This window comes from Spinacia oleracea, chromosome 4 (genome assembly GCF_020520425.1).
Source record: "Spinacia oleracea cultivar Varoflay chromosome 4, BTI_SOV_V1, whole genome shotgun sequence".
NCBI lineage: Eukaryota > Viridiplantae > Streptophyta > Magnoliopsida > Caryophyllales > Amaranthaceae > Spinacia > Spinacia oleracea.
Window position 1 is genome coordinate 60018599 of NC_079490.1, and position 72089 is coordinate 60090687.

At 37.9% G+C, this 72089-nt stretch overlaps 4 protein-coding genes, 1 long non-coding RNA gene and 1 other non-coding gene across 7 annotated transcripts; 2 read left to right on the forward strand and 4 right to left on the reverse strand.

Annotated features, from left to right (window-relative positions):
- Nucleotides 1-1361: 1361 nt before the first annotated feature.
- Nucleotides 1362-2723, reverse strand: LOC130459447 (uncharacterized). Its single transcript, XM_056826822.1, has 3 exons — nt 2363-2723; nt 2079-2269; nt 1362-2003 (listed from the first exon to the last, which is right to left on the reverse strand). The coding sequence occupies exons 1-3, from the start codon at nt 2517-2519 to the stop codon at nt 1410-1412; spliced, it is 942 nt and encodes a 313-aa protein (XP_056682800.1). The 5' UTR covers nt 2520-2723; the 3' UTR covers nt 1362-1409.
- Nucleotides 2724-11794: 9071 nt separating this feature from the next.
- LOC110776451 (NEDD8-specific protease 1) lies at nt 11795-16626 on the reverse strand. Of its 2 annotated transcripts, XM_056826365.1 has the most exons (3): nt 16437-16626; nt 13029-13110; nt 11795-12553 (listed from the first exon to the last, which is right to left on the reverse strand). In XM_056826365.1, exons 2-3 carry the CDS (start codon nt 13059-13061, stop codon nt 11849-11851), a joined length of 738 nt encoding a protein of 245 aa, XP_056682343.1. In that variant the 5' UTR covers nt 13062-13110; nt 16437-16626; the 3' UTR covers nt 11795-11848. The 2 variants fall into 2 exon arrangements, with proteins under 2 accessions (XP_056682343.1, XP_021836707.1); XM_021981015.2 differs by lacking the exon at nt 13029-13110 and having other exon boundaries at nt 16437-16624.
- A 3085-nt stretch (nt 16627-19711) lies between these two features.
- On the reverse strand, nt 19712-21773 carry LOC110776449 (uncharacterized). The gene is made up of 3 exons (XR_002530139.2): nt 21508-21773; nt 21319-21399; nt 19712-20037 (listed from the first exon to the last, which is right to left on the reverse strand). It is a non-coding gene; the product is annotated as an uncharacterized lncRNA (long non-coding RNA).
- An 18320-nt stretch (nt 21774-40093) lies between these two features.
- Nucleotides 40094-43707, forward strand: LOC130459178 (ubiquitin-like-specific protease 1). Its single transcript, XM_056826366.1, has 6 exons — nt 40094-40397; nt 40477-40656; nt 40750-40854; nt 43041-43110; nt 43224-43322; nt 43424-43707. Exons 1-6 carry the CDS (start codon nt 40228-40230, stop codon nt 43520-43522), a joined length of 723 nt encoding a protein of 240 aa, XP_056682344.1. The 5' UTR covers nt 40094-40227; the 3' UTR covers nt 43523-43707.
- A 7415-nt stretch (nt 43708-51122) lies between these two features.
- On the reverse strand, nt 51123-51225 carry LOC130460378 (small nucleolar RNA R71). The gene has a single exon (XR_008920259.1). It is a non-coding gene; the product is annotated as a small nucleolar RNA R71 (small nucleolar RNA).
- Nucleotides 51226-52410: 1185 nt separating this feature from the next.
- On the forward strand, nt 52411-53262 carry LOC130471567 (uncharacterized). The gene has a single exon (XM_056841768.1). It carries the CDS (start codon nt 52411-52413, stop codon nt 53260-53262), a length of 852 nt encoding a protein of 283 aa, XP_056697746.1.
- Nucleotides 53263-72089: the final 18827 nt, after the last annotated feature.

Genomic DNA, 72089 nt, shown 5'->3' on the forward strand with positions numbered 1-72089 from the left:
ATTGATTGACTTGCGCCAATCAATATCGTTATAGACATGCTCGCCAAAGAAGGCGACGACCACAGTGGGGCCTAGCACATGCCCAGTTGCCAGCGGCACCAACCACTTGGAAACAAAGGTTGTCCGCTCAAAAGTTCAGCGGCACGATTAACTTCGAAACATAGGTTGTTTTCTCAAAAGTGCGGCGGCACGAAAATATGGCCGTCCAGCCCATTTGACGAGCATGTCTAGCGGCAATCATACCTATTGATTGACTTGCGCCAATCAATATCGTTATAGACATGCTCGCCAAAGAAGGCGACGACCACAGTGGGGCCTAGCACATGCTCAGTTGCCAGCGGCACCAACCACTTGGAAACAAAGGTTGTCCGCTCAAAAGTTCAGCGGCATGAACAACTTTGAAACATAGGTTGTTTGCTCAAAAGTGCGGCGGCACGAAAATATGGCCGTCCAGCCCATTTGACGAGCATGTCTAGCGGCAATCATACCTATTGATTGACTTGCGCCAATCAATATCGTTATAGACATGCTCGCCAAAGAAGGCGACGACCACAGTGGGGCCTAGCACATGCCCAGTTGCCAGCGGCACCAACCACTTGGAAACAAAGGTTGTCCGCTCAAAAGTTCAGCGGCACGATTAACTTCGAAACATAGGTTGTTTGCTCAAAAGTGCGGCGGCACGAAAATATGGCCGTCCAGCCCATTTGACGAGCATGTCTAGCGGCAATCATACCTATTGATTGACTTGCGCCAATCAATATCGTTATAGACATGCTCGCCAAAGAAGGCGACGACCACAGTGGGGCCTAGCACATGCTCAGTTGCCAGCGGCACCAACCACTTGGAAACAAAGGTTGTCCGCTCAAAAGTTCAGCGGCACGATTAACTTCGAAACAAAGGTTGTTTGCTCAAAGTTAGGCGGCACGAACGTTTGGCCGTACAGTCCATTTGACGAGCATGTCTAGCGGCAATCATACCTATTGATTGACTTGCGTCAATCAATATCGTTATAGACACGCTCGCCAAAGAAAGTGACGACCAAAGTAGGGCCTAGCGCATACTCAGTTGCCTGCGGCATCAACGTGCTTAGTGTACACTCGGTTGCACCTTGGCAATCATAACTATTGATTAAGCCTATTGATTAAGGAATAATCAAATTATGAAGAGCAAGTAAATGCGAGATAAGAGAAGCATCAAAAAACCTACTTACTTATAAAACAACGCCCGTAGAAAGGCGTGTAAAAGTAGCTCAGAATTCTTGACCAGAAAAAAGAAAGAAAATTGTTGTGTGCTCAGCAGGCACAATGATACAGACGCCATCAGCGCCAAAACTTTACAACATAATTTTTTTTGCCCTTAGGCACGGGAACGCTTGAATAAAATTTTAAAAAAGCAGGAAAGGAAGCAAATCAGGGAGCGGCCGCATCGTCCTCGTCATCAGATGATACAAACTCAGGGGGCGGCTGACCAAGACGTTCAGCAGCCAACACAGCGGCACTGTGCTCCATTCGCCGCTGGAACCACCCAAGATCATACTCTGACATGTGGCTCTCCCAGGCGTGCTTAACAGCGTCCTTGGTCGCTTGTTCCCCCTGATCATAGGATTCCAGAAGACGCTCACGCAAGGTGCGAACTTGCGATCTGGCCGTCTCCAGCTCCCCACGAAGATGCTCGGCTTCCTCAGCCGCCTCTTTGACCTGAGGGTACTCCCGCAACTGGTCCTGAAGCGCCCGTATTTCCGCCGCCGCTGTCTTGGCCTCCTCGACCATTGCCACCATGTCCTTGTCCTGCGCCAAGATCTTCTTAAGCAGCTCGGCCTTGTCAGATCTCAACGCAGCTACCTCCTTCGCTTGAAGGTCTATGGTCGTCTGCATCTGCAGGCGGACCTCTTCAATGGACTTGAACGCATAGTCGCCATGGTGGGTGGACTCAGCCACCTGAGCTTTGAGCTCCTCAGCAGTGCGGGTCTTCCAACTCTTGCAGAATTCCATGCGGCAGAACAACTGCAAAAGAAGCTACATATTAGTAAATGACTCTAAAAGAGAAGACAAGTACAAGCAAGTTGGAAATAGACTTACGTCGAGAAGAGTGGCCTGGATCGCACCAAACTGGGCGTCAGTCTTGCGGCCAGGAAGAGAAGCAACATACTCTGCGGGGACGGCCTTAAAAACCTTGCGGCATATAGCCACCCTATCCTTTGACGAATAGTGGGGAGTAGCAGGTACGTTCTCGTCCTCAGCAGCAGCTGCATCCTTCCCTTTGTCTTTGGCTATAGGAAAAACAACGGCCTTAGGATGACGCGGAGAGTAAGAAGAACTGCCAGAGGAGGCTCGATACGTCTGAACGACGTTAGAATACTTACCGCCCGAAGACCTAGCTCGGCGGGCCACCTCCGCCGGTATCTGAGAGCGGACGTCGGCCGGGATTCCCGAAAGAGGGTCCTCCAGCTCGTCCGGATGCCCACCGGACCTCGATTTGGACACCAAGTCCACCACCAGAGACGGCTTGTCCACGCCCATCTCTTCGTCATCAGGGCATCCCCCCTCAGCAACCTTCGACTCGTCTTTCTTCACGAGACGGCGAGGTAGGGGTTTTGGCTTCTTGAAGGTACTCGGAGTCTCCGAGCCAGCCGGCACAGCTCTCTTCTTCAGCTGGGACAGAGTCGTCCCCTTCTTCTTCCCTGACGCCCTAGCCGCGTCCTTAGCTTGCTAAAAAAGAAAGGACAGTCAAATATTAGGCCTCGTCATCTATCGCAAGTCACTCGCCATATAGAGGCTCGTCATTAAAAAGGACGCCCATCTTAAAAATGACGGCGTACCTGATCAATCACAAGTCACTCACCATGTAGTGGCTCGTCATTAAAAAGGACGCCCATCTCAAAAATGACGAGGCGTACCTCATCAATCACAAGTCACTCACCATGTAGTGGCTCGTCATTAAAAAGGACGCCCATCTCAAAAATGACGAGGTGTACCTCATCAATCACAAGTCACTCACCATGTAGTGGCTCGTCATTAAAAAGGACGCCCATCTCAAAAATGACGAGGCGTACCTCATCAATCACAAGTCACTCACCATGCAGTGGCTCGTCATTAAAAAGGACGCCCGTTTCAAAAATGACGAGGCGTACCTTTTCAATCACAAGTCACTCACAGAACAGTGGCTCGTCATTGAAAAAGGACGCCCGTCTTAAAAATGACGGGGCGTACCTTATCAATCACAAGTCATTAAATAGTGGCTCGTCATTAAGAAAGGACGCCCGTCTTAAAAATGACGAGGCGTACCTTATCAAGTGCAACACTCATATAAAAATGGCTCGTCATAAAAAAGGACGCCCGTCTCGAAAATGACGAGGCGTACCCTATCAACCACGAGTCACTTGTAAAAAGGGGTGGGGGTGGCCCGTCTTAAAAGGTGACGAGGCGCACCTTGGCAACCACAGGAAAAACACTCACAAAGGGGCCCGTCATTAAAAAGTGACGAGGCCAACATTAGCAAACATGGGTCACATGTCAGGATATCGGCTCGTCACTAAATAGACGTCCACTATAGACAATGGACGGAGGAAGCTTAACTTGCAAAAAACAACCTAAGAGAATACTCACCTTCTCCTCCAACTCGGCCTTGGCTTTTTGCATCTTGGCCTCATAGATGTCCGCCATCCAATCGGTCATATCGCCTTTCCCGGTATCCGCCGCCGACAACTTGCTCATTCCTTCCTCTGAGAACAAAAGAAATCCAAAGTTAGAAAAATGAATAAGACTAAGGCAGAGCGGCACATAAATTGGCATACAACCTCGAGTCATGGAATATCCTAAGCCTACGGCCGCTAGAAAAGCCTCGTTCCGAAACTGGCTAATGTGCGGCAACCACTCGGCCGGCACATGGAAACTCTTATCCACTGTTAAGTGGTAAGTGTTGGCCCTGAACAGGACCATTATCTGATCCCACTCTTCGGCAGTAAGGGGCGGAAGGGGCTCGTCACGATCCATGAAGTTGGCGTTGCAGTTCCAACGGCTCATTCGCTCATACATCTCCTGGTCGTCCGTGTAAAACACGACCCACCTCTTCCTCCACATATGCCACTTGCTGAGCTTGCCGACCACTGTCTGGTAGGTACCACGGCTGCTCAGATTAAACCACCCTTTGGCGGCACTGGGGGAACGAGAGAGGGAGACCAGATGCAGAAAGGCGTTGAAGGACGGCTCCACGTCGTTCAGCGCACATTTGGCAATGTAGCCAAAGATATCCGCCCATGAGTTGGGGGTCAGCTGGGCCACCCCAATATTAAAACCATCTAACACCTCCACAACGAAGGGGTGTGGAGGGAATCTCATGCCGAGTTTGATTGACGCGGCATACACAGGGAATTCTCCCTCGGCCAGCAGGCTGACGGTCGAGTCCAGACCGGCCGGCACGCGCATTTGGTACCCTTCCCCCACGCAGAGGTCATCCCTCATCTTGGCTCCGTGCCTGTCTAGCCACCGCATCCAGCCCACGTCTGGGTGAATTTCTGACGGAAGCAATTGGGCCTCCTCCCGTCCTCTAGGCCTAATAAGCTGGGGAGCAGCTTCTTGCTCCTCGGCGGCCGATGACAATGGAGCGACGCTTGGCTCCCCCACTGCCTGGCTCGCTGTACCCTCCGACGAGCTTGCCGCCTGCTCCCCCGCCTCGACGTACTCGTCGATCTCTTGAAAGAGTTCGGCAAATTCTTCGTCGACTGCCGAGGCGGTGGAAGAATATCTCTCCCTAGGAGGTGTCGATGCTCCTTCCCGCAAGCGCAGGCGCGTAGGATCTGCCGTTTGCTTGGTTCTAGCCATGCCTTCTGCATAGTGAACGAAGCACGGCTTAGGGGTGACCAACAATGAAGAAAAAGACGCGATTGGACGTCCGCCCCGACAAAAGATGAACGGCGGAAAAATCTTAAATAAAACCTTTAAACCCTTACCTAGTACTAAGAGGTCGGCCGCTAACAAAGAGAAAAATGACGAGAGGATAACAAAAACAAGAAAGGCGAAAACTAACATTGAAAGATCTGCGAAGTACTTGGTGAAAAACAGGATGAGTTTCGCGAAGAACGGGATGAATTTCGCGAAGAACAGGATGAGTTTGACGAGGAAAAGGATGAGTCTCGTGGTGGCCGGAAATCGCCTGATGGTGGTAGGAACACGCCGGAAATCGCCTATGAGAGCTCTGTGAAAACGAAATGTAAAAAAATGAAATTTACCCCCCCCCCCCTCTATATATAGGGAGGGGCAAAATAGAGAAAGGTGACACGTGTCACCCCCTCAACACCTGACCCAAAGATGAAGATGCAAATCAAAGATCAAGAAGCGATACCCGGAAAGTGTTTCCAGAAATGCCCTTCTTGAGGGGCAAATGTTGTGGGCAAAATTACCATGCCTTCGTGCACCAATGAAGATGTGACACCTGGCACGTATTGCGCCCCCTAAGCAGAAATCATGCAAAGTCTACTCCGGGACATGAGTATTAATCTAGGTATCTGCAATGTATGTATTTAAGTATGTATAAATGTACGTATAAAACCTATACCTGGAAAAGGGCTTAATTAGTATGTATCCCAAGTGAATTACTAAGCACAATAGGCCCAAATAGCCCACTATTGCTACAAGGGATCAGAGAATTGTAAGGAGAAAGGACACGTGTCCTTCTCCCATTCCCCAGCCAATCATGTAAGGGGAATATTAGGTCATTCCCACAAAAACCTAGTACTATAAATATTCCCACTTCCCTAGAAAAAGGGGTCACAATCAATACATTCTAGAGCAATTGCTGCTCTGCCTTCTCTCTACTTTCTCTCTCTATAAAAATACAATCTTGTTTAATCTTTAAAAGTTACCAAGAAACCTCCAAGGTATCTCACCGGAAAAACCCCACAACACTAATCATACTAGATTAGGGGTGGAGGGATTGCAACCTCCTCTTCAAGATTCTCTACAGTAACAACATCATCATCCTCATCTATGACCTCTTCATCAAGGACCCCAAAATGATTACCATTAGAAGTAGGAAAACCCTTGTTTCTAATTTTCTTAGTGGCCACCCTCCATCCTGCATCAGCTCCTGAGTGAGACTGAGCAATGTCACGGTGCATAGGGGTAGCAAGAGGAGTAGCCTGAGCTTGAGAAACCACCTGCTGTTTCTTGGGAACCCAATCTTTCTTAACCACTCGAGGGTCTTTCTTCTTAGCCTGTGTATTCCTATGAATCACTGCAGGACAATCATGGCTTGGCATTTTACATTTGTGACAGTAAGAAGGTTTCCGGTCATAAAATACAGGCTGCTTGAACTCTCTCCGATTGACATCCTTAATCCAGACATGACCAGGGAGCTCTTCAGTCACATCCATTTCAATTAACACCCTAGCAAAGGAGACTCGTTGCTGTCTAGTGCTGCAATCATAATCACATACAGGAACGCCCAAAAGACTCCCAATCCGACTCAGTGACTCATTACTCCAACAATTCAATGGTAACTTAGGAAACTTAACCCACAAGAGAATGACACGAAGAAATTCTTCCTAGAAGTTAAAATCAGCTGACTAGGGTTTCACATTAATAGGCTTACTGAAAAAAGTATACGGGCCACCACTTAAGATAAGATCTCTATCAGCAACAGAGTCAAATTGTATGAGAAAATATCCATCATCATGAAGAAAAATATCAGGGGTGCCAATTTGAGACCAAGTAGTAGCTGTATATCGTTTAATAGATGCAATAGTAGGAGCTTCCCCCACGACATACAAAACAAGTGAAGCAAGCCATTTATCAGTCAATTTATCAATTTCAAATTTCTGCATCTGAGCAAATTTCTTTCCATCCTTAACAGTTGTGGCAACAAATTGTAATGAAACACCCTTACTTGTCAAAGGAGACCACTGAAATAAACTGGACCAAGAGGCCCCGTTCCGAACCGATTGTGCAACATTGACAACACCAACAGCAACAGCAGGGGCAGGAACAATGGTGGAATTTCTAAATGCCAGAGCATCTTCAAGTCGTCGGGAAAGGTCTTGAATCTTAGAAGCAAGTCCAACATGACCCTGACCTTGCACCCCCAATGCTCTTTCTGCTGCGCCATGAGAGGTCGCAGCCAAACTCTTTTTGAAGACGAGGACTAGGTATTCCAAGGACACGATTCAATTCCACAATGGTGTCATGAAGCCCAATAGGGACAAACCAGCACTGGGATGCACCAACGGTGAAGAAATCATCCCCGACGGCGGGTCCGAAAAAGTTGGAGGGAGGCTCGATTGTTTCTGTAAATTCTGATTAGTATAGTCTAAAGTCTTATTATTATCACTATTAGGTGAAATTCCACTTTTATTGGAAGGGGTGAAAGTTCCAGATTTCTTCTTCCTTCCCGTTGAGGATGGAGTGTGATAGAAATCACCCTAAACGCACACCATGGCTGACTTACTTCCTTATTCACTGCAAATAAAACAAATGTTCAATATTAAGATGGTTAATATTCAATTTCTTTATATAGAATGTTCATTATCATTGTAATAGAATGTTCATTATCATTGAAGGCGATATTCCTCATAAACCATAAATAGATCCAGGCCAATAATGAATATTATACTATTCGGCATGTGACTGTATCAATTATTTTGAAACAAATGGAGTATGTTTATTTATTTAGAAGGACCAACATATTTATCTAACTCAATTTACATTTTCCTAAGTCAATATATACTTTTAATTGAATTAGACATACTTTGTATTCGTACTTCTACTCCAGAATGACCTTTACGTTAAAAATGATCTTTACGTTAACTATTTGCACCATAATTAAATGTTACTACGTATACATTATGTTAAATATTCTAACTCTTATTTACAAAAAAAAAAAAATTACTCCCTCCGTCCCAGATTAGTTGTTACACTTACCTTTGCACAAAGTTTTAGGTGATAAGTGGTTGTTTGGTTATCAATTGTTATTCTATTGAAAAAGTAGATGTGATAGGAGTTTGTGGGGTATTTTTTTAATTGAATGAGAGAGGGTGTAGGGACAAAAAAAGTTTTAGTGGGAAGAGAGAGACAATATAATAATTGTGGGGTCATTCCTAATTTAGAAGTACAGTAACAACTAATCTGGGACGGACGGAAAAGGAAAGTGTAACAACTAATCTGGGACGGAGGGAGTATATCTTTGCTATTTTTTCCTAAAACTAAAAGTCTGACTACTTTATATGTTACTCCATTTAATTAAAAAAAGATAGGATAATTTGTTACGGAATAATTAATAGTATGTGACTGTGAAAATTATTTTGAAACAAATGATGTTTATTTATTTAAAAGGACCAACAGATTTATCTAACTCAATTTACAATTTCCTTCAATCAGTATATACTTTTAATTGAATTAGACATACTTCGTATTCCTACCTTCGTTCCCGAATGATCTTTACGCTAACTATTTTCACCATAATTAAAGAACTTTGGTGAGTATGTGATGATATATGCGAGTAACATATAGGAACATGAGTGACTATAAGTCTCTGTTCTATTCAACTTACTTTGACTTATTTCAGATAATATAAGTTCAGATAAGTAGTTAAGTTCAGATAAGTTCAGTTAAGTTCAGATATGATAAGCCCGTTAAGATAAGTTTAGAAAAAATAAGTTTTTTTTCATATATTTCCATATAAATATATATTTTTATTTCAGACAAAATAAGTTGTTTCAGTTCGGATAAGTGCAATAAGTTTAGATAGTTCAAATAAGTTCAGTGAAATTCAGATAATATATTTTTCAAACAAAATAAGTCGAATAAAATGAAGCCTAAATCAACAATGCAAGTGGGTGAAAACTAATATTAAAGTATCGTGAATGAATAAATTGTTGTTGGCGTACTCCTATAATAAAATATTGTATGTTGTATGTTGTAGTGGGAAAAATGAGGGTATGAATGAAAAATTTATATGCCTAAAATGGAACAAATCGGCGTGGAAATAACTTTTAGAAAATGACTAAAACATAAAGCATAAAGATCTTAAGTGCATAAACGAAGTTAATTGTAGAAATGACTAGTTTAGAGAATATTTGTCTCACATATATATGCTAGCTAGAAGGGCAACGGCGAAATATATATAGGGATACAATATTAGTCAATATAATAATAAAGAAGGATTGATTTTAAGGTTCCAAACTCAAAGGCGACGACACGTATTTACTCATTCTAAATATTAATTCAATATGTAGTTTAAGAATAATTTTTAACTAGCTAATTGAATGTCTATATATTCTCAAAAGCATAAAGGGTGAAAATAGAATTAAAAAGGTGATTTAAATAAAATAAAATAAAATTAAAAGGTGGTGGGTAAGATGAATCTTTGGTCGAAAGGGCAGGTGGACATTTTAATGGTATGTCTATGAATATATCACGGCTGTTGAGTTGGAGCAATGATAATTTTGAAATTTATAACTCCATAAGTTATATACTTTATAATATATCTCTTATAAAAGGTTATATTTGAGTATTAATTTAATAATATAGTAAGTTAATATTATTATATTTGTAACACAAAATTACTATTAATATGTAAATGGATGCAATATCACGTATACATAAAATTTTGTGCAAAATTATTATGATATATAAGTTGTTCATCAAAACATGATGACGGGGCAGGTTTGGATTCATATATTGGACTTGGGATCACTCTCCCCATCCTAAAAATGTAGAGATTGTGACAAATTTTTGATATAATGGACATGCCCTCTATCTATCCTTCATCTAATTGATTCTTGGATGTATCAACAATTTTATCACTATTAACCTACATATTATAATTTTTTTTGTTTACTCGATTAACCTAATTAGACAACCGAATTTTCCAATACATTAGAATAAATTATTAAATTTAAAAATTCCCTTAACAAAAAATATGTCGTCTTTAGGGTTACGTTTGAGGCGGGTGCGGATAACGAGTGGGCGATGAAGAGGGAATAAATGTTATTAGTCGCGGAGCGGGATGGGGATGAGTATCATACCTATCGTGGTGAAGGGGACGGGGATGAGAATTTTAAGCGCATAAGGTATGAAGGGACCATCCTCTACAATATATTGCTCCACCCTTACTCAAAGCCATCCCTAGCTGAATAAGTATATGGTGGGGGTACGTGTTAAGTGATCAGAAATGATGTAGATGGTGGGGCGAGATTAAGTGGGTACGAGTACGTGTTGACTATTGAAGTAAATGACCTGTGAGAATAATTTTATGTTTGACAGGGGTGATGAAAGGGAAGAAAATAAATTTATCTATGTACCATTTTTTAAAAATAAATATATAAATAAGACATAAAATGATTTATCCAACTCTATTTTGATGGTACAATAGTTTAGATGTCATGCATATTTGATATTCATATTATGAGAATTGTACATCGCACAGGTACTAAGTATCATTATAAAAGATAAACATAGATGATTGACTAATAAATAGATGGTATTGGTGGGTGGGTATAAGAATGACATATACCACCTTTGACACAGGGCCGGTTTGGATATATTGGATTTGGGAACACTTGCCCCATCCTAAAAATGTATAGTTGCGTATAATTTTTTTTTATTAATATGTTGCTAATAATAAAATCAATTTTATTAATAAATTTATGTCAAAACACTGAAAATTTAGCTGTGAATTTTGACTAAATAAAGGGATAAATTGTAAATGCGTTGGAATTTCGAGAGAACACCCTCCCACCAATCCGCCCAAGTTTGCGGGGATGAAGGAAAGTGGTGGGTGAAGGGCATAAATCATTTGACGTACATGTTGCAGGGTGACAGGGAGATTATGATTGCTTTTATATTGCATAGGTCTGCCTCGCTTATCCTTCATCTAATTGATTATGAATATTTTGAATTTTTTTTACTACTAACCTACATATGACAATGTTTGATTTATTTATTCGATTAATTTAATTAATCAGAAAACCAAATTGCCAAATACTCTAAATAGAGTTTTAAATTCAAAATCTCTAACAAAAAAATTATGTCTGATCTAGGCATTGGTAGATCCAAAATAATATGTAATGAGTAGAAAAAAGCTCTTTATTTTAGTGGGTGCAAATTGCTAAATTCGATTTTATTATTGAAAAACTACAAATATTCTGATTTTATAAAAATTTATCAAACATCTACATTCAAGTGGGGTCAAATGACCCCACATCTTAAACACTAGCTAGTTCCACCCTTAGGTTAAAATCTAAGTTTTGAGACGTGTGTGGAGACACAAACGGGTAATAAAGTGGGGATAAATTTATTCTTCGCTCGCGAGGCGTGGATTAGGACGGGGATGAATACCATTCCTATCGCGGTGGCGGGCAGAGGGTGCGAGAATTTAGGGACCAACCCCACCTGATTCAAAGTTTTCTTTAACTGATTAAAGTATATGGTGGGGGAATGTGTTAAATGATCGGGGTAATGATTAGCTGATGGGTGAGGGAGGGGGGAGTATTAAATGGGTATTACTATTGAAGTAAAGAGCAAATAAAAATACTTTATCCTTGAAACAGGTGATGAAAGGGGAAGAAAGTAAATTATTTACGTACCCTTATTGTTTTTTCAAATTTTTAAATAAATAAGACACTGAATGGGGCAGTAACTGATATATCCATTATTAGTTGAAAAAAAGATTATCTATAAGCTCTGTGTTAATGATAATTGTTTATGACTGTAGTTTGGATATGGAAATTTAATATTCGTATCATAAACCGTGGATCGCACGGATACTATACTAATTACTGTGACTAAAAACAGGACGAAGATTAATCCTTGCAATACTCTTACCATTAATCAATAACCATGACATCAAAATGTTCTCATTTGACAAACATGAGTCCTTTAATTAAACTTAAAATCTGGTTCCGCATTTTTGAAACAGTGGTTGGTGTGACCTGTTCCTTGACACAAGAAAACCAAATATGTTCCCCATCTACACAGTCGCTACTTGTGTACCAACTGCATATAACTGTTGCAATGACAATTACAAACAATCCACAGTCATAACCATTTTGTTGTTGCGGCGAGGAATGATCCTCCATAAACTTGACATCTGAGTCTAAGTTGCCCACAAACTTAACCACGGATGTATAGAGCTTTTGGGAACATGCAAGGTTTAATCCCCTACAGCTATCATGATGAACGAACATGTTAGAAGTCCTATAAAATACAAGTAAACTCCAATGACTACCAGCCTCAGCTTTGGTTACATCGTCATTGTTGTTAACCGGAAATATGACCAGGTCTTTAGCAGCTAGATTCAGAGGTTCAACGAAAGCTTTATAACTTTCTTCATCTGAACAGTTCTGCAACCAGAAAGCAATTGAAGGTGGAACTAGTAAGATGTTATCAGAGGGATAGCACGAGGATATATAACTCAAGTAGAACTCAATAATACGGTCATTGAGGAAATGAGGTCCGCTAAGGATGTCCAAGTCGGAGCGTCGAAGAACCACATCACTGTAACTAAGGATCATATCATCTTTCGTTGATCTCTCCATTTTCTTTAAACTGCTACAGAATTCCTGTAGTAACAAAATCATCAAGGCAGATTATCTCATGCAAATTCTATACCAAAAGCAATGAGTAGCCAGCAACAGATAAATGGAAATACACCACATCGTACTTTGGTAATGGCTTTATGCCAGAAAATTAACACTTGAGGAACACTCTAGCAAATACCACAAACAACACAAGTTAATTGTCTATCACCTACCTCTGTCCCTGTGGTAGGTACAAACTACATTGTCGATATAACAAACCATGCGAATAAATACACTCTTTCAACATCTGTATCAGTGTCTTCTAGGCTCTTACCAAAGACTTCAAGAATGAAACTTAGTCTACTTAATCTAGTTGCGTAATTTGATAATTTGTAATGCTGACAGCTAGGCAAGTAATGTCTCTCACTCTTTCTAGTATTACTATATTAATACTACCAGAAAATTTTGACACTTAAGCAAATGTTCTAATAAATTGAATAATACTAGTCATCCTTACACTTAAGCATTCAAGCCCAGCAATGCAATGCATCAAATCTCCCCAGCACCCAGCTTTTTAAAATATCCTGCATTTTTAAATCCTTTCACACGGCACAACCAATACCTATTGTTAGGTCCTTCTGAATAACTGTTCTCAGTATAGAAAACTGATAGAGAGACAGACACATTTTTCATATCACAAAAAACAAAATAATAACAGGAACTCCTTGTGGTCATTGTGCACAACAGGAAAAATAATCCCGTAGAAGAAACTAGTGACAAAGAAAAAAAAAAAGATACACAAGTATGTGGAACTGTCGGCGTCATATCTAACCATGTGAGCATCCCTCTTGCCATTACTAAATAAATACATAATATATTCTCTTTGTAAGAAATATATTTAGGTTCACATGAGAACCACTTTATGGTGAGAACCTCTTATGGTGAGAACTCTAATCTTGACCGTTCATTATTTATATCTTCACCGTTAACACTTCTAGGGAACTTCTCTCTTCCACGGCTCCACGGCGACCAATTTTTTTTAAGCACTTTTTAGAAATTGAATCTCTCTCCTCTTTATCGGTTGGGTTTCTCCTCTGCTCGCTGCAGCTATTTGATTATCCAACCTTTATACAAAGAAATACTACTGATTTTTCCGTTTTAGAAAATCTCACTGTTTTCAACTTGGGAAAGTTTACGACGAAAACGATTAATGTAGAATCTAGACTCTTCTGCTACGGCATCCTGTACATACGGTAATTGTTTCGCCAAATATAAAAGGATTTTACCCTGTTCTCTTATTTATACATGGTTTTGGCATCGGAAACAATTACTATTCTGAGTTGTTTCATCATATACCTTCTCATGGCATTGATGTGGTATCTCCAGAGGTAACTATTTCTCCCCTTTTTTACCCTATTCCCAATATATGATAATGCATAGTTTTCGGTTCTTCATATTTTACAGTAGTATCATCATAATTATTTCAAACTCCTCAGGTAAATAGCGGATCCTTTATTCCTATGAGTCAACTTGAAGAGATAGAAATAGCAGCATCAGCAGCAAATTAGCTACCCAAAAGAGTTACAGTGTATGTGTATGCTACTCCTCTGCTCGCTGCCGCTATTTGGGTTTAACCAAATATACTATGCATATTTTTTAAATTAAATGTACAAATTTTTTAATTTTCAGAAAATTAAAAACTATATTCATCTTGACAAAAAGGGTGCACATATAGTTGAAATATTATGCACATTTAGTTCAAAACATATGCATATTTAGTTCAAAAAATATGCACAAAAGTTCTTACTGTAAGAGAAGTGCTCACAATAACATTAATTCATTATTCATACTGATAGAGGAATATAACATATTGTGCACTTTAGGAAAATCATGGGAAGTTTAAAAATTACATTTGATGTGGATTTGACATTGTGATCAGGGGTAAGCGACTAAGCGCTTTGGTAGTTATCACTTATCAGAACATGTGTAATGTGTTACTATTGTAATCAGGAATAACAAAGCTACTCTTGGTATGAGAAGACCCAACTAGGTGTGATTGCATGAACATTGAATACGTGATCAACATCAAAGGATTAGATCCAAGCTCAAAACCATTATTTTACAACTGAATCAAGCAACACTGAAGCAATAATGATCATAGAATGGTACAACTAAGGAACAAACCTAACTATCATAAAATTTTGAAGGGTTTAAAAGTGCATGTGCAAATTAAATCGACTGTTAAAACCACAGGAAAACCTAGTTATCACATAATTTATAAGTTCGCATTAGTATTTGAAAAACTTAAACAGCACTAACATAAGGAAAACTTACTTTAAATAACCAACCTTTCGACGATTTTCCATTAATAATACTACCTTTGGATTATTATCTAATAATCTAACCTTTACACCCATTAACTTCTATTGCACCCAACCAATCACCAACCCGATACAACAGGTAACCTAAACACGTGTCATGCAACAATTTGTTATTAATTTTTCAGGAAAAAAAAAAAAAAAGATTGTTGCTTTTCCTTCGGATTTTTTCTTTCTTCTTCCTCTATCTTTCATTCCTCCTCCCTCCATGGCCACGAGAACACCTCTATCTTTCCTCTCGTCCTTCCTTCAGCATCCCTCACCCTCACCCCCACCCCCACTCCTCATTCTCTATCCTTCACCACGGCACACTAAGATGAATTTGATGTTCGATAAGGCATGTTGATTGAATATGTTGCCATCATTCAACTCATCAATCAAACTTATCCCATGCCATTGTTAGGAGCAAAAGCAGAAGATTTTCTCGGAGATCGAACATCGAACTCAACGAAGTGGTCGAAATTTCTTGTGGTACCACTTTCTCCGCGAGATGATGCCGCACACCTTTTCACAATCCTTCAAATGTAATTCACCTTTCTCAATTTAAGCTACGGGTAATAATTTGAGAAATTTTACAATATTTTCTCACTTTTTTTTCTGCTTCCCCGAATTAATTTAAGTCTACAATGTTAATTTGTTAAACTAAATTTATTTGGTTTTAATTGTGTTGAATAATTGTATGAAAAATAAGGGGGACATGCACACGGAGTATTGAATAGAGGTAAACTTGTTTCCAGTTAATGGAGGAAGGAGGAAGAAATAAAAGGAGGCAGAAAAACTACTGACTATATTGTAAAAAAAAAAAGGTAATAGTTGACCTTTTTAGGCGGTTCTAAGTTATCTGGGTTCAATAAAAGTTAATAGGGATAATCTAAATGTTGGATTAATAACGGAAAATCGTCAAAAGGTTGGATTATTTAAAACAGTTTTTCCTAAAACTAAAAGTTGTACAAATGTAGCATAAATTCACTTGATGGCAAATTGGTGAACATATGATAAAATAAGCAGAATCAGTAGATTAAATTCCAAATTTTAACTCAATGGCAATAGCAGTAACAAACTAGCAATTGGTGAACGTATGATCAATTTAGCAGAATCAGTAGAATAACTGTTAACGCGTGACCAAATCTAGCAGAATTAGTAAAATGAATTCATCAAATATCACTCAATGTCAATAGAAGTAACAATTTGGAACGCTTGATCTAACTAAGCAGAATCAGTAAATTAAATCACGGAACGCTCCTAATACTAGAATTATCCAAAACCCCAATTCTAAAACCGAAAATGAATTACCTTTTGCATAATCAAGAACTTACAATCATTAATATAGTCTCAGAATGTTAGAACAAGAGGCACGATATAATCTCACTGCTGCAGTAAACAGTGAGCATGTATTTGAACTTTATCAAACTAGGGTTTTAGATGGCAATTCTGAATTTAAGAAATTAAAAACAATTAGTATTTTATGGCAGTCAATTATACAGATTGAAAAGCGTAATTGTTGCATAATTGATATAAATATTGACTAAAGAATGACAAAATTGTACCTTTCAAATTGAACAATTGATCGACTTGAAGAATGAAGAATCGGCTTCTGAATTTCAGGGGAAAATCTTTGTAAACTCTTCGTTCTTTAATTGGCACTTCGCAAATCTCAAGTACTCCGTATAAAAATTCGCACTTTAAGTGGCTCCTCCACTTTTGAAAGTGGCAGTTTTGCCCTCAAAACGGTTAAGAATTAGTAAAACGGATGAGATCCGCTAAAAAGCAACTCAAGTGGTTAAAAAAAAAACTGCTCACGAAAAATAATACTTCCTCAGTATTTATTTAAGAGATATATTTAACCGGATACGGGTATTAAGAATAAAAGTTGAATGAAATGAAATAATAAAGCAAGTGGGGTTGGGTAAATATTATAATAATTAAACAAGTGGGGACCATGTCATTTTGGGAGGTGGGAGGTGGGGTGGGTTTATGAAATTATTTGTTTAATAGGATGGTGGGTTATATGGTACTCCCTCCGTATTTATTTAAGAGATACACTTGGTCGAGCACGGGTATTAAGAAAAAGAATTGAATGAAATAAAGTAATAAAACAAGTGGGGTTGGGTAGATATTTTAATAAGAAAAACAAGTGGGGACCATGTCATTTTAGGGAGTGGGAGGTGGGGGTTGGGTGTAGATATAGTATTTAATTAGATGGTGGAGTTGATAAGTTATTAAAAATGGCAAGGGTATCTCTTAAATAAATACGGCGGGAAAAAGCAAGTGTATCCCTTAAATAAATACAGAGGGAGTAAATTAGATGTATTATTTAATTAGATGGTGGGGTTGATAAGTTACTAAAAATGGCAAGTGTATCTCTTAAATAAATACGGCCGGAAAAGACAAGTGTATCCCTTAAATAAATACAGAGGGAGTATGTGAGTAGGTAGCCAACTATTTTATTTATTTATTTATTTAATAAAGGTAAGAAAAAGAGGATTACAGAATTAGGTGCCCCTCCGCTCGAGGTAGACTCCATAAAAATCATCATGTATATTCTTGTTAAGGACCTGACTACTATTATTCTGGATATACATAAATTATGGGAGTGAGTGTCCTATATTTGCTACCCAATCAGCAACTCGGTTTGCCTCCCTTAAAATGTGCTTAATGGTGGTGTTGTCGAAATCTTGTAGAAGGACCTCTTCGTCAATGATATTTTGGAGCTTCCAGAGTGTTTTCCATACGCCTTTGACAGTGTTGATGACAAGGAGGTTGACACCTTCAATTTGAAGGTTGCGGATGTTAAGATTCATGGCTTCCTGAAGTCCTTTGTGTACCTCCATAGCTTTTGCCATGTAGACTTGCATAGAACCTAGGTTGAAAGCTGTTGTGGAGATAATTTGACCGTTGTTGTCTCAAATGATGATGCTTGCTGTTGTTGAGTTTATTTTTCGAGACCCGTCGAAGTTGAGTTTGAAGGCTCCAAGAGGTGGAGGAAACCATCTCACCAGAACCCGGGGGAGGAGATGGTGGAAGGAGGAGAAGTGTGGAGATGATGATTAAGGGGATCAGGGGATTGAATAGAGTTCAGCAAGAGTCTATAATCCCATTCATTATAGTGATGGTAGGCTTTGAAGTAGCATTTTAGAGGAGAAAAAGACACTTGGAAAAAGATAGCGTTGTTTCTTTTCCTTCCATGTAGACCATAGGAGAAAAATGAATTTTGATAAAGTCTTAGGGTGACGATGAAGATCATTGAATGCGGTAAATAAATTATTAAATCTAATAGTGCAATCTAGCCAGTTGATGGTGAGCCTCCCACACTTGGGATGAGAAGTTACAACCTAAAAAGAGAAGGATTCTTCCTCAGAGTTGCATCTTGGGCAAGTGAGAGTTGGCATAATTTTTCGGGATATCTAGGTTCCAGATCCATCTGAATTCCCATTTTGGAAGATTATTCGGAATGTTATAGGCTAGCCAAATTGCTGACTTGACTGAGAAATCACCAGACTTTGTGCAACCCCGGATTGGGGTATCCTCCTTTTCATGAAGGGGGAGTGGGATTCCTTTGATTTTGAGGACCATGGGTTCTGGGAGGAACTGGCGTAGTTTGTTAATGTCCCATTGCTTCGAGGGTAGAATAAAATCCGCCACAGTTATGTCTTCATGTTCGTTGGGTGGGATAATTTGAACACAGTTACTAAGACTTATCTGGCATGCTCTGTTATCTTTCCAGAAGTTAATATTTTTACGATACTAGGATGTGCCCGTGCATAAGCACGAGATATATAGAGTGTTGCATTAAAAATATATCTTAATACTACTTGTTCCCAAGCTAAAGAGTGATTGTATCGTAGTTGCATCGATTATGCGAGTGAGGTGGGAAGAAAAATTCTACTATTTGAGAAAATTGAATGACGAAAATGTTGAATTGTTTAAATAGGAGTATATGATTTTATGAGGGTTTATTTGTAATTATTATCAATTCAAAATTCACTATATACCTTTATTTTTATTTACAACACTCTATATATCCCGTGCTTATGCACGAGCATATTCTAGTACGTACAAATTCAAAAGAGATAAAGTGTTAAACTTAAGTAGTACTACGTACATGACAAATAATCCAGCTTTTTTCGCTGTCAATTATCCCTATTTATTTTGTCAATGTTAAGTCAGTTGCTATTAGTCATAATCAAAGAGGGCGATAAAGCCGAGATTTTTTTTGTCAACATCCACGTAGAGTAATATAATGCGGTATAGATCGTTGGCATTTATTTAACAAAGAGTAAACAATTTATATGGTGGTGGAGGAGCTGAGATGACCAGAAAGTCGGACCTAGGAGGTTCACTTAATGAACTTAGTCGTTGCCCTTTGGAACGTACTATGCGTATGCACCTGCATCTCGTTTGTGTTGGAGTGTTTGACATAGTCAACATAGTAGATAAATGTCTACATTATACTTAATTAACCCTAAAGAACTAAAGATTATATGATCTCTTTTAGCATTGAATTGTTTGCATGTGTTTGACAATTGACATAGTGGAGATACACTGCAATAAACTTTTCTGATCTAAGTGAAATTAAGCCAATTAGCTTTACAAATATAATAATACAATGCAACCAAGTAATGTATCTGCCTTTCTCCATTAGTTTGTAGCTAGTTTTTTCTTTACATTCCCTTGCTTACCCATTCGTTTTCTAAACATGTCTTATACTACATATCATTCATACATTTCTTGTGTTGTTATTTTGTATAAACCATGTACACTCTTTAAACTTCAGCTTCTCTAGTTTTCAGCAATACACGCCAAATATTACCTACAGTAATGATTATGCTCCAACAAATGGCGTAATTCAACTAACAATCGATACAACAGTTGCTAGTGTAGGACAAACATCCTACTCTCATTATGTGCGCCTTTGAGATAATAGTACCAACAACATAACCAATTTTATACAACAAAAAGATCAGTATTAACAATATTGACAATTGGAAAAAGGAAGTACTTCAAGAGGGTAGCAAGATCAAAACTTGGGAGATAAGGGAAACCGAAGGACCGATACTGAGTTTTTCTCTTACGAACGTTACCAATTCCAACCATTGTGTAAACCTATAAGTTGGGCCAGCAGTCAAGTCCCCCCAACATGTACAACACCTGCATTCATTCCATCAAAAATCTAGTTTTCCAAAATTAAAAAGCCATTATCCTATAATCAAATAAAATCGAAGAAGCAAACGGTAGAAGTGACATTAAGTATGAATAATTCACACCTAGTGGCTAGTACTTCCTCTAGTGGCTAGTGGCTTCCAAACTATCTACAACATTCTTATAACTAACTTCTTTCATTCTTTAACCTACGTCACTTATAAAGTTATAACAATCCTAACACACTCATGTATGTTGATCGTAGTTTTACACCAGTTATTATCAAAGAACAATTTTTTAAGTCCGAATAAATAAGTTAACAACCAAATAGTAGTATAATTTAGAAATGAGTTCCACGTGAAGCAATTCTTTGTAATCAGGCCCCCCAAAAATTTGAAGTCTGCTTCCCACTGATTCTTCAAAAGCACTCCATACAGATCGAACGCTTAATCTAGAATAAACAATTTGTAATCTAACAGTCAAATTTACATAAGTTTCCAACATATAACCCATTATACAATTTCATACTGAGATAATAAAACAGAGATAATATGAACTACTGCTTAGCAATTGCATATGGAGTATATTGATTTAATAATTGTATGTACTTAAGGAAAAATTAAGGGGCATATGCATAAGTACACTTTAACTCATTTAAAAGAATTAAAACTACTCCGTACCTACCAATAACCACACCCAACATCTTCTTTGACCAACCCTGCTTCACTACACCTTCTCTCCGACGGGCATCCCAAACACACTAAACAATGTCAATCTCTCTTCTTCCAAAACTCATCTTCTCCACCCCTTTCCCTCCCTCCACCATCATCACCACCTCACGCCCTTCTATTAATCTCTCTGTCAAAGCCTTCGCCACTTCCACCACCACTCCATCACCGGCAAAGCTCACCAAAGACTACTCCGTTGAAGCAGTAAAGGCGCGTCAGATCATCGACAACCGCGGAAATCCTACCGTAGAAGTCGACGTTTTCACCGGTGATGGCCATATTTAACCACTCCATACTTATCAAATTCAGATAAAACAAACCCAAAGAAAGCCAAAAGAAGATCAAATTCATACTCCTTAAACACGATAAGCATGTCTACAGTTATGATTCTTCCAAATTTAACGTAGACAAACAAACTCCATAGTTCTACAGTTATGATTCTTCCAGATTTAACAGAGACAAACAAACTCCATAGTTACATATATGAGTATATGATTCTTCCAGATTTGTTTTCCTCATTCTTTTATATAGGATTTTTTAAATAAGATATTCAGATGGTTACCTAGTATTTTCGCAGCAGTCAATGTGAAAATTAAAGGTCGTCTTCTAGCTCTCCGTCGCCTTGCCGTCGTCTACCCAAAATCTTGTAAAACATAGTAAACCCCCACAAATTAATCACCACCAGATTACCAAAATCAGACTATTAAAATTTATTTTGAAACAATGGAAAACAAAATTGAATTATACACACCTGTAGACTGTAGTACTGAGGAGAAACTATGCTCAATAACAATGGAGAAGCGACAATGGGAGTTTTTTTTTTGCTTGATACTCCATGAAAGTAGGAGTAGCAGTTTATGGGGAGGTTATATTGTACGCGTGTTTGCATATTTTGTGTTTTATTTTTATTTAAAAAAAAATTAAAATCCATTTGAATTTTGGAGATTAGGGTGCTTTTATTGGTTTTGGAGGGAGTGCACAGAATTGTTCTATTGGTGATTTGGAGGCCTCACATAAGCCACTGACTTTTCTATTATTATATAGGATAGGATAGGATACCTTTTTCTTAATTCCCTTTGATTGAGGATGTGCCTCCATACAGTAGAACTTGTGGGCTTGACTTTGCATGAGAAGAAGTCGTTGTTACGCAGGTACTTTTTCCTCATTAAAGTGGACCAGAGATTGTTGTTGTCCGTTAAAACTTTCCAACAGAGTTTTGCTAGGAAAGCTCTATTTAGAGGGTTATTACGCAGGCCTAAACCTCCTATTGATTCTGGGTGACACACCTTGTCCCAAGAGATGAGTGGGGTGGATTTGGTATTTAGGACCGAATTCCAGAAAAAACGTTTGTGAGAAGCATCCAGGTTACTAGCCGTTTTTTTAGTAGGAGGAAGGAGGAGAAGATGTAGGCTGGTAGAGCTTATAGATTACTTTGGGTAAGGGTCGAACGCTCTGCTTTAGAAAGGAAGTTAGCTTTCCGAAGGAGATACGAGTTTCTTTTTTTTTTTGCATAATCCTGTCATAATCATGCTTATTTGGAGTGTAACCTGAAAAGTGGGCTCTTAAGTAGCGACCTAGGGATGTGGATTTTGTCATATTAAAAAGGCCAGAGAGGGCATCTCTTCTGGAATAAGGATCATTTTTGAGAAAACAATGGACGATTTGTGGAAATTGACAAGTAGTCCAGACAGATAGCAGAATGATCAATGATTTTTTTTAGGTGGATGCAAGCTGTATTTGTGGATTTACAGAAGAATAGGTTGTCGTCAGCAAACATTAGCCCATGGATTTTACACGTGCCCGTAATCAGTCTGAAACCTATCCCAATGGAAGTGTTCGAGCTCTCTTGGCAAAGCAAGGAAAAAAGAACTTCCATAAAGATAATAAAAAGGTACGGAGACAACGGATCGCCTTGTCGGAGCCCTCGAGAAGTAAAGAAATGATCTCAGGTTTCGCCATTAACTTTCACTGAATAAGAAACTATAGTAACACACGCTTTTATCCACTCGATCCATTTTGGGGGGAAGCCAAGTTTATTAAGGAATTCCAACAAAAGACCCACTCTATTCTATCATAAGATTTTTCCATGTCCAGTTTAATGTAGGGGAATACAGTTAAACATAATAACATGTGCGTAAACAATCCCCAAAGCCAGGAAACATGTATAAAGCACAGATTAAGCGAACTTACATTCGAAGCGTATTTCCCTAGTAATCTGTCAACGAACATGAACTTAGAACTCCACTTGTCGTTCCTCTACTTGGTTCACCGACACGATCAGATCCGTCTTGATAACCATAGCTTATACAATCAATCAAGAGTTTTGCTTTTGGGAAGAACAGTTTTCTCAAAGAGAGGAAAAATGAAGAACGTAATTCTGAATTAGGTTTAGGGTTTTGAAAACTTGTGTGTACAGAGTTGTTTTTGAAAATACAATAGCCCTATTGTATTAATGATGTAACCGGCCAAGACTAATAAGCCTTGTCCGGCCACACACATAAGGACACGGACCACAGCCCACCGCCCAGCAACACACGCCGCAGGCCGAAGCCCACAACGCGCACGTCGAGCAGCTGGGCCATGGGCCTTCTCGCTCGTCGCTGCTCGTTGCTTGCGCTGCTATTGCGTGCTCGCGCCCCACACGCGGGCTGGTTGCTCGGGAGCTTGCTGGCTCGTTGGGCCTTGCACGCTTGCGTGCTTGGCTCGACGGGCCGGCAACTCCGATGCCCTTCGTATTCGCGATTAATATCTTTCCGATATTATTTATCGTTTCGTATACGACGAATCACCGTCGTACGATACGATTTATTCGTGTCGCCCAGCTTACGAATATTCATGATACGATATACGATTCCGATGCAAGGTCGTATCGTATAATACGTTATCCAAAACTAATTCCCGAAAATCTATTAAATGAATTTCCGATTCATTTAATCCGGTGATCTGTTACGTGCCATTGGTGTGACCTTGTAGGTTCAGTCAAGAGTAAGTTGTGAGCTTAATATTCATTAGAACTCACTGATCGGAAGCATTGCTCCAGCTAGCTGTTCCGATCACTTGATCTCACTAAATTAATTGTTCGTAATTAATCTGAACCTTGGTATTAGACTTAATGCACCTTGGGTGAAGGACATATTTCCTTCAGTCTCCCACTTGTCACTCAGACAAGTGTGCATTCACATTCCTTTGTCACATAGTGTTACTTACTGAACATAAGGTAAGATCCAAGCCATCCTTATTAGGTCCAGAAGTGTTTCTCGGATTACAGAGCTCAATTGTTAAACTTTTACAGAAGGTTAAGCCTTAACCATTCTGAGCACGGCCATGCATTTTACAGTATCTAATCTAACTCTCCGAGAGGCCTTGTTACACAACAACACCATATCCTATCAAAGATAGGAGGACAATCCATTTTTGCAATCTATGAACACTCACTTTGATTCATAGTACGCCCAATTACTGCTTTTATAGCCTCCTTTTACGGTGCAACGTTTAGCTAGCATCAAATCGAACTAATTCTCAAACGAGCAGACATAATCACTCATGTTCTGAGGAACGGTTTATAATCACCATTAATGAGAACTACCTATGACATGACTTTAATCTCTTAAAGTGTTGTCATGGTCAATCCGATAAAAGATCCAATAAGTATCTATGCAAAAGATTCTAACATCCAGTCACTCTAGTTCAAGAAACATAACTAAAAAATCTACTTGCAATCTAATCTTCATTAGTCATTGGTCGTCCACCTTTCAATGACCTGGATTAGGGATCCTTTGTGACTTCAATATTCAAGTTCACTTATGGGTGTTTCTTTGTCGAAGAATCCATCTTGACATCCCATTTGAATGATTTGAATCACATGGACTTATCATTTAATACTAAACCAAAATTAAATGAATATGAAATAATAAATTTCATAAATATGAAATGGTTAAACCAATTGTTTTAAACATAGCTCTAACAGATGTTCTAAAACAATACTTAGAAAATCAAAGCCAATCTCCAACATGCTTGATTCCCATGGTTGCTACATGTGCGTTGTGTTTCACTTGTGGCAACGGTTTAGTCAATGGATCCGCGACGTTGTCGTCAGTTCCAACCTTGCAAATCTCAATTTCTTTTCTTTCAACGATCTCTCGAAGTATATGAAATCGCCGCAGTACGTGCTTGGACTTCTGGTGGCTCCTAGGCTCCTTTGCCTGGGCAATGGCTCCGCTATTGTCGCAATACAAAGCCACTGGTCCTTTAATGGAGGGGACAACCCCAAGTTTTTCGATGAACTTCCGAATCCAAAAAGCTTCCTTTGCTGCTTCTAAGGCAGCAATGTACTCGGCTTCAGTTGTAGAATCCGCAATAGTGCTTTGCTTAGCACTTTTCCACCTTACTGCTCCGCCGTTGAGGCAGAACACAAACCCAGACTGTGATATGAAATCATCTCTGTCGGTTTGAAAGCTTGCGTTCGTATAGCCCTTAACAATCAACTCATCTGTAACACCATAAACCAGAAACTGATCCTTAGTCCTTTTCAGGTAATTTAGGATGTTCTTGGCAGCAGTCCAATCTGCCTCACCTAGTTCTGACTGGTACCTGCTCGTTGCACTGAGTGCGAACGAAACATCCGACCTTGTACAAATCATAGCATACATGATGGATCCAATAGCCAAAGCGTATGGAATTCAACTCATCTTTCTATGCTCATCAAATGTTCCAGGACACTGATTCTTGCTTAGATATGTGCCATGTGACATGGGTAGATGGCCTCTCTTGGCTTCCATCATATTGAACCTAGCTAGCACTTTGTCAATGTAAGTGCTCTGACTTAGTCCAATCATCCTCTTAGATCTATCCCTATAGATCTTGATGCCCAATATGTACTGTGCCTCTCCTAAGTCCTTCATTGAGAAACACTTTCCAACCCAAGTCTTTACAGACTCCAACATAGGAATGTCGTTTCCAATAAGTAGTATGTCGTCAACATACAAGACTAAGAATGCAATTTTACTCCCACTGACCTTCTTGTATACACAAGATTCGTCCTGATTCTTGATGAAGCCAAACTTATTGACTGCGTCATCAAATTGTTTATTCCAACTCCTTGATGCCTGCTTTAGTCCGTAAATGGACTTCTTAAGCTTGCATACCTTTCTTTGGTTCCTTTGATCGACAAAACCCTCCGGCTGCGTCATAAACACAGTCTCTTCAAGAGCACCATTCAAGAAGGCAGTTTTGACATTCATTTTCCATATTTCATAGTCATGAAAAGCGGCAATCGCAAGGATTATCCGAATAGACTTAAGCATCGCGACTGGAGAAAAGGTTTCATCGTAGTCAACGCCGTGAACATGCATGTAACCTTTTGCTACCAATCTAGCCTTGTATATGTATACAATTCCATCTTTGTCTTTCTTCAATTTGAAGACCCATTTGCATCCGGTAGGTGTAAACCCATCCGGCAAATCAACCAAATCCCAGACTTGATTTTCAGACATGGAGTCTATTTCAGATTTCATGGCCTCTAACCATTTAGTGGAGCTTGGGCTTGTCATAGCTTGCTTGTAAGTCATAGGTTCATCACTATCTAATATGAGAACGTCCAAGTTTTAAGTCAAGAGGACGCCTGTCCATCTGTCCGGCTGAAATATAGTTCTACTTGACTTACGAGGGGCGACAACGTTTTGAGGAACTACTCCCACTGGCTCTTCTAAAGACCTTGGAGGTTTGATAGGCGTATTTTCCGTCGTTGATAGAAAACCACCTATGCAAACAATATTTATAAAACCACTTCAACTACCGGCAAGCGGTAAGAAAAGGGATCGTCCCAAAGAAATGGATATGTTTGACTTATCAATCTATGCGTTCACAAGCTAGTTCGGAAGGAATTTGAGTTTTTGAATTAAACTAATCAAAGCTAGAAATGCAAACAAATAAAGAAACTCTAGAGGATTCGGGAATCGGCTATGGAAATCGAATCAAAGGAAGCACAAGGTCCAAACAATCATGAATATGCAAAGACATAGCAAGTAGGGGAATGAAAACTAATGACGAACCCGCCACCTCTCGGATAGGGAACGCTAAGCGTCTAATCCACGGAAGAGCTTTCGCCTAATCCTAGATTAAACTACCTAGCATATAATAGGAACTATCATTCACTTGCACAATTAGGCTCACAATGTCTTGCCAAACCTAATCATACATTCCAATCTAATCCAATCGAATAGCATTCGCGACTACTACTCAACTAGTCATGGAAATCCTATCACTAATCACATTTAATCACAACATCAATCATGAATTTCCCCAAAACTTCTCCAAATTCAATCCCAAAGCTTCATCCCTAACCTCTAGACTAAACTACTCAATTAGAATGATTAACATCAACATTAAACTAATATCAATCCTAATCATGAATCTAATTGCAACAATGAGGCTAATTGAAACAATAAAATTCAGAAAATTCAAACCACAAAAATTGGGGAAAAATCAAGCAAATTCAAAATATCAAACTAAGTCTAGAATTCAAGCATAAAATCAAAGCATAAACGAAATTAACAAAGAAATTAAAGAATTGAAGAACAAAATCAAAAGAAGAATTAGAATTATACCTTGGAATGAAGAAATTGCATCAAACTTGAAGCACAAAATTGAAGAACAAAACTCAAAGCAAAGAGAAGAAGAAATCTAAAAATGATGATTGAATTGAATTTAGAATCAAGAATTTGAGGCTAAGAATCCTTAATCCTAATCTCTAATCTAATCCCTAAACTAATTCTAGAGAGAGAATTCTAAGAATTGCGTAATGAAAATCTAATTAAGCCTAACTAAGCCTCTGCGATTTCTCGTATTTATAGCAGCCCCGCGTAACCGTGTGTTCGCACGAAACAGGCCGTGCGTTCGCACCAAACAGCAAGGAGTTCCTGATCCAAATATGGCGTTTCGTGGGCTCGCACAGACTGCAAGCTGCGTCGCACAGCCTGCTGGTGCGTTTGCACTGGCTGAGTTGCTGCGAGTGCCTGCGAGCTACTGCTGCGAGCTACTGTGGTGCTGTTGCTGCGTGGGTCTACAATGGTGCTGCAGTGGATGCTACGACGGTGCTACGATGGCCTGCTGTGAGTGCCACGATGGTGCCATGCCTTGCTTCGTCGAGTGCAGTGGCTGATGTGCTTTGCCTGCTGCTCATGTGTGGCTGCCATGGCATGCTGTGCCTGGCAGCAAGTTTCGTCGCTGCACATTGTTGCATCGTATAGCCCATGGCCAAAATCGTCGCTGCACATTAAAAATACCGTATAGCATATCAATAAAAACGTAGACCACATTATAAAATCGTCTAGCACGCTAAAAAATCGTATAGCACATTATTAAAATCGGAAAACGCATTATTGAATCGGAAAACCACATATTTAATTCGTTTGACATTTTCGCAAATCGTAAAGCCTTTTAAGTCATCTTCTAAGCCAAAAGTCGTATTATTTAGCACGTTAACACTCCAAATGACCCCCACGCTACAAGATTGAGCATAAAAGACATATTTAGAGCGAAAACGGCTAGAATACACGCAAGACGAGAGAATGATACGATTAATGCAAAAAATGTAACAAACGAACTAAAAACGATAAAACTAAGAGAAAATAAGAATAAAAAGCTAATAAAATGAACTAAAATCCTAAGCTAAGAGCGACATAAATGTCGCTCATCAAACTCCCCCAAGCTAACCCTTTGCTCGTCCTCAAGCAAAGCTAGAATGAGAAACGGGGAGGAGAATGAGCTTATTTATTAAAAATCAAAATTAAGAAAATAAGATCTACAAGAATACACACTAACTCACTTTCGTAGGAATCACGCTTGCATTTAAGCGCATGCAACAAGCTCTTTGAACCCCACAATCGCTCATGAGGGCGAGTGGGATCTCGCAAGGGTTTCCAAAGAGAAACACCCATAACTCTTCCAAAAATTTGAATCAAGGCAAGAACTAAAATAAAAACAATCAAGAAAAAGAAAGAAAAGAAAAGAAAAAGAAAAGAAAGGAAAAGAAAATGAAAAACGAAACTACAAAACTCAAGATAAGGGCCTTTATTATGGAACGAGCACAAAAGAATGCTAATATTACTAACTAAATAGATGAATGCACGCTAACCAATGTCCTAGATCGAGTGAAAGATTCAAATGCCAAGCAAAGTGAACTAAGGGTAAGCACTAATCAATTCCCCTACAACCGAGCATACCACGTCAAATCTCTAGATCCTATCCACCCTTGAGAATAGCGTCTCGAGACACCGCGAAGGCGCCGGAGAAAAAGATTAGGCTACCCGACATCTTAGCATGACAATCCCATTCCATAAACTTGACCAAATCCTCCCTCCACCAACAATGACTCAACTCAAAAGGGTCAAGAGGACTTTTTAGGGTGAAACGTAGGCTAGGGGTAAAGGTGTGGAACGAATTTGGGATTTGGTGCTCATACCTAAAGTGAAGCGCAATAAGAACTCAACTCAAGCAATTCGAACCAAAAACAAACTCATACCACTAATTTGGGGTACCCCCAAGCTTATTCAACAACTACACTAAACTAAAAACTTTTTTTTCACTTTTCTTGATTTGATTTTCTCTTTTTTTTTTCCGTTTCAAATGAAACTTTTCTTATTGCCTTGTTTTTCTCTATTTTTGGCTTTTTCAAAACTTTTGCTTTTGCTTATTTATTCACTATATACAACATACTTCCCAAACTTTGCCGTTCATACCAATCAACATTCATTCCTCAACTTTGCATATTCAATCAAAACCAACAAGCATCATAACTCAAAGCTTCACTATCACTTCTAAGGGTGAAAACAAAACAAAGGCTATTAGGCTTGTAATGTGCTCATAAGAAATGAAGGGTCAAGGCTCAAATGGCTAGCAAGGGGGCAAATGCAAACAAAAACATATGAGAAAAATAGAAAATAAAGTCCTAAACTAAAAAGAAAAATAGTCACCGAAAGAAATGCCTCTATCGTCCCCTAAAGTAGTTCGGTCGCGGTCTCGAGAAGGAAATAGTTAAACTCGGGGAATAAGAAAGTCAATGCTAAGGATCCATGCCACTCAAAAATATATGAATATGTGTTTGGGCTAATTTGAACATGAACCTCACAAGGGAGCAAATACCACTCTCTCCGGTTTCAAATCACTAGAGAGATCGACACCATCTTACCACAAGCCAAGGGTTCAAGACGCATGCTACCCAAAGTTCAACCAACTTTCTTAACACCTAAATCCTAGATTCGACCCAAGACATTGAAGACCGTGCAAACATCTACCAATTAGGAATAAAAGCATTCTAGCCTACAAGTTCCAATTTTATTTGCCCAAATCAAGAATAATGCCTAAAAAGCTAGAAAAGCTTGCCTTGACAAAGATCGAAAAGGAAAAAGAAAGAAAGAAATGAAAAATAAAATAAAGAAAATAAAAGAAACTAAACAAGAAATATGCACAAAATCCAAAATATTCACAAAATCAAGCAATCCATCACACGGAGATCAAAGTAGCAAACAATAGAATCTCCCCCCAAGCTCGAATTAGGCCATGTCCTCAAGGCCTAAAACGAAACTAGGAGGGGCACAGCTACCCATCTAACCAATGCCCCGCAATAAATATGCCCAACCCAAAGAATGCATGTGAGTTAGAAGGATATTGCCGGTGATGACGTGGGAGCAAGTCCCGCAAAGAACCGTAATAACGAACGAACTCACCAAGAAGAATAGCCGGACATGGCAAAGATGGATGAAAAGATTTCCACATCAAGAAAGCTTGAGCCACAAAAAAAAAAACTTCAAAAATCAAGAAAAATTAGTATACATGGGCCAAATGGCCAACACCCACGGGTTGCCTCCCGAGAAGCGCTCTTTTTACGTCATTAGCTTGACGCTTCTTACCTCTAGTAAATACCCCAACAACGATCGCAATAGTTTGTCATATGCAATGGCAAACATATCTAATAGTAACAAGTAGGCAAGAGTCAAATGAGATGCAAGCACAAAGTAGAATGCAACTCTATGCCTACAAGGTGCGGGGAGCCAAAAAGAAGAAAAATCACAAAGAAAAATAAAAGAAATACTCCCTTCTTTTTTCTCCTTTGGTAAAGGAGAATCATTAGGATCAATAGGGGAAAAGGAATCCTCAAGTGGCGGGAGTTTTGACAAAAAGGGAAAAGAAATGGGAAATGAAGGATAAATGTTGAGTTTCTTCTTTCGGAAAGGGGAATGAGGGAAGGGAGTGGGAACAAAAGATTCACAAACAACTTCACTCACATCACATAAAGCACAAGAAATCTCAACATAAGATCCTTCATTCACTTTAAAATATTTTTGGTTGGCACATTCACTTTTTTCCTCAATTTGAATCGATTTAAGCACTTCAAGGAAAAATGGAGCAAATAGATTTTCATCACCATCATCGAGGCATTCACTCAAAGAGGAACGAGTAGGAACAAACTCTCCAATACTCAACTCCTCAATGTCATGCATCATAGGTGGCAATGTAGCCTCAAACTCATCTCTTCTCCATGAAACTTCCTTAATAGATTCTTGCAATAGGTTAGAAAGTCCTAAAAAACCTTTTACAATTTGTTGGGGCATGACTTCAAATGAACTCAAACAAGATTCTATTCTTAGCTCTTCTTGAATTTCAAGATATTTTATGAAAGCAAGCCTCATAATTAATTAATGATTTTGGAGGTTCAAAATTCAAAGAGCTTAGAAAATTATCATGGAGAAAGAGAATATCATCAAGTGAAATCGACTCATCATCTTGAGAAACAAAAGAATTTGCCATTTTTTCGATTTTCAAAGAAAAAGAAAATGAAAAAAAAGAACTAGACTAGCGAACTAGAATGAAGAATCAAACAATGATGCCATTCCCCGGCAACGACGCCATTTTGATAGGCGTATTTTCCGTCGTTGATAGAAAACCACCTATGCAAACAATATTTATAAAACCACTTCAACTACCGGCAAGCGGTAAGCAAAGGGATCGTCCCAAAGAAATGGATATGCTTGGCTTATCAATCTATGCGTTCACAAGCTAGTTCGGAAGGAATTTGAGTTTTTGAATTAAACTAATCAAAGCTAGAAATGTAAACAAATAAAGAAACTCTAGAGGATTCGGGAATCGGCTATGGAAATCGAATCAAAGGAAGCACAAGGTCCAAACAATCATGAATATGCAAAGACATAACAAGTAGGGGAATGAAAACTAATGATGAACCCGCCACCTCTCGGATAGGGAATGCTAAGCGTCTAATCCACGGAAGAGCTTTCGCCTAATCCTAGATTAAACTAACTAGCATATAATAGGAACTATCATTCACTTGCACAATTAGGCTCACAATGTCTTGCCAAACCTAATCATACATTCCAATCTAATCCAATCGAATAGCATTCGCGACTACTACTCAACTAGTCATGGAAATCCTATCACTAATCACATTTAATCACAACATCAATCATGAATTTCCCCAAAACTTCTCCAAATTCAATCCCAAAGCTTCATCCCTAACCTGTAGACTAAACTACTCAATTAGCATGATTAACATCAACATTAAACTAATATCAATCCTAATCATGACTCTAATTTCAACAATGAAGCTAATTGAAACAATAAAATTCAGAAAATTCAAACCACAAAAATTGGGGAAAAATCAAGCAAATTCAAAATATCAAACTAAGTCTAGAATTCAAGCATAAAATCAAAGCATAAACGAAATTAACAAAGCAATTAAAGAATTGAAGAACAAAATCAAAAGAAGAATTAGAATTATACCTTGAAATGAAGAAATTGCATCAAACTTGAAGCACAAAATTGAAGAACAAAACTCAAAGCAAAGAGAAGAAGAAATCTTAAAATGATGATTGAATTGAATTTAGAATCAAGAATTTGAGGCTAAGAATCCTTAATCCTAATCTCTAATCTAATCCCTAAACTAATTCTAGAGAGAGAATTCTAAGAATTGCGTAATGAAAATCTAATTAAGCCTAACTAAGCCTCTGCGATTTCTCGTATTTATAGCAGCCCCGCGTAACCGTGTGTTCGCACGAAACAGGCCGTGCGTTCGCACCAAACAGCAAGGAGTTCCCGATCCAAATATGGCGTTTCGTGGGCTCGCACAGACTGCAGGTTGCGTTCGCACAGATGGCTGGTGCGTTCGCACAGCCTGCTGGTGCGTTCGCACTGGCTGAGTTGATGCGAGTGCCTGCGAGCTACTGCTGCGAGCTACTGTGGTGCTGTTGCTACGTGGGTCTACGATGGTGCTGCAGTGGATGCTACGACGGTGCTACGTTGGCCTGCCGTGAGTGCCACGATGGTGCCATGCCTTGCTTCGTCGAGTGCAGTGGCTGATGTGCTTTGCCTGCTGTTCATGTGTGGCTGCCATGGCACGCTGTGCCTGGCAGCAAGTTTCGTCGCTGCACATTGTTGCATCGTATAGCCCATGGCCAAAATCGTCGCTTCACATTAAAAATACCGTATAGCATATCAATAAAAACGTAGACCACATTATAAAATCGTCTAGCACGCTCAAAAATCGTATAGCACATTATTAAAATCGGAAAACGCATTATTGAATCGGAAAACCACATATTTAATTCGTTTGACATTTTCGCAAATCGTAAAGCCAGTCATCTTCTAAGCCAAAAGTCGTATTATTTAGCACGTTAACACTCCAAATGACCCCCACGCTACAAGATTGAGCATAAAAGACATATTTAGAGCGAAAACGGCTAGAATACACGCAAGACGAGAGAATGATACGATTAATGCAAAAAATGTAACAAACGAACTAAAAACGATAAAACTAAGAGATAATAAGAAATAAAAGCTAATAAAATGAACTAAAATCCTAAGCTAAGAGCGACATAAATGTCGCTCATCAAGGTTCATCAACCTGAACTGCTTCTAAAGAGTTCTTAGTTCGTTGTTCGTCTCGAATCTCTTCGAGGTCTATTATTCTCCCACTTGTTAATTTGGAAATATGATTTCTTTCCAAAAAGACACCGTCACGAGAAACGAATACCTTGTTGTCTGACTTGTTGTAGAAATAATACCCCTTTGTTTCTTTTGATACCCAACGAAGAAACATTTGTTAGATTTTGGGTCGAGCTTGTCCGAAATTAATCGCTTGACATATGCTTCGCAACCCCAAATCTTTAGAAAAGACAACTTTGGAAGTTTCCCAGTCCATAATTCGTATGGAGTCTTTTCAACAGCTTTTGACGGAGCACGATTCAGTGTGAGTGCTGCAGTTTGCAACGCATGTCCCCAAAATTGTAAAAGAAGTTCGGCTTGACCCATCATTGACCTGACCATATCGAGTAAGGTCCTGTTTCTCCGTTTCGACACTCCATTCCATTGAGGTGTCCCTGGAGCAGTCAATTCAGAAAGAATACCGCTTCTTTTAGATGGTCATCAAACTCGTGGCTAAGATATTCACCTCCTCGATCCGATCTTAGAGCTTTGATTTTCTTGCCATGTTGATTCTCTACTTCATTTTGAAATTCTCGGAATTTCTCAAACGATTCAGACTTGTGTTTTATTAAGTAAATATAGCCATATCTACTGAAATCTTCAGTAAACGTTATGAAATAGCTGATCTCACCTCTAGATTTCGTACTCATAGGCCCACATACGTCCGTATGTATTAGCGCTAGTAGTTGGCTTGCTCTTTCTCCCCCCTTCGAGAAAGGTTGCTTTGTCATTTTGCCAAGTAAACAAGATTCGCATTGATCAGTCTTCTCTAAGTCGAATGATTCTAGAATTCCCTTTCGTTGAAGTAATTCCATGCGCTTTGTGTTTATATGGCCTAATCGACAATGCCACAGAAATGTGAGATCCGAATCACCAGTTTTAGCCTTTTTAGTATTTATGTTATAAATGTGTTTGCTCGTATCTAGCACATATAGACCATTTTCTTGTTGTGCTGAACCATAAAACATTCCATTCAAAGAAAAAGAACAACTATTGTCTTTAAATTGAAACTAAAACATTTAGCATCCAAACTTGAAACGGAAATAATGTTTCTGGTGATACTAGGAACATAGTAACAATTTTCTAGTTCCAAAACAAAACCACTAGGCAAAGAAATAAAATAAGATCCTACGGCTAATGCAGCAATCTGTGCTCCATTCCCCACGCGTAGATCCATCTCGCCTTTATCAAGCCTTCCACTTCTCCTTAGTCCTTGCGAATTGGAACAAAAGTGTGAGCCACAACCAGTATCTAATACACAACAAGTAGAATTAGCAAGATTACAATGTATAACATACATACCTGAAGTAGAAGCAACGTTCCCGTTGTTCTCATCTTCCTTTTTCTTCAAGCAATCCCTCTCACTAGTGGAAAAAGGCTTATTTGCATCCCCGCATTTGCCACGCCATTCTGAACATGTGACGCAAATGACAAATTTTAGCATAAAATTTAGTCATTTGCGTCGCAGCTTTATTAAACTGCGACGCAAATGACTCTAGGATGCCCCCCAGAGTCATTTGCGTCGCAGATTAGTAAAACTGCGACGCAATTAACTCAATCAAGTGCGTCGCAGATTTACTAATCTGCGACGCAAATGACTCTGGGGGGCATCCTAGAGTCATTTGCGTCGCAGTTTAATAAAGCTGCGACGCAAATGTGTTTTGATTTTTTTTTTTCGAATTCGCGCTCACGCTTAATTGCTTTCAAGCTTCATTCTGACTTAGGTTTTGCTCGACAAACAACCAACACTGCTTCACTCCCAAACGAAACCAAACACCAACACTGCTAGAGTCTCACCGGCGGCTTCACCCTGCCGTCGTTGCTTCACTGCCGCCTTCCGTGCCTTCCGCCGTTTCTTCACTGCGCTGCCCCTTCACTGCGCTGCACTTCACTGCTTCACTCCTTCTTGCTGTACTCCCTTTTTAGAGCCGCCTCCCACGGCCAAGGAAGTCGTCCACGCTGCCGCCCACTCACTCCTTCACGCCGCCGCCCACTCACTCCTTCACGCCGCCGCCCACTCAGCCGCCCTTGTTCATTGTAGTCTCTCCTCTCTTAGGTATTGAATTTTAATTTTGATATTTATTGAATTTTAATTGTGCATTTTAATTTTAATTGTGGACATTATAATTGAATTTTAATTATGCATTATAATTGAATTTTAATGGTTGATATTATTTGTTGAATTTTAATTGGGTACATTTTAGGATTTAGGTTTTGTTGAATTTTAGTTGTAGGTTTTGTTGAATTTTAGTTGAATTTTAATTGGGTACATTTTAGGATTTAGGTTTTGTTGAATTTTAGTTGTAGGTTTTGTTGAATTTTAGTTGAATTTTAATTGGGTACATTTTAGGATTTAGGTTTTGTTGAATTTTAGTTGTTAGGTTTTGTTGAATTAAAAGTTATGAAATGAAGTTTTGGGTATGAAATGAATTTAGGTGATATATGAAATCATGTTTTGGGTTTGCTACAAAATTTTGGATTTATAATGATATGAATAGCCTAGTTTATATTCTAACCTTTGACAAAATTTGGTCTAGTGGTTGAAAATGGATCGGAGTTGGATGTATGGTAGTAAACGATTTTCTACAAGGTTCTTACAAGGGATTCAAGAGTTCATTAAGGTTGCCTTGAAACATCAATCAGAACATGAATCAAGTTTAATTCTGTGTCCTTGTTGTGATTGCAATAATTCAAGGGGGTATCGGGATATTGATGATATTGTTGATCACATAGTTCGTCGCGGTTTTAAGGGTAACTACACGACGTGGACATGGCATGGTGAGAGCATAGATCATGGGGCAAGTTCTAGTATGCCGAGCTCGAGTCAGCATAATCATTGTGATAATGGTGATGATAATGAAATTGAGGATGATATTGGTGTTGAAAGTGAGGAAGAAGAGGAGAAAGATAGGATAGATGATATGATGCATGATGTGGAAGACCATCATTTCGTTGAGCGTCCCCATATGTATGATAGTATAATCAAAGCTTCCGCAACACCATTATATCCTGGTTCTACACAAACTGTACTTGGTGCCGTCATCGAATATTTCAACTTAAAGGTGGAAAACGGTTGGACCAACAAGAGTTTTTCACAGTTTTTGGAGGCCACGTCTGGTAATCTTCCTGAAGGAAACAAACTTCCAAGGTCTAACTATGAGGCCCAGAAGCTTATGTGTCCTTTGGGTATGGATTATGAGAAGATACACGCGTGTCCAAATGATTGCGTGTTGTATCGAAAGCAGTATGCAAATCTGCATGAGTGTCCAAGATGCGGATTGTCCCGTTACAAGATCGTGGAGAATGATGCAACATCAACTAAGAAGAAACCTTCTCCGGCTAAGGTGCTTTGGTATCTTCCAATTATACCAAGATTTAAGCGCCTTTTCTCAGAAGAGAAAACTGCAAAACTCTTGAGGTGGCATGCCGAGGGGAGGAAGAAAGATGGGTTAATGAGGCATCCTGCTGATTCTCCACAATGGAGGAACATTGATCGAAAGTACAAGGTCTTTAGGGAAGAAGTTCGGAATCTCAGGCTTGGTCTTTGCACGGATGGAATGAACCCATTTGGGACACTTAGTACCCAATATAGCACTTGGCCGGTTCTTCTCACCATATACAATTTGCCTCCTTGGTTATGCATGAAGCGTAGATACATCATGTTGTCGCTCTTAATCTCTGGGCCTAAACAACCCGGAAATGACATAGATGTGTATCTAGAGCCACTCATTGAAGATTTGAAATTGTTGTGGGATGAAGGGGTGTTGATGTTTGATGCATACACCAAAACCAATTTCACTTTACGTGCCATGATTTTTTGTACGATAAATGATTTCCCGGCTTATGGAAATTTGTCAGGGTATTCTGTAAAGGGAAAGAAGGCATGTCCAGTTTGTCATGATGATTTGGTCTCGAGGCGCCTAAAATTTTGTGGGAAAGATGTGTACATGGATTACCGGATGTATCTTCCTGAAGATCATCCATTTCGAAAAGAGAAGGAAGCTTTTAATGGAGAATTGGAGATGAGAGAAGCTCCTGCCCCCTTATGTGCACTGATCTGCACAGTTCTGATCTGAGCTGTGCAGATCAGTGCACAGAACTGGTCAGCTCTGATCAGTTCTGTGCACTGATCTGCACAGTTCTGATCTGAGCTGTGCAGATCAGTGCACAGAACTGGTCAGCTCTGATCAGTTCTGTGCACTGATCTGCACAGTTCTGATCTGAGCTGTGCAGATCAGTGCACAGAACTGATCAGTTCTGACCAGTTCTGTGCACTGATCTGCACAGTTCTGATCTGAGCTGTGCAGATCAGTGCACAGAACTGATCAGAACTTTATTTTTATTTTAAAATCCTGCTTTTGAAGGTATGTAATTTTGATGATTTTCCAATGCAGTAGCGTCAGGCATGGATGAAGATCAACACGCAAATTCAGGTCCTTCTAACAAATCACCAAATCAAGTGCCCCAAAAGCAAAAAAAGAAGCCAAGAGGCCCTACAAAAGGAATAAAATCCATGCCCGGGGTTCCAAGAAAAATTGAATGGGATCACTTGGACCGACCCACAGGGAAATGGGCAACGGATTACAAGAATCACATTGGCGAGATAAGTCGCGCAAAGGTTTCAATATTGATCAGAACCTGGGAAGATGTTTCACAAGGAATAAAAGACACTTTGTGGGAAGACGTCAAGGTAACCGGTTTTATTTTGGAAATTCAGTTGTACATATCTACGTGTCTTTTTCATGTGCTAAAAGACTTTCTTGTTCCTTTTCTTTTTCTTTCATTTAGAGAGAATTTCATATCACAGATGAAACTAAGAAAGAAGTTGTCTTAAAGAGTTGTGATAAGCGTTGGAGGGAATTCAAATCAAGATTGACGACTGGTTGGATTCGGGGTACAAGGAAAAGGCCAAAAGATGAAAAGATGCCATATGATTTGTATAGTTATATAACTAAGGATATATGGAAGGAATTTGTGAAGATACGTACCTCCGAAGAAGCTGAGGTATAAAAATTATTCTTATTTAAAGTCTTGTTATAATCTAAGTTTTATTTTGTTGTAATAATTTCTTTTACCCCCCTAAAATTAGGAAATAAGTGAGAAAGCAAGACAAAGTCAATCTTTCAACATATATCCTCATCATATGGGACAGAAATCATATGCTGAAATGACAAGTGAATGGCAGAGAAAAGGGTACATTCCCTCAGTTTCTTCGTCATCTGAAGGTTCCTCTGCGTCTACAATTTCTTCAAGTTTGCCGAGTAGGACATGTTTATGGCTTCTTGCAAGATCGAAACCAGATGAGAAAGGAAATCCTTACTTGCCGGATGAGGGCACACAAAAGGTCAAAGAAAATATTGTAAGTTCATTTAACAATTTTGCGTAATGTTGTGATTCCTCTAATTTCATATATGTTCTTAAATATGAAACCAAGTGTTGAACTTTTCTCAAAACCATTTGATTTCATGTAGGATGAATGGAAAAGGAAACAAGATGAAGGGGAATTTGTTCCCAAAAGTGCACGAGATGATGTCTTATCTCGTGCACTTGGTAAGACTAAAGAAGGGAGACCACTAACATTTGGTGGTGGAGTAGGCATCAAAGCTGTGTGGGGGACCGGAGAGCGGCGTAGCTTTCGACGGTATGGAGATGCGGAGATGGAGGAAATGGAAGCAAGAGTGACCAAAAGGGTCAAAGATGAGACAATACAAGAGATGAACTCCAAGATGGATGCCATGGTCATGGAGAAATTTATCACATTTGCTAAAGAACTTGGTGTCCAAATACCAAGCCATATGAGGATAGACGCAAATGTTCATAGTAGTTGTCGTTCCGGGGGTTTAGATCCATTTGCCGACATTACGGTATGATAATTTGTGTTTTTCAAGTACTTTGTTTCTAGTTAATTCTATTGAACTTTTCTAACATGTTACATTGTATTTGCGTTATTGTTCAAAATAAATAATAAGGAACCTATCCCGTGCCATCTATACCTGAACATAGGCTCGGAGAAAGTCTTTGTTGCCTATGGTACCATATGTCCAGAGTTGCTCCTTGATCACCACAACGACGTCACGTCCGATAACGTGAAAGTGAGCGTTGATGATTTTGAGCCCGCGTACAAAGAAGCTCCCGTCCCCGTGCCTTCTCAATATATTAAGAAACTTGCTCAAGCTCATGGTACCTTCACTCAGTGGCCAAAACATTTGGTGTCGCTTACGAATGAGGAGGTAACTAACATATGCATGATAATTTGAAGTAGAACTATTATACCATGTATGCTCACTAATATGTATATCGTTATTTGAAAATCATACCTCAGGTAAACAAGCCTACAAGTAAAGAGCCTAAAGGGAAAGGGAACAAAGGGAAAGAGATAGTGGTTGGGGGAAGTGGAACAAAAGCGTCCAACACTAAATCAAAAACCTATTTCCTTGAAAATTATAAAGTGCAAAATTTGAGTGGTAAGTGCAATGTGATGAAAACTATGATGTTGGGATTAAAAGAAGGGGAGCACGTTAAGGTACATTGCACTAAAAGGACATTCAATATGGAAAAGGACTTTGAAATTAGTGTCACCGTTGAAGACACCGATCAACTTCTCTCGGGAGCATGGCTCAATATATCAATAATACAAGTTTTTGCTACGTGAGTTACCTAAATTCATATTTTGCCCCTAAATTTGATTTTTATGATTGTCTTAACGTTCTTACACTCTATATTATAGGGCTTTGAGTGAGTTGTGTTTTCACGATGATTGTCACCCCAATAGTATTGGATTCATGTGCCCGGAGATGATCTCGGCCACCATGTTAAAGTCCGATGCAGATCGAATTCTATTGTACATGACGAGGTCCATGAGTGCACTTAGTTCTAAGACATTCATCTTATGTCCATACTACGAAAAGTATGAAAATTACTTTGAACTTCGTTTTTAATTGATTGTTATAAATTTAACTTTTTTTTTTTCTAACTACATACGTTTATTGTTTGTATGTAGGAGTCACTGGATGCTTTTAGTTCTTTGCTTGTCTAAACGTGAGGTCTACATATTTGATTCTCAACAGAAGAAGAGAAATTTGATGATTAAGGAGCCACTAAACAAGTAAGTAAAGTATGCATATGAAAATGCCATTTTTGCCAAAATTTTTGCCTTAGGTTCTTTAGTTCAAAGTTGGGTTCGAAAACATCATTTTTGCCTAAAAATGACCTAGGACGACCCAATTAGCCTTAAATGTGAAATAATAGATTGTAAAGGGACTTAGAAAGTTATAACTATGCATATGAGACGTGTAATAAGTTTGAAAACATTCCTTAGGTTCTTTGGTTCAAAGTTGGGTTCGAAAACATCATTTTTGCCTAAAAATGACCTAGGACGACCCAAATAGCCTTAAATGTGAAATAATAGATTGTAAAGGGCCTTAGAAAGTTATAACTATGCATATGAGACGTGTAATAAGTTTGAAAACATTCCTTAGGTTCTTTGGTTCAAAGTTGGGTTCGAAAACATCATTTTTGCCTAAAAATGACCTAGGACGACCCAAATAGCCTTAAATGTGAAATAATAGATTGTAAAGGGCCTTACAAAGTTATAACTATGCATATGAGACGTGTAATAAGTTTGAAAACATTCCTTAGGTTCTTTGGTTCAAAGTTGGGTTCGAAAACATCATTTTTGCCTAAAAATGACCTAGGACGACCCAATTAGCCTTAAATGTGAAATAATAGATTGTAAAGGGCCTTAGAAAGTTATAACTATGCATATGAGACGTGTAATAAGTTTGAAAACATTCCTTAGGTTCTTTGGTTCAAAGTTGGGTTCGAAAACATCATTTTTGCCTAAAAATGACCTAGGACGACCCAAATAGCCTTAAATGTGAAATAATAGATTGTAAAGGGCCTTACAAAGTTATAACTATTCATATGAGACGTGTAATAAGTTTGAAAACATTCCTTAGGTTCTTTGGTTCAAAGTTGGGTTCGAAAACATCATTTTTGCCTAAAAATGACCTAGGACGACCCAAATAGCCTTAAATGTGAAATAATAGATTGTAAAGGGCCTTACAAAGTTATAACTATGCATATGAGACGTGTAATAAGTTTGAAAACATTCCTTAGGTTCTTTGGTTCAAAGTTGGGTTCGAAAACATCATTTTTGCCTAAAAATGACCTAGGACGACCCAAATAGCCTTAAATGTGAAATAATAGATTGTAAAGGGCCTTAGAAAGTTATAACTATGCATATGAGACGTGTAATAAGTTTGAAAACATTCCTTAGGTTCTTTGGTTCAAAGTTGGGTTCGAAAACATCATTTTTGCCTAAAAATGACCTAGGACGACCCAAATAGCCTTAAATGTGAAATAATAGATTGTAAAGGGCCTTACAAAGTTATAACTATGCATATGAGACGTGTAATAAGTTTGAAAACATTCCTTAGGTTCTTTGGTTCAAAGTTGGGTTCGAAAACATCATTTTTGCCTAAAAATGACCTAGGACGACCCAAATAGCCTTAAATGTGAAATAATAGATTGTAAAGGGCCTTACAAAGTTATAACTATGCATATGAGACGTGTAATAAGTTTGAAAACATTCCTTAGGTTCTTTGGTTCAAAGTTGGGTTCGAAAACATCATTTTTGCCTAAAAATGACCTAGGACGACCCAAATAGCCTTAAATGTGAAATAATAGATTGTAAAGGGCCTTACAAAGTTATAACTATTCATATGAGACGTGTAATAAGTTTGAAAACATTCCTTAGGTTCTTTGGTTCAAAGTTGGGTTCGAAAACATCATTTTTGCCTAAAAATGACCTAGGACGACCCAAATAGCCTTAAATGTGAAATAATAGATTGTAAAGGGCCTTACAAAGTTATAACTATGCATATGAGACGTGTAATAAGTTTGAAAACATTCCTTAGGTTCTTTGGTTCAAAGTTGGGTTCGAAAACATCATTTTTGCCTAAAAATGACCTAGGACGACCCAATTAGCCTTAAATGTGAAATAATAGATTGTAAAGGGCCTTAGAAAGTTATAACTATGCATATGAGACGTGTAATAAGTTTGAAAACATTCCTTAGGTTCTTTGGTTCAAAGTTGGGTTCGAAAACATCATTTTTGCCTAAAAATGACCTAGAACGTACGACCCAATTAGCCTTAAATGTGACTACTACGTATATAATTGCATTTACATGTGTAAACAAAGTATATAATTGCACTTACATGTAAAATATTCTTTGCATTTACATGTGTAAACAAAGTATATATAATTGCATATTTTATCGAATGTGTAGTGCTTTTCGGAGTTACAAGAGACTAGGTGGACAATCTAAGGGAACTAAATTAACATGGATTCCAGCACAGGTATATATATATATATAATTAGTTTATTATTTACCTAAGAAATAAGTTTTTCAAAATTATAACATACAATGTGATAGAAATTTTACTTGTGTTATTTATTTTAATGCATTTAGTGTGCTCAACAACCGGGATCACTAGATTGTGGCTACTACGTCATGCGTTTTATGTACGACATAATAATGAATCATGGTAATAGTCAAGATCTTACTAAGGTATGTTCTCATAAACTACGTACTTTATATAATAAATTGAAGTACACAAAACTATTATATTGATCAATCGTTGATAAATTGAATTATTTACACTTTTTTAGGATTTTTCAAGAACATTGCCTTATTCAGCGGAGGAGATTAATGAGGTGAAAGATTTTTGGGCAGATTACTTCATGAACAATGTCGAATTTTTAGCTTAATTTGTAATATGAACTTGATCTCTAGCTAGCTACGTACCTTTGTTGTAATAATTTTATGTTTGTTGTAACATGTTGGTTGATCGATCTATGACGAATTTAATTGCCTTTTATTGGGAACGTTAATTACGTTGTAAACTTTTGTGACAGGTATTAATTATAAATGTATTCCCGGTATTGGGAATGAACCGTCTAATTTCAAAGACGATCATGTCGGAATTTCCAACTAATATTAAAAAACGAATATTTTTTTAAAAAAAAATAAGTCATTTGCAACGCACGTTAGCTCAATGTGCGAGGCAAATGACTTAATTTTTTGGCGCTAAAATTGTCATTTGCGTCGCACATTAAGCTATTGTGCGTGGCAAATGACTTTTTTTTTTTGCGCCTAAAAGTCATTTGCGTCGCACAATTAGCAAAAGTGCGTTGCAAATAACTTTTCAACATGGTGCCTGAAAAGTCATTTGCAACGCACATTAGCTAAATGTGCGACGCAAATGAACCTTATTTGCGTCGCACATTTAGCTAATGTGCGTTGCAAATGACTTTTCAGGCACCATGTTGAAAAGTTATTTGCAACGCACTTTTGCTAATTGTGCGACGCAAATAAGGTTATTTGCGTCGCACAAATGTGCGACGCAAATGACTTTTAGTCATTTGCGTCGAGAGCTTTTGCCACGCACGATGTGCGACGCAAATATGCTTAAAAGTGCGATGCAAATGACCCTTTTTCCACTAGTGTCTTCCAATGCCCCCCGTCTTCTTGCAGTAGAAGCATTCAGAGTCGGCAGGAGAATGAGTCACCCTCTTCTGTTTACCAGAACTGGTGTCGTTGGACTTGGATGAGGGCGTAGCCTTGCCCTTACCCTTCTTGCCCTTATTCTTTCCTGATTTCTTGAAGTTCTTGCCCTTACGCACCATAAGCACATCGTGCTTATTCTCTTGCTTGAGCGTCTTTTCAGCGGTTTTCAGCATACCGTGAAGCTCAGTAAGAGTTTTCTCCATGCTGTTCATGTTGTAATTCAACTTGAACTGATCATATCCACTATGAAGCGAATGGAGAATGATGTCAATAGCCATTTCATTTGAGATGTCAGAATCTAGAGCTCTCATATTCTCAAAGAGTCCAATCATTTTAAGAACATGTGGGCTCACTGGTTCTCTTTTCTTGAGCTTAGTCTCAAGGATCAACCTCTGAGTCTCGAATCTTTCGATTCTGGCTTGGTCCTGAAACATGTTCTTCAACTCCGAGATGATTTGGTAAGCATCCGAGTTAAAGAACATTTTCTGAAGTTCAGGACTCATGGATGCAAGCATCACACATTTGACATCCCTGTTGGCCTGGATCCAACGGTTAAGGGCAGCTTGAGTTAAGTCCGGCCCGGCGGCTTCCGGTAACTCTTCCTCGAGGACATATTCTTTTTCCTCATGCATTAGAACTATTTGTAAGTTCCTTTGCTAGTCGAGGAAATTGTTGCCATTCAACTTCTCCTTGTCGAGAATTGAACGCAGGTTGAAAGTGTTGTTATTGTTTGCGGCCATTTGATTACTACATTTGAAAAGAATTCGCAATAAATAACCATTCATAACTTTAATAACTTTGAAATAAAATCTAACATGCAATCATTAAAGCTATTAAACATTTCATTCATGCAAAAGCAAAAACATGGTCCAAAAAAGAATGAAATGATTCCAAGACCCTAAAAGTCCTAAATCCTTAAGCAGCTTTGGCATGTCTTAAGTAGTTTAAGATTCTAGGTAAGCAAAACCTATTGCTAGTAATCTCCAAATTACTCTTAGTTAATAAATTAATACCATAATTTATCCCATTTCCACAACATAATGCCATTGTTGTTTGAGTTGAAATCACAATCAACGTGCTCCTTTGGGACGCCTTACCATCTAAGTCAACTAATATAGCACCTCACTTTGGCGTAAACCTACTACGTTAGGTCCTTAGATTTTTGTAAGTGCTTGATTTGGAAGACAATTTTTAAACTCAATATTACTTTGGACCTAGTTGTTTCTATGTTGGTTCGATTATTTAGTGAACTTAATCTAATCGAGTCGTACTAAACAACCTATTCATGTAAAGTATACATTCATACATTCAAGCATAATATATATCAAAATGCATAAATAAATGGTGAACTAGTATGGCCCAAAACATCTTGTCTTGAAGCATCCAATCTTCATCACCATCTCGTTAGCTTGGCATCGTCTTGAATCTTCGTTCAATTGCTAACTTAAAGTTCTAAACTTAGAAATACTTGAAAATAATAAATTACATCAAAATTTCCATGGTACGCATACCATATTTAAAACTTTACATTCAAAGATAGAACGGTTCGCTGACCGTATTTAACTATCCTAAATGGCCATACTAGTCACTTGGAGTACCTGCATTACATAAAATATACATTCTATGCATTCACCCATTCGTATGCTAAAACGAATGGCCCAAATAATTATGCAAGTAGTTACGTGAATTAATTAAAATTCACGTTCACATAAACGCGTCCTAAAAGATTAATCAATTTCCAAATTATTAATCCTTAGACTTTATTCTAATTAAAATTGAATTTAATTAAAATAATGCGACCTACGAAAATAATCAAAAATAATTATTTCATTTTAATTTCATTTAGTGGCTCCCACTCAAACCAATAATTATTCCAGATAATTAATTATAAAATATTAAATTAAATATCCTATTAGCCCAAATTAATGCAAAACATGTCAAGCCCAACGAAATAAACAAATTTAAGAAAAAATGTCCAAGTGCATGCTTGGGATAGGCTTGCGCCCAGCCCATCGTAACGCTTGTGTGGCCTACCAGGCACACGAGCAATGCTCGCACACCCCGCAGCCTAGCGCGCGCGTCCCCACAGCTCTATGATGCCCTGCGCGCTTCGTTCAAAGCTCGTCGTGCGCATCGCTGCACGTCACAAGGTCTCGTGCCTTGCTTTGCTCGCAGCCCACGCCCATCGCCCTTGCCAAGCGCGCGCGCGGCACGCAGCGCCTATGCTGCTGCCCGCGTCGCTGCGGCTTGGCACGGATGCGGTAGCCCGCATGACTCGACGAGCCACACGTCCACCCACCCTTGTGTTCTTGCCTTTGGTTCGTACTACGGACCAACTTAATTAAAAAAAATAATTTAATTTCACGAACTTTTACATTAATGTTATTTTTCATAAAAAGTTATGATTTTTATTTTCGAAAAACAACGGTTTTTACGATTTAATAAAATTGACGACAATCCAATTTCGTAAAATATTAAATCAAGGCTAACATTATTCAAATTTTAAGAACGAACAAATCAACCAAAAATTTGAACTTTTAAATAATAAAATCCAAAACTTTAAATCGTTCTTTAAACAATTAAATTTCAGATTTTAATAATTAGGTTTAAGTGCGATTAATATTAACGAAACCATTCAAAATTTTAATCCAATAATTTTTAAAATTAGCCACTGACCCATGAAATTATATTCCCTTTCCCAATTAACCGAATTATTAGATCTAAATTATTAAAAAAATCAATTAGGGATCTAATTTCTACGAATTTGGGGAAAACAAAATTAGGGTTTATACATATCCGAAAATCTGAAATTTTTACCATGGATCAAGAATATACCCAGAAACATCGTGTCAAAATTTCAAGCAATTCCGAGTTTATTAGGTCGACCTTTTAATTGAATTACTTTCCGACACTTTAAATTTTTATTCGAAAATTAACAAAAACGCCAAAAAAACATCACTCCGAGGCCTGTTTTTGCAATTCCGTCCCCATGATTTGATCTTAGAAAATCGTTTTCAATCAGATTAAGGTCAGAAAAGTCGAAAAACCGAATCTTTTTGATTTCAGAACAGGTTACGCAATTAATCCAATAATCCATAAAATTTTGGAAAAATCAACAAAAATTCTAAAAAATTCGACAGCAGCAAAAACAATTAAATCATGCTAAACACATGGTTTGAATAAATAAGGCTCGTGATACCACTAGAGGGGAATACAGTTAAACATAATAACATGTGCGAAAACAATCCCCAAAGCCAGGAAACATGTATAAAGCACAGATTAAGCAAACTTACATTCGAAGCGTATTTCCCTAGTAATCTATCAACGAACATGAACTTAGAACTCCACTTGTTGTTCCTCTACTTGGTTCACCGACACGATTAGATCCGTCTTGATAACCGTAGCTTAATCAAGAGTTTTTCTTTTGGGAAGAACAGTTTTCTCAGAGAGAGGAAAAATGAAGAACGTAATTCTAAATTAGGTTTAGGGTTTTGAAAACTTGTGTGTACAGAGTTGTTTTTGAAAATACAATAGCCCTATTGTATTAATGATGTAGCCGGCCAAGAATAATAAGCCTTGACCGGCCACACATATAAGCACACGGACCACAGCCCACCGCCCAGCAACACACGTCGCAGGCCGAAGCCCACAGCCCGCGCGTCGAGCAGCTGAGCCATGGGCCTGCTCGCTCGTCGCCGCCCGTTGCTTGCACTGCTATTGCATGCTCGCGCCGCACATGCGGGCTGGCTGCTCGCGAGCTTGTTGGCTCGTTGGGCCTTGTACGCCGGATTTCTTAACTTTTAGAATGATTAGTGAGTAGAATTAGGTTAGGGAAAGGGGAGAATCTAGGGGCTTAATTAGGGGAAATTGATAATTAGATGTTGATTGATTAATGTGATTAAATATTGAGCTTGCTGGCTCGCGAGCTTGCTGGCTCGTCGGATCTGGATCTGGATCCTCAATTTCATTACCAAGCGGATCCGGGTAGGATCTGGATCCTTGCCTAAAAAATGAATCTGGATCCTAGAGGATTTGGTTCGGATCCTACTGAAGGAAATATGTCCTTCACCCAATGTGCATTAGTCTAATACCAAGGTTCAGATTAATTACGAACAATTAATTCAGTGAGATCAAGTGATCGGAACAGCTGGCTGGAGCAATGCTTCCGATCAGTGAGTTCTAATCTATATTAGGCTCACATCTTACTCTTGACTAAACCTATAAGGTCACACCATTGGCATGTAACAGATCACCAGATTAAATGAATCGGAAATTCATTTAATAGCTTTTTAGGAATTAGTTGGGAAAAACATAAATATACGATATGACGTTGGATTGGAATCGTAAATTGGATTGCGTATATTCGTAAGCTAGACGAAACAAATGATCGTATCGTACGACGGTGAATCCTCAAGTACTATACGATAAACAATCGCCGCAAGGCAACGTTGCCGGCCCGACGAGCCAAGTGATGAGCGAAATTTATGTCGCTCTTAGCTTAGTATTTTATGTTAGGTTGTTATGCTTTTTTATAGTTTTTATAGATTTTGTGTGATTTTTATAAGTTTCTTTCCATCTTGTGCTTTATAGGTGATTATGATGAAAAGTGATGGAAAACAAGTAGAATTGAGCCAAAACAGGGCTTGTGCAATCGAATTGGTATTTGTGCGCCCGAACAGAGGAGAGCAAATAGACATCAAGGAATATCCAATTTTGTGCGACCAAACGTCCCTTTTTGTTCGGTCGCACAAATTGGATTTTGGAGACAGAATGCCTCAAAAATGGTAAACGACAGCACAGGTTTTGGTTTGACAGCACAAGAGTTCGTGCGCCCACACAGGTTTTTCTGTTCGACCAAATCAAAGCTCAAAGGAGACAAAGGCCAAGAAAACACCATTCGACCGAACATGCTTTCTTTTTCGGTCGCACATGATGAAGGAATTGTTCTTCGCTGCGTTTGCTTGCACAACACTTAATATTTGCTCGAATGGGTTTCTTATGTTCGGTCGCACAGTGGGTATGTGCGACCGAATGGCTGCGCGGGCTGCTTATTTTTGAATTTCGGCTTCTATTTGGGGAAACTTATAAATAGATTTTTCATTTTTAATTTTAGAATTAAGTAGTTAGTTTTACATTTTTAGAATCCCAAAATAGATTTTCAGCATTTCTAGAGTGAGAAACTCTCCTCCATTGAAGCATCAAGTTGTAATTTCTTAAACTCTTCTTCTAATTTCTTGCAATTCAATTCAATTTCTTACTTCTTGCTCTTGTTATGTTGTTGATTGTTCTTTAAATTCCTTTAATTCTTGAATTCTTCTTTGCCTTGACTTTAGTTACTTGGATTCTTAATTTTCTAGTTGATTGTTCAATTGGTTGTTCTACTCTTTGATTCTCTCTTTCTAATCTTTTAATTTCATGCTTGCTAGCTTAGAATTAATGGATTTCTTAATTTTTAAAATGATTAGTGAGTAGAATTAGGTTAGGGAAAGGGGAGAATCTAGGGGCTTAGTTAGGGGAAATTGATAATTAGATGTTGATTGATTAATGTGATTAAATATGATTTGGTGATAGGATATGCATGCCTAATTGAGTGGTAGTTGCAAATGCTATTTGATTAGATTCAATTGGAAACATGGGTTAGGTTTGGCAAGAGATTGTGAGCCTATCTTGTGTAAGAAAATAGTTGTGCCTATTATATGCAAGTTTGTGTAGTCTAGGATTAGGCGAAAGGTCTTCCATAGATTAGACGCTTAGCGTACCCCATCCGAGAGGTGGCGGGTTCGTCATTTGATGCTATTTGCCTATTTGCCAAGTCGTTGCATGATCGTCATTGCTAGATAGTTTAGTTCATTTCCCCCGATTTCCCTAGCCTATCCCCGACTCCCTAACGTTTCCCTATCTTGATTCAATTTCGTTTAATTGTAGCTTTAGTTTCCTAGTTATAATTCAAACCAACTCTTGTTCGAACTAGCTTAATATCTCAACTTGATAACCACCGTTTCTATGGGACGATCCCTTTGCTTGCCTCTATAGTCCATATAGCCGGTTAGTTTAGTGGTTTATAAATTTTGGTTGATTGGGTGAATATCTATTCAACGACGGAAAAACACCTTATCAAAATGGCGCCGTTGCCGGGGAACGGTCGTTGTTATTGAGTTTTGTTGAGACTAGTTTATCATTAGAAAATACAAAAATATTGCATTCTTGCTTAGCTTTCTTTTTCTTGGCAATACTCACGGTTTTCTTGAGTTTGTATGCTTGATAGGGGTCGTGCTCGTCAAAGGACCCTCCATCCTCTTGACCTTAAATTGGAGAGGAAACTAAGGAGACTAAGGCGTGTTCGAACTAGCTCATCAAGTCACAACCGGTTCGAATCCTTGAGTGTTGGTGTAGAACAAGAAGAGAGTGAGCAAGCTTTTGAGACTATGGTGCTCCCGGTTAAGAATTTGGGAATATCGGGGGCATTTAAAGCAACATGCGGTATCCAAGCACCCACAACTAGTGCTAACAACTTCGAGATCAAACCCGCTTTGATCAACTTGGTTCAAAGGCATCCTTTTTGTGGGAAGAGCAACGAGTCACCCCACGAGCACCTCAAACAATTCGAGCACTATTGTGACACAATCAAGCACAATGGTGTCACATCGGACTATGTGAGGTTGACATTGTTTCGTTTCTCTCTTCTTGGGCGAGCTAGTGATTGGCTTGACAAGGAGGTCAAGCCCAACTCACTTCGCACTTGGAACGAAGTGACTAGTGCATTTTTGAGCAAGTTTTACTCGCATGGGAAGACGGCGGAATATCGCCACAAAATCCAATCCTTTGAGCAAAGGCGAGACGAGTCACTTTTCGAAGCTTGGGATCGTTTTAAGGAGTACCAAAGGGAATGCCCTCATCATGGGATCCCTAAGTGGTTGTTACTTCAAACCTTCTACTTGGGGTTGAGCCCAAGTTCAAAGACAAGTCTAGATGCGGGCGCGGGAGGTCCCATCATGAACAAGACCGAAGATCAAATTGAAGAGATAATTGAGGACGTGGTCCAAAATTATCAAGCTTGGCACGTTGGTGCAAGGGACTATGATGGCAAGGGAAGGAATGATGATGGTAAAGGATCGGTTTATGCTATGGAGCAAGCTAAGATCATTGAGAAGCTTAGCTCGAGGTTGGAGAAACTTGAAAGCACGCCAAGCCAACCACCATCACCATTTGCGGGAAGAGAAACAAGCCAACCACCATCACCATCTACAATTCAACCACCTTCGGCTACTCTTCTCACTAAGGGGAAGAGCAAGGTTAGTTCCTATGACACTATGCCTCCGGGCACTTCTTTTTGTGACAATTGCCAAGATTATGGTCACTTCCCCAATGCATGTCCCTTGGTTCATAATGTGTATTTTGTGGATTATGGCCCTTCGTATGAAGGTGATTTTGATATGGAATATGCTCATGCCTTGAATGAGAGGTCTAGAAACGATAACCCCAACAATCAAAATTTTGCTAGGCAACCTAGAGGCCCCCCCCATGTATGGTTCCCACAAAGGATATAGCCAAGCAAGTGGGTATGATAGCCAAGGCCGAGGTGGCTATAGAGCGCAAGGCTATCAAGGCCAAGGACCCTATGGTCAATCTCAAGGTTTTGGCAATCAAGGCCAATACAATCAAGGTAGTTATAATCCCAACCATCAAGGTGGAGGGGGTTATAACTACTCTTATGGGCAATTTAAGGGTGCCTCTAGTGGGGGTTATCCTTTGAACTCGGCAGGTCCATATGGTGTGTCTCAATTCCCACCTCCCGGATTCAATGGACCGAGGACCTTTGGCAATCAATTTCAATCAAACCTTAGTGGTTATGGCATTGCACCTCCACCACTCCCGCCTCTTAAGTCAAACCTTGAGGATCTCATGGAGTCGTTTGTGGGGGCGCAAGCCAAGAAAATTGTTGAGTTTGAGGATGGATTTAAACAATCCAACACTCACTTGAAAATGATTGAGACCCAACTAGCACAACTTTCTAGCACCATCAAAGAGCAACAAGTGCATATAAGTCTCCCACCCCAAGGTCAACCCTCCTAAGCAAATGTATGCAATTATGACAAGGAGTGGGAAGACTTTAGATGATGGTGCTATGCATGTTGAAGCTCCTTGCTTTAGGGGTGAAAATTCTAAGGGAAATGAGTCTTCGGACCGTGATGTGGCGGAAGAGAAGTCTCATGTCGACGACATGAGTGATGGTGATAAGTCGAAGGAGACTACTCTTCCTCCTCTCCCAATTCCTCCTCCCCCCTACCCTCAAAGATTTGCCGGTAAAAAGCTTGATGATCAATTTCATAAGTTTTGGGAAACCATTAGCAAGCTATATGTGTCATTGTCTTTCACCGAGGCGCTCAAGCAAATGCCACATTATTCTCGGTTCATGAGAGACATTTTGAGCGTGAAAAGGACTTGTGGCACTAATGAAACCGTGCACCTAACGGAGCATTGTAGTGATTTGATTTCGAGCCCTTTCCCCCCAAAGCTCAAGGATCCCGGGAGCTTCTCGACTCCTTGTAGCATCCAAGAACTTAGGTTTGACAACGCTCTATGTGATTTGGGGGCAAGTGTAAGCATTTTTCCATTCAAAATATATGAGAAACTTAGTCTTGGCGATCTCACCCCTACCCCTATGTCCTTGCAATTAGCCGATCGCTCGGTTATGTTCCCATTGGGTAGGGTTGATGATGTTCCCCTTGTGATAGGGAAGTTGACTTTTCTTGTTGACTTCATTGTCTTGGATATCGATGAGGACGCCCATACCCCTATTATTTTAGGGAGGCCATTCTTGGCTACGGCGGGTGCTCTCATCGATGTTCAAGGTGGCCTTATCACTTTGAAGGCGGGAGACGCCAAGGCTAGTTTCAAGCTTGCTATTGATGATCATCGTTGCTCTAAGATGAGAAGTTGACACTCTTGCTTGTATTGAGCACAATCATTCTTGTGCTAATGCTTCTAACAATCCTTGTGTTCTTAAGTGTGATTTTGAGATTAATAGGAATGTCAAGAAGGATATGCACGAGAGCTCCTTTGTGCTAGGCGATTCCTATGATGTAACACCCCGACAATTCTCTCTTTTCTAAAATAATCTTTTTATATAAAAAGTAGAGAATTATCAAGGCATTATCGCCCGTGTGAAAACGTAATGGCTTATTCAGAATTTTGCAGCGGAAAACATAAAACTAACTTTAGGTTTATAAATAATCGATTACAGGTTTAATCCCAAAAACCAACCAACGAAAATAAGGAAATATAAATAGGACGACAAGTTTAAAGTCCAAATTAACAAACCAAGTCACTTATCAAAACAAAACTAAATACAAGCTCTCTAATCCCGATCCCAATGATGCAACATCTTCAAACCTGCAGATGGACAATGCTTATTGATCCTTAGAGACTGCTCACCAAAGATTGGGTCATCACAGGATCAATAAGGCATAGCCATGATCAACATGCACAAGCAAAAGCACGTAATCAGCAAAGCTGAGTACTACATACTAAAACAAAAACAATCCTAACATGATACTAATAAACGAACAACCCTAACATGATTCTAATGAAACATAAGCAAGGAAAACCAAAACATATTGACTTGAAAGCTATACTTGACTGGACTAGACTTTTGTATCCTTAACATTATTTTAATTGAAATAGTCAATGGACCGAGTTGCTACTAGAAACTTCTTCTTCTTCACTAAGGAAGACGAGGTACGGGCGCGACTCCGTAAACCCCAATTACCTGCGATATCGAGGGACTTTTGAATAAAATAGAACCGGTGATCAATCCGGCCCCAGAAAAAGCCATAGGCGACCCATGACCCCAACTCCTGATTGTCCGTCACTTTAGACGTGCACAGTCTAAAGCTATTGCTACTCAGTTTCACTTTACATGATTTACAAATTAAACTCTGTTATGACTCAACAATCACATAAGTCATACAATCAACAATTATTCACAACTGTTTTTATCTTGGAATTAAGTATGTGATCACAAGGCATCAAGCATGACTCATTCCAATTAAATCCAACCTTTCCTTTAATACTGATCAACCCCTCTATATGGGTATAAGGTTTCAACTTACTAAACAAGGTCCACAACCCTCATAAAGTAGTGAAAAGCTAAAAGGGAACAATGAACAATCGATCTGAATTAATATATAATAATCTAATGTTCCCAACCAACATGTTCGCATCAATCATCCATACAAAACATGCTATAATTCTCATAAAGAAATATATATGCTTAACATGTCCTTCCAACAATATTAAACATGCACTTTCAACATAACCTAGTTCATCAACAATTTCAACATAACTAAGTTCCTCAATCATTTCAACATAACCAAGTTCATCAATAATTTCAATATGGTTTCAACAAATCACACACATTCCAAGCACACAGGTATGTACGTACCTTGTGTAAACAAACTGATAGGCCACTTTAACGAACTCAAAAGTCGCCTACAAAGAATTCTCCGCCTAAAAACAACCAATAAAATTCTCCCAATCAATATCCAACGATTTACAGCAATACTAAAGTACTCTAAATACACCCTAAACACATTTTGAACCATCCCCAATGTCGAAACTTAACTAATTAACCTCCAAGCATAATAACTATTAAACTAATGATTCCAAAACGTTCTAAACTCCAATAAAACATCCTTTTTAAAATTTCCAGCAATATAAAATAATTTTAAACGTCCACAAAACATAATCAACGTTCTTAAAATCAAAAAAATAATAGCTTAATAATATATAATCATTCTATTATGATTTAAATCATTAAAAACCTTAAAAATTGACACTTTAATAATTAAAATCATTATTTCATTTCAATTACCTAATCTGAAAATTAATAATTTAATTATGCAAACCTAAAATTCTGAAATCCACTATTAAATCATAAAGCTTATAATTTAAATTCAAGAAACGCAATTTAAATTATTAAAACGTTATTAAATTCATTATTTAAACATAATATGTAAATCTGAAAATTCTAGTTAAATCATAAAAACATATAATTTAAATTCAAGAACGTAATTTAAATTCAAGAGCATAAATTCAAATTAATAAACTTAATTAAAAGATTTAAATAACTTAGGGTTTAAGAAACAACCAAAAGGAGGAGAGAAAGGGCGCTGGCCGGCGGCAGGGAGGCACGGCAGTTGTGCTGGGCGGCAGGTGGTCGTGAGGAGCGACGTGGCTAGGCTGGGTGCAGGTGGTCGTGTGGACGGCCGGTGCTAGTTCGATGAACACAGTTGCGGTTAGAGGGGAACCACGAAAACGAAATAGAGAGGGGAAAGACGAAAGGGAAGAAGAGGAAGAAGGAGACTGACCGGCGGGATAGAAGGGAAGTGCAGCGAGTAGCGGTGCGGTGGCTGTGCAACTGGTCACGGTGGTTGAGCAAACAGAAAACACCGAGTGAGGAGGAGAGATAAAACAAAAAAAGAAAAATAACAAGAGGGAAGAGGTGAGAGGGAGCTTACCGGCGACAAGCAGGGACGACGGAGGTGGTCGCAGGTGGCTAATGGTGGTGTCGGCACTGGGTGGTCGCCTGCGAAGAGGAGCAGGGTTTGAGTAATTCACGTGAAAGGGAGAGAGAGTTTGAGAGTTTGGTATATATATTTTTTTTTCTTCTATTTCACGTGAAGTGAAAGGGTAAGAGTTTTGGGTAATTTTCTCTTGTTTTATTTATTGTGGGCTTTACTAATTGGGCTAGCATTAGAATTTGGGTTTTAGTGTTTGAGTCAAAATCGAATATGATTACTTTCCGAATTCAACGAGTTTTCCTAATTCAAATTCTTTTCAACATAAAATTCTAAAATTATTCTTGATTGCACAAACCGTTAAAATATTTAGAATATATTTAAATAAAATGAAATATACATTAAATATATAATAAAATTCAAAAATCGTTAAATATTTAGAACGTACTTAAAATAAAATAAATATATGTTAATTATATATTTATTACTTAAAATTCATAAATTCTATTTAAATATAAATAATATACGTTAAAATATATTAATAACATTTATAAATTTACGGGGGATTACAATCTACCCCTCTTAAAAGAAGTTTCGTCCCGAAACTTGACACGTAATTTCCCACATTTTCCCCAAAAGCTTTTAACTTATTCTTACTAGAGAAGTACGTGTGCCACCTATGTGCACTCTTTTGCAAACTCAAAGCTGTTTGTGTTACTCATGAACACCTTTTCTTATGCGGAGAATCTATATATTTGCTTTGCATCAACTTGTAAAATTTGCTAAAATAAGCAATAAAATGCATAAAAATGCCATAAAATAGGTAAATAGCGCGAATTTCTATCGCATTCTACCCCCCTTAAAGAAAACGAGTTACGCCCTCGTAACTCACCTCAGGGAATAGCTAACCAAAATTCTCTTTCGACGAATTCTATCCTCAAAATTTCTATTTCACTAAAACTACTACTTTAGACTTTTCACAACAGATGACGAAACAAAAGAACAAGTCACCACGAATTAAATAATGCTTAACTTGCGCGGAGTTAATAGAAAAGTACCAGAATCTATATCGGCATATCGTTCATCCGCATTCTGATTCATCATGTACAACTTTCCTGGAGCCTTATTCGGGTTGTTGTTATCATTTGCAGGCTTATTATGGTTCCCTTGATTGTTTTGTGCCCCTCCAGGCTTTGAATTATGACCTCCAGACTGGTTAAACTTCACTTGGTTTCCACCTCCATTACTATTTTGTTCCTTTCTGTGCTTAGTGAAGCACTCATATTCCCTATGCCCCCTTTTCTGACAATAGTTGCAGGTCACTAATTCTCCTTTGCAGTTCTTACCAGGGTGATTGTTACTGCACATCTTGGAATGATACACTCTCTTAGATTGGTTCGAGTTGTTGTGGTGCCCCTGATTGTTTCATCCTTGGAAATTTCCATTTCCATCTCCGTTTCTATTCGTTTTAAAGTTTTCTTGGTTACCCCCAGCATTAAGATCTTTTCTCTTTTCCCCAATTACCACAGTTTTCTTGTCCCTTCTAGATTGCAGACCATAAATATGAGCAGTTCTCCCATACACAATGTCTAAGGATGTAAAAGTTTACCCACCTAATCCCAGTTGAATTTCATCAGTCAGCCCTTGCTCGAACCTTTGAGCTTTCAGCTCCTCAGTAGCTACCACCTCAGGTGCAAACCTCGACAAAGCTATAAACTTGCTATAGTATTCAGCAATAGTCATATTCCCCATCCTAAGGTTGATGAACTCCTGCGCTTTCTGCTTTCTCATAAAAGGAGGATAAAACTTCCCCCTCAAGGCAACAATAAATGAATCCCAATTGAATCCCTCAGCAGCACTTAGTCTTGTTCCATTTTTCCTCCACCAAAGGTCAGCCTCATCTTTCAGGTAAAGGACGGCTTGACTTACTCTCATACTCCCAGGGCAACTCACAGCCTCAAATAGTTTCTCAAATTCCCTAATCCAGTTTTCCAGGAAGGTTGGGTCTGCTTGCCCCTTGAAATACGGTGGCTTAACCTTAGAAAATCTTTCAAACATTTCCCCTGCCGAATCGGGGCGCTCAGTTCTCTCCTAGGTTAGCTTTTCCGCCAAGAGGCGAATCGCTGCAGCTAGATCATTGTTGTTGGCCATTCTAGAACGCGACCTGCAATTAGTATACTCTACTTTAGGTTTGAAACATCACTTATACGTTATCCCATACAATTTAATAATTGATTTGACCATAAGGATCGCCTCAACCAACAATGTTCACATTAATACATATCATTTACGAAGGGACGACAATCGTTTACGAAGGCGCAACGATCGTCTACAAGACCCAATAATCATTGAAAAATAATCATCCTCAATAATTCACGAAAGAAATTCACACGCTGCACATAAGGCATAACATTTTGAATCATATTGGTCATGAGGGTCTAGATTGGCCATCACTTCCTTTATGTACTCCAATCATTTAATATTATTGTGGCAATTAAATTGACCCACAATTCACATTGAGTATGCAAACAATAAAGAATTAATCCATGACGTACTACCTAGAGGTTGGGGTATTATGGAATCCTCAAAATAAAATAAAGAACAATTCCTTGAAACTTTAAATTTTATTGCTAACTCCATAAAGGTTTATTACATCCTTGAAAATAATAAAGAACATTTCAAACTTCAATAAACTTTAAACTTAAACTGTTGTAGCTTTGCTACTTAGTCTTTAAAACATAAAAGAGCTAATTAACTATTATGACTTCAAAGTATTTGTGGCCTCTTGCCTATCCATTGCTCCTGAAACTTGCGGAGTGAAATTTAGATCTCAAGATCATCAAACTCTTCCTCAGGGTCTTCATCGGGGTCTTCCTCAGGGTTTGCATCTTCTCCCATGTCTTCATCTTGATTAGACTCACTTGCCATCTCATGTTCACTTTCGAGGTCTGCATCTGAATCACTAGAAATCTCAATGGTTGGCTCATGAGCCGCTGGGTTAGGATTCTCTGCCTCAACACATACATTCTCATTCTCCACAGCTACATCATTTTCCGCCAGGTCATTATTTACACTTACTCCCATAGGTTCTTCTGTAACTGCATCTCCAACATGACTCCCTACGATTTTACCGTCTCTAAACCCACTTTCTTCCGCCTCAATAATGGTGGTCAGAATTTATGAGTCATATTTCCATCTACCATCCCAAGTCCCATACTTAGCCAAGTTTGGAGTTCCATTATCAGAATGCATGTCTTTAAACTTTTCTTTGAGTTCTAGGTATGGAAATTTGTTAGGTAAGCAATTAATAATAGTGGCTGCTATGGTATCCTTTCTCATTAAGATAGGTTGCCCTTGAACTTTAGCATGATATTCACATCCAAACACAATTTTCTTCACGTAAATGTCAGGGGTTTCTATATCAAGTTTCTCGAAGGATCCTATATTGGTGTACCTGGAAAGAAACATTTTATTCCTGAAATAAACAATTCCGGGTCTCACTAACGATTTTCCAGCCAAATCATAAACAAAGTTCAATAATGCAATAAGTTTGGTGGAAGCAAACAATTCTTTATGCACATTTAAATGTAACATTAAACAATTAGCACACGCACGTACATAACAATCAATTTCTTATGCTAGCCTTGGCTAGCTACTAATGCACATATAATTCTATCTTATATGCCCTTCTTATACTACCCATCTCTCATAAACTAAAGCATTGAAATAATATAAGAAAATTATAATATAGAATAATAACATAAATAAAAATATAAAATAAATATAGTGAAATAAGTTAAGAAAATGCGTAGCGAATAAATTCGAGAATAAAGTTATTAATTCGAAAAGATTTATATTTCCTAAATAACGAATTCTAACTCTTGAAACAACTAAAGAAAAACTTTGAACTCCTTTAAAACAAAGTGTACTCATATTTTTTTTTTGCATAATAAGTAATAAGAAAAATAAAAATGTCGAAAGTATCACTTTAACCTGAATAAATAATTTGATTTCGAACTTAAATAATAAATATCATATACTTTCAAACAAGATAAAAGGAAACCGCCCCCCCAAACAAAAAGTACCAATTTTTGAACACTATAATACGTAGGAGCTCGATTTTAAGAAATTTATTTTAACTAACTAGATAGTTAGGAGCCTAAATTTTTTATTAAAGTAAAACCTTAATTAGCTTCTATATACCACTTTGTAACACCCCGACAATTCTCTGTTTTCTAAAATAATCTTTTTATATAAAACGTAGAGAATTATCAAGGCATTATCGCCCGTGTGAAAACGTAATGGCTTATTCAGAATTTTGCAGCGGAAAACATAAAACTAATTTTAGGTTTATAAATAATCGATTACAGGTTTAATCCCAAAAACCAACCAACGAAAATAAGGAAATATAAATAGGACGACAAGTTTAAAGTCCAAATTAACAAACCAAGTCACTTAGCAAAACAAAACTAAATACAAGCTCTCTAATCCCGATCCCAATGATGCAACATCTTCAAACCTGCAGATGGACAATGCTTATTGATCCTTAGAGACTGCTCACCAAAGATTGGGTCATCACAGGATCAATAAGGCATAGCCATGATCAACATGCACAAGCAAAAGCACGTAATCAGCAAAGCTGAGTACTACATACTAAAACAAAAACAATCCTAACATGATACTAATAAACGAACAACCCTAACATGATTCTAATGAAACATAAGCAAGGAAAACCAAAACATATTGACTTGAAAGCTATACTTGACTGGACTAGACTTTTGTATCCTTAACATTATTTTAATTGAAATAATCAATGGACCGAGTTGCTACTAGAAACTTCTTCTTCTTCACTAAGGAAGACGAGGTACGGGCGCGACTCCGTAAACCCCAATGACCTGCGATATCGAGGGACTTTTGAATAAAATAGAACCGGTGATCAATCCGGCCCCAGAAAAAGCCATAGGCGACCCATGACCCCAACTCCTGATTGTCCGGCACTTTAGACGTGCACAGTCTAAAGCTATTGCTACTCAGTTTCACTTTACATGATTTACAAATTAAACTCTGTTATGACTCAACAATCACATAAGTCATACAATCAACGATTATTCACAACTGTTTTTTATCTTGGAATTAAGTATGTGATCACAAGGCATCAAGCATGACTCATTCCAATTAAATCCAACCTTTCCTTTAATACTGATCAACCCCTCTATATGGGTATAAGGTTTCAACTTACTAAACAAGGTCCACAACCCTCATAAAGTAGTGAAAAGCTAAAAGGGAACAATGAACAATCGATCTGAATTAATATATAATAATCTAATGTTCCCAACCAACATGTTCGCATCAATCATCCATACAAAACATGCTATAATTCTCATAAAGAAATATATATGCTTAACATGTCCTTCCAACAATATTAAACATGCACTTTCAACATAACCTAGTTCATCAACAATTTCAACATAACTAAGTTCCTCAATCATTTCAACATAACCAAGTTCATCAATAATTTCAATATGGTTTCAACAAATCACACACATTCCAAGCACACAGGTATGTACGTACCTTGTGTAAACAAACTGATAGACCACTTTAACGAACTCAAAAGTCGCCTACAAAGAATTCTCCGCCTAAAAACAACCAATAAAATTCCCCAATCAATATCCAACGATTTACAACAATACTAAAGCACTCTAAATACACCCTAAACACATTTTGAACTATCCCCAATATCGAAACTTAACTAAATAACCTCCAAGCATAATAATATTAAACTAATGATCCCAAAATATTCTAAACTCCAATAAAACATCCTTTTTAAACTTTCCAGCAATATATAATAATTTTAAACGTCCACAAAACATAATCAACGTTCTTAAAATCATAAAAATAATAGCTTAATAATATATAATCATTCTATTATGATTTAAATCATTAAAAACCTTAAAAATTCACACTTTAATAATTAAAATCATTATTTCATTTCAATTACCTAATCTGAAAATTAATAATTTAATTATGCAAACCTAAAATTCTGAAATCCACAATTAAATCATAAAGCTTATAATTTAAATTCAAGAAACGCAATTTAAATTATTAAAACATTATTAAATTCACTATTTAAACATAATATGTAAATCTGAAAATTCTAGTTAAATCATAAAAACATATAATTTAAATTCAAGAACGTAATTTAAATTCAAGAGCATAAATTCAAATTAATAAACTTAATTAAAAGATTTAAATAACTTAGGGTTTAAGAAACAACCAAAAGGAGGAGAGAAAGGGCGCTGGCCGGTAGCAGGGAGGCACTGCAACTGTGCTGGGCGGCAGGTGTCGTGAGGAGCGACGTGGCTAGGCTGGGTGCAGGTGATCGTGTGGACGGCCGGTGCTAGTTCGATGAACACAGTTGCGGTTAGAGGGGAACCACGAAAACGAAATAGAGAGGGGAAAGACGAAAGGGAAGAAGAGGAAGAAGTAGACTGACCGGCGGGATAGAAGGGAAGTGCAGCGAGTAGCGGTGCGGTGGCTGTGCAACTGGTCACGGTGGTTGAGCAAACAGAAAACACCAAGTGAAGAGGAGAGATAAAACAAAAAAAGAAAAAGAACAAGAGGGAAGAGGTGAGAGGGAGATTAACGGCGACAAGCAGGGACGACGGAGTTGGTCGCAGGTGGCTGATGGTGGTGTAGGCACTGGGTGGTCGCCTGCGAAGAGGAGCAGGGTTTGAGTAATTCACGTGAAAGGGAGAGAGAGTTTGAGAGTTTGGTGTATATATATATTTTTTCTTCTATATCACGTGAAGTGAAAGGGTAAGAGTTTTGGGTAATTTTCTCTTGTTTTATTTATTGTGGGCTTTACTAATTGGGCTAGCATTAGAATTTGGGTTTTAGTGTTTGAGTCAAAATCGAATATGATTACTTTCCGAATTCAACGAGTTTTCCTAATTCAAATTCTTTTCAACATAAAATTCTAAAATTATTCTTGATTGTACAAACCGTTAAAATATTTAGAATATATTTAAATAAAATTAAATATACATTAAATATATAATAAAATTCAAAAATCGTTAAATATTTAGAACGTACTTAAAATAAAATAAATATACGTTAATTATATATTTATTACTTAAAATTCATACATTCTATTTAAATATAAATAATATATGTTAAAACATATTAATAAAATTTATAAATTTACGGGGGATTACATATGATGACATCGTCACCATTCCCGACACATTCGGGATGGATTTTGATGATGTGGGGTCACTCACTCCGGCATGTAATGGTAAGAGGTGTATGAGCAAGAAGTCTAAGCAAGGCAATCATACGCCTAGGAAGACTTGGTTTGGTCCCCACTCAATAAGTGGTGGTTTGGGTAAGTTGTTTGTGCCCAAAGAGGCTAAGAAAGGTTTGTTGACTAGTGTTGACCCAAGGTTGGGTGTGTTTGACCCCCCTTCACTTTTGGGGGGTCCGTCAAGCTAATGACGTTAAACGAGCGCTACCGGGAGGCAACCCGTGTATTCATTTCCTCTCTTGTCCCCGCATGAGCTTTGGGGGGATTTGTCAAGCTAATGACGTTAAACGAGCGCTACCCGGGAGGCAACCCGGTTGTCTAACCCCTAGTTTTAGTTTTTGTTTGATTTTATGCATTAATTTTCCATTAATTAGCTTTATTTTCATTTTCTAGTGAAGCTTCAATTTTTTTTTTGCAAAATCATGTTTTGTGCGACCGAACGTCCTTTTTCGTTCGATCGCACAAAACTGATTTTGGAGGCAAAATGCCCATTTTTTGGTAAACGGTCGCACAGAATTATCTGTTCGATCGCACAGGTCTGTGCGATCGAACTCCTGTTTCTGTTCGGTCGCACAGCCAGGCGGGGCGGAATCTGACCTCTTTTATGAAGGAAATAATGCCCTTGGTCCAAGTATGCATATAATATTAAGTCTAATAAATGCGGTTCAGTATTAATTAACAAGTTAATAATTCAGTGAGATCAAGTGAGCTGAATGCCTAGCTAGAGGCCGCTTCAGTTCAAGTGGAATTAATTATATTAATCCACATCTTACTCTTGACTGAACCCGTAGGGTCACGCAAATAGTACGTAAACGGATCAAGTATTTAATGGAATTAAATACTCCATCTATGGATATTCGGAATCGACGGATCTTGGTTTCAGTGGGAGCTGAGATCGTCACAAGCAAGAAATGAATACTCCGGAAACGATGATATTGCCGGAAATGGAAATATGGATCGTATCGGAAATATAAATATTATCCAAGTCGTAGATGTTGTCGGAAACGGAAACATGGTACGTATCGGAAAATATTATCGGAGATGGAAATATTGCCGGAATCGGAAATATTGCCGGAAACGGAAATATTGTCAGAATCGGAAATATTATCGAAATCGGAAAATAATTCCGGAAACGGAAATATTAAATATTTGTTCGAAACGGAAATTAATTCCGGAATCGGAAATATTAAATATTGTTCGTATCGGAAATGAATTCCGGAATCGGGAATTTAATCGGAAAGCGTATCGTACGAATTAGCATCGGACAAGGCTTGCTAGACGAAGGCCCAGCACGAGGCCAGGCCAACGCCCAGCAAGCCGCACGCCAAGTGCTCGACCAGGCCCAACGCAAGGCCAGGCCCAGCCAAGCAATGGCGGGAGCGCACGAAGCCCATGGGCTGCGAGGCCGCATGCGCTGTGCGCTCGGCGTGGGCCGCAAAGCCTGTGTGCGGGCGTGCATGCGTGTGTGTGTGCTCGTGATTCGTAACGAATCCTAATCCTATCGGAATTCGTGCATTGATTAAATCCTAATCCTAAAAGATTAAATTTATTATTTAGAGTTCTATTAGGATTCTAATTAATAAATCCATATCCTAGTAGGATTATAATTCCTTTCCATAAACTCTATAAATAGGTGCCTAGGGTCACGTATTTAGATCGAGATTTGAAGTATTCAAAAGGTAAGATTTTCAAGCAAAAAATCAGCCAAACACTTGCAACCCAAATAGCCGAAAATCCTAGTAACCTTAAGGGCGATTCTAGTTGGTCAATCTTAAGGCGGATCCGGACGTGCTGTGGACTATCTACGGAGGGACGACACTTGGAGTCCTAAAGACTTGTTCTTGTTCGGTTCGGGCGCAGCTAGGGAGGGCACGCTACAAAGTGTATGCATCTGAATTATGCTAAATGATTATGTGTAAATAATATGTTTCCTGGCTTTATAGTTTTTCCGCATGATTTATGTTTATTCATATGTATCATAACCTAACAGTGGTATCAGAGCCTCTTATTATTTTCATAATCTAAATTGCATGAACATGGTTAAATTTTACAAATTTGCAAAGAATTAAAGGGTGATTAATTTTCGTAATTAATTGCAAATTGCGTTTATTTAATTATATGTACGCAGTTTTTCGGCAGTTTGTTCGTTACTCATCCAAATCGAGTGATTTTTGTGTCAATTCCACATGTAAAAGGCATTCTAAAATTGAAACAAAAAGTAATATTTTTCGGCCGAACCCAGAATTCCCAAATTCGAAGCCTAACTATGACTTTTCGGAGGTTTTAGTTTTTCGAACGCAAAAATTTGTAAATTTAAGATGTGAAATTAAGTATTTGCTATTCTTGTTGATAAATCTTGAGTTTTTGATTGACCTACAGTATATGTTTAACAATTATGAATGCCTAGACTTGTTAATTATACAATCTAATTTGTAATTATGATTAATTTGTTGAAACTCGAATAATTTAGAATTGATTTGATTTTCATGATTAATTAATAATTTAATTAGGTACCAATGATTAAAATCCACCATAAAAATTGTTAATTTATGTTAAATTTTTAATTTTTATGACCTAGATTTGAATCCATGTTAATCGGAAATTAATTGATTAATAAATTTTCGATTTTTCGCCCTAAAATTATGAAATTAATATGATTTATTAATTTGTCATTAATTTTGGAAATAAAAGTTTTAATTTTTATGTAATTCGCTCATAAAAACTTGCACGCACAAAGCAATGAACGCTACGTGTTACCCTTAAGGGGTGTTGTATAGTGCGGGCATGCGACGACGAGCAAGAGAACTCGTCGCCCATGCGGTACGATGCAACGAGCAAGAGCCATGGCACACGAGCACAAGGCAGCACGCTGCCCTGTGTCGAGTGCTGTGCGCATATGGGCGAGTGGGCAAGGGTGAAGGGCCAAGGCGCAAGCCATCGGGCAGACGCGTGTGGGCAGCAAGCGTGCTGCGCCACAGCGCGCGCTGCCACGCCCAGCAAGCAAGCGCGACGAGCGAGCGGGCGCGCGCAGCGTGGCCTGCACTGCTGCGTTGCGTGTGGCCTGCTTGCGTATTGCTACACGAACACTCGACGGGGCTTGGGCGCAAGCCCAAGTGCTCGTCGTGTTACGGTTGTCGCGTTTTAAATTTTAATTTGAGATTTTCAGTTCGAGTAATTTTAATTAATTTTAAAATTAATAATTTAAATTGTTTTCTTGGATTTTAATTTTGAATATTATAATTATTATAAATTTTATTTATACTAATTATTTTACTAAAATTAAACCTTGAATTAATTTATCATAGTTATATTCAACTGAAATAAATTAAATAAGTGGATTCAATTATAAATTTATATGAGCTTTAAATTTTAATTAAATTTGTATGTTTCCGGTTAGACTAGAAATACATTTTTATGTTTAAAATTAGTAAAGCATATGAATTTATTGGTTTAAGTGGGAGCAATTTTAGTCATAAACTCTTGATTAGGTCTACAAATCCTTTAAGGTTAAACAACTTGATTAGAATTAATAAGGACTGAATAATTGGTAGATTATTGGTGCCCTTAATTAATTGCTGCAAATATTTATGTGATGCATACAATGTGTTTTAACTAACCAATTATGTGGGCCATTCATGATAATGAATGTATGAATGGTATATATATATTGTATATGTACTGTTTTGCAGGTTATGAAGTGACTAGTATGGCCCAAATAGGATAGAAAATATGGTCTGCGTACCATTAATTTGAATGTAATTGGTCTAAAGCACCAAATTTGTTTTTCAATTTAAATATGGTCTGCGTACCATCAAATAGTTGTAATTAGTTTAATTATAGCTTATCCTACTTGAAGAAAATGGCGCATCCCACGGTGAAATTCAAGACGGAGTTTCCAATCCATTTTCAAGACGGACTTTGAAGTTGAAGCTTCAAGATGAAGTCGGGCCATACTAGATCACATTTATCTTATGCATGCTTTAAGTTATTTATTGCTATTAAATATGTCTTAAATATGCATGAGATCAAAGCTTGATTATGTTGCATGATTAAGGATTTTAGTTCACTTAAAATCTAACCAACATAGTAAGAGCCTTAAGTTCCAAACTTAAAAATTGAGTTAAAAGGTGCCATGCCAAAATAACACTTACTTGGATATCCTTTACATCGATCTTAGTAATAGTTTTCCGCCATAGCGAGGTGTTACTTATCGATACTAAAGGGGTAAGGTACACAAATGATTGTGAGTACATGTTAGTTTTGGTGAAACTCAACGATATAAGTAAGGTGTCCTTTTATGTCGTGGCAAAATCGATAGGTTTACCTAATAAGTTCTTAGACGTACCTATCAACCAAGAGTAGTTTCTAGACTATTAGCAAAAGGCTTTTGCTTACCTAAAATATTTTAGAATTGAGTCAAAATACATAATGTGCTTAATTCTTCAATGGCTTTAGGGTCTTGGAATCATTTTATTCACACCTGCCGGAACAATAAAATTGAATAAAATGCTAATAACTTTTTTAAATTGTATGATTGCTTTAATTTTCAAGTTATTACTCATGATAAATGTTTAGATTTTGTATGCTTCAATGTATGTTTTAATTATTATTTATAATTAAATATCTTGCACTGCAATAAATCCTTTTAGAAAGGTAACAGTAAATTTCCTCGATTGGTAGTGAATCCAAGAACGATTCACGGAAATGAGAGATGTGAGCAATTTAAAATGTACGATTCTTTTAGCGACTTTTATGGTTGTTTTCGAGTATCAAATTCGAATGGCAAACCGATTGGTGCTTGTGAACTCAAAATACAACGTAGTTTTGAGATCATAAAGCATTGAGTTTAAACGCTCAGCCTTACCAATGGTTAACAACCTAATATCTTTCTCCATTTAATTCTCGAATGAGTCTAGTCCCTAGACATTCGAATAGATCAATGCTTAGAGAACTTTAGAAGCTTCTGGTAAGATTATCTAGTTGAAACAAAATATTCAACATAAATTAAATGGTAAGAACCTTGTTGGAGTGACATTGGACATGTCTAACAAAGTATAAAAGTCAACACTAAAGAATTCAATTCTTAAGACTATAAGAATGGGTACAAGAAATAGGAAAACAAGGAACAAATGAAAGGAATTTACGATTCCGTTTCTAACTATAAGTTTATGTTTAAAGAGAAATGACCTAGCAATCAAACTTCCTTGGTATCATATACCGCTTGAGGTTCTTACTTCGGTAATAACTCAAACAATTGAAGCTAGGCTACACTAATGGCCTACAAGTGGGAAATGAAGCATGGCAATGCTACATTAGTTGTAGGGTCATCTAGTTTGTTTTAAGACCTTTCAAAGGCTGGAACTTAATGGCTATTTTGTTCCATAATCAGCATACCTAAATTTCTGTTTTCAAACACAGAAAGACTCACATTCAAGAAAAACAAAAACAATGTTTGTTTGTTTATTTGAATGAAATGGTCAATTACGGGATGAGTCAATATGCTTGATTAAAACAAACAACTCTTTAACATAAGAACTTTACTAGGTTCAAATCAACCCCTTGATCTGAGTTCCACTAATCTTTGGCATTGTTGCTTAGACCATATCAACAAGTTAACATTCAAAAGCTCTATTTTGATGGACTTTTGAAAGTTCATTGATTTCTAGATCAATTTAAGACAACTAGTCTTACTTGTTGAAAGTAACAAAAGATATGAACTATTGTTAGAACGCCTAGACAATAGAGTTCAAAGCTAAAGAAAGGTTTTGTGACTTTATTATTTCACACAGATTTGAGTGAATATAGGTTTATTTACTCAATGTGATATAAGTTTGACTCTGTTTGGCTAGTTCAAAGATTCAGAAGTATAAAATCCACTTGGTAAGTAATCATAAAGATCTAGGATAGATCATGTTGATAATTACTTAAGTCAAGAATGATCATCAATGATTGTGTGTAGTAAATTCACAATCTAGCTCCATAAGATATGGAATGATCGAAGTCAATTAGTACTTGATTCGATCAATGATGAATCATAAAGAATTTTCCTATAATTTCTAAACAAAATGCTCAACTACCACCAAACTAAACCAAATTCGTCAAAGCTATTGAAAAGTAATTTCAGGATATCTTTTCAATTATATATATCTAAAGAGTTGCTAAACTCAGTGGGAGCTTAGTGTTTGTTATTCAACAAACTAAGGCCCAAGTCTAGATATATGTTTCATTGTGATTTATTCAAATGAGACACAAGGGTATTGTTTCTACCACGAATTTTTGAGAACATAATGTTTGTTTGCTCGAAATAATGTCCTTTTGGAGATTCGTTTCCAAAATGACAAGTGGGAGAAAATAGACCTCGAAAGTCATCGAGGCGAACAACAAACATAAATGGACATTCCGGAGGATTTTCGAAGGACTTTAGAAGTGGCTTTAAAGAATAGACATCTCTTAGAAGACTTTACAAGTTCTTCAAGGAGAAAAGAATATTCAAAGGACTTTCAAGTGGCTATTGATATTCTATTGTTTGATGTTCTGTACCCAAGTAGGCATAGAGTTCAAATCACTGAAACTATGAGATTCTTCTATTAGATAGTGAAGAAATATGGAGTTCAGGTCACTGAAGCTATGCGATTCTTCTATTAGATAGTAAAGAAGCCTACAACTTGCAGTCAAACTATTATCATGTAGATTAATGAGTTTGTGACCTGTAAGAAAGCTATGACAAAACCCAGATTCCCTAAAATGGTTAGAGGCCATATATAGACTCAAATGTTTTAAATGGTTAGAGGCCATAAAACATACTCAATGTTTTGATGACAAAATTGAAATTTTGTTGATTTGCAAGAATAGTTTCACACCTATTGGTTGCAAGTTTGTTTTAAGGAATAAAAACCATCAAACATGAAATTGTGTTCACACACAAAGCTAGATTAGTTGCTAAAGGTTACAAGCAAATTCACGGTGTGGATTGTGTTGATACCTCATGCAAAATCGTAATGCTTAAGTTTATAAATCAAGCAATGATTACATATTGGTACATATGGCAATTGGATGACAAAACGTATTCTTCAATCAAATGTTGGAAGAAACTATGTACATGACATGTCATAGGATTTGTGGATCCAAATAATGCTTGAAATGAATGCTAGCTTATGAAATCTAAGTACAGATTTAAGCAAGCAATTGGGAATTGGAATTGTATTTTAGTGAAGCTAATAAGTATTTTAGTTTCATAAAATGTACATGAAGTTTAGTGGGAGTACATAAAAACTTAATTGGTCCTATGTGTATCACACACATATCTCTCTATTGTGAAATAACATTCAAATGCTAATGACTTAGGTTTGAAATTATTCATCAATGATGGACCAAGGCAAAACTTAGTACATACTGGGTATTAAGATCTATTTACAAAGATCTTATGATATTATTTTGGATTAAGTAATGACATTTACTAAATCAAACACGAAAGACTCCATTGGAGATATTCGACCCATATGAATAAATCTAAGTAAAGGATGTTTGAACTATGTATAAGCATTTACTAAGTTAAACATCAAAGAGTCTAAATGAGATTCTTAACCTTTATTATATGTCAAAGAATTTAGCTGGAATTAGTATCTACTGAAACTAGATGAGCTAAAGTTACATGAATAGAATTCAATTGGGAATTATTCTGCAAAAGAATTTATCATGTATGATAATATGAGGATTGCCAAAAATGTATCGTATGGCTTTAAGCATGACGAACATATACCAGTCTCTATTTATCTAAGTGAAGATCAACTAGATTGAGATCAAGAAAAACTTATGGTACTTAAAAAGGTACATAGGAATAGTTCTTGATTCAAGGAAATAAAGATATGCTAAATATTAATGCTACGCGCATAAACACTGGCAAAGGATCAAGCAAGATTCCTTTGGAGTTAACCATTGGCAAGGACGAGCTATAGAGCATCGTGTTTTGAAAATGGAAACATGGGTTTGAGACCATGAGTTGTTGCGTGGGAAATTAAAATATTAATTTCTATGTTCCAAAGATACAGCTGGAAAGTCTTCCACATATCTGTGAACTGCTTGGATAAGTAATTCCAAACAAAGCATCACTAGCAACCTATAAAGTTAAAGTAAAAGTACTTATTGCCTAAGAAGCAATAAAACAGAGTTGTTTATATTAATGAGTTCTTCATTGAACTTGGGAAGATCACATGTATGTTGAATTAATGGTTCTTCATTGCAAATTGCGTAGAACCACTAATGTAGCAAGAAAGACTAGATCACAAAATAAACTTACTCAAAAGATCTTATCATCATATCTCGAAGAACATTCGATGAAAAGGATATTAAGATTGGCAAAGCATGATAACTAAACCAATGCAACAAGTGAGAAGCAACACTCACATTGTAGCACTGGAAATCAAGCATAGCTTTGAATTCCATGAACTATTTTAAAGATGGGTTTGAGGCCCATGGTTCTAAAACAATGGGGTTGAACATTTATCATATATGAAATGTATTTTCATATCCCATTTAATCTTGGTTTAGTATTAAATGATGAGTCCCTTCAATTTGACGAAATATTCAAGATAGACTGTCAAGACCAGTCCTGTGACTAAGAAATGTCTATCAAGTGAACTTGAAAGTCAAAAGTTGAAAATGGTCCCTGGTCGGAGTTTTCTATAAAGATGGACGCATAGAAAACGTTAACGACTAGAATGCAAGATGACTAGTAGTTCTGTTTCTTGAACTATGTGGACATGGCAATGTCATAATCATTAGCATAGATACTTACTTTGGGAAGACTAGTATCGGACAGACCTATGAAACTTTACTGTAAGAGATGAAAATCTGTCATAAGTAAATTTCATTAAAATTATTAGACACTAAATCCTCAATACCTGAGTGATTTGAGATTACTTGTTTGAGAACTGGTTACTTTGACGT

Coding starts and splice junctions, on each gene's coding strand:
- LOC130459447 (XM_056826822.1), bottom strand. CDS start 2,519: ATGGGCGTGGACAAGCCGTCTCTGGTGGTGGACTTGGTGTCCAAATCG. Junction 2,270..2,362: donor CCGAGCTAGGTCTTCGGGCG/GTAAGTATTCTA, acceptor TTTTTCCTATAG/CCAAAGACAAAGGGAAGGAT. Junction 2,004..2,078: donor TCCAGGCCACTCTTCTCGAC/GTAAGTCTATTT, acceptor CTTCTTTTGCAG/TTGTTCTGCCGCATGGAATT.
- LOC110776451 (XM_056826365.1), bottom strand. CDS start 13,061: ATGCATTGCATTGCTGGGCTTGAATGCTTAAGT. Junction 12,554..13,028: donor CTGGGCTTGAATGCTTAAGT/GTAAGGATGACT, acceptor TTGTTACTACAG/GAATTCTGTAGCAGTTTAAA.
- LOC130459178 (XM_056826366.1), top strand. CDS start 40,228: ATGAAAACTATGATGTTGGGATTAAAAGAAGGGGAGCACGTTAAGGTA. Junction 43,111..43,223: donor TAACATGGATTCCAGCACAG/GTATATATATAT, acceptor TAATGCATTTAG/TGTGCTCAACAACCGGGATC. Junction 43,323..43,423: donor ATAGTCAAGATCTTACTAAG/GTATGTTCTCAT, acceptor ACACTTTTTTAG/GATTTTTCAAGAACATTGCC.
- LOC130471567 (XM_056841768.1), top strand. CDS start 52,411: ATGACAAGGAGTGGGAAGACTTTAGATGATGGTGCTATGCATGTTGAA.